The sequence below is a fragment of the Danio aesculapii genome, chromosome 7 (genome assembly GCF_903798145.1).
Source record: "Danio aesculapii chromosome 7, fDanAes4.1, whole genome shotgun sequence".
NCBI classification, from domain to species: domain Eukaryota; kingdom Metazoa; phylum Chordata; class Actinopteri; order Cypriniformes; family Danionidae; genus Danio; species Danio aesculapii.
Window position 1 is genome coordinate 6,605,953 of NC_079441.1, and position 72,089 is coordinate 6,678,041.

The window sequence follows — 72,089 nt, forward strand, 5'->3', positions numbered from 1 at the left end:
GTGATGGTGACGGGTGCTCTGGTTTCCCACAGTCTAAACACATGCGCTATAGGGGAATTGAATTAAATTGGCCGTATGTATATGTGTGTGAATGTGAGAGTGTATGGGTGTTTCCCAGTACTGGGTTGCAACTGGAAGGTCATCAGCTGGGTCAGTTAGCGTTTCTGTGTGGAGTTTGCATGTTCTCCCTGTGTTCGCGTGGGTTTCCACCGAGTGCTCCAGTTTCCCCCACAGTCCAAAGACATCTGGAACAGGTGAATTAGGTAAGCTAAATTGTCCATAGTGTGTGTGTGTGTGTGTGTGTGTGTGTGTGTGTGTATGGATGTTTCCCAGAGATGGGTTGTGGCTGGAAGGGAATCCGCTGTGTAAAAACGTGCTGGATAAGTTGGCGGTTCATTCCACTGTGGCGACCCCGGATTAATAAAGGGACTAAGCCGAAATTAAATTAAATTAAATTAAATTAAATTAAATTAAATTAAATTAAATTAAATTAAATTAAATTAAATTAAATTAAATTAAATTCAAATAAAATAAAATAAAATAAAATAAATTAGAAATTGTAAAGTGAAACCCAGATTTGTGCACAATTCATATCATCTAAACTCTTTTCAAGCATTTTTTTGAATCAAAATATCATCATAAAGATCAAGAAAAGCTAAATCTCTTACAGGCAGATGGACAGAACATAGACAGATGATCATAACAGTGGGCACATCTTGATTTTTTTTTCACCATCTCTCCTCATGTTTTGGTCATGCATATTACATCCACATCTACTTCAGCTTCTGCCTCCCGCAAACACACACACACACGCACATGCACAGATGTACACACACCTAAATCAGACACCTTTCAGTTTCTGGGGAGAAGCATGAATTGTTTATAGTGTTTGTTAGATGAAAAGCTCTCCTGGGCGAGAGGAATCCGTACAGAATGAAGTGCGTTTTAAAAGGGAAGCGGCGAAAGTGAGCGAGAGTGGAAAATAATTGCGCCCCATTTAAAATGCTTTTATCAAAGAATAGGAGTGTGAAGGTGTGAGGAGAAAAGGTGTTTCCAGACGGACGGATAACTTAACCTAAAGGCTTTGACACTCCAGTATGCATGCGACTTTCAGAGATACAGTCTGATGCCTGCCCGATATCACTGATTTCAGGGGTTTAATTTTATACAGTCAAATTCATTAGCCCTTCTGTCAAATATTTTGGATATTTCCCAAGTGATGTCTAACGCAGCAATGACATTTTTCACAGTATCTCCTATCAGAAAAGATGTTCCCTAAGAGTGTGTATGTGTTTCAGCTCAAAATAGCACACAAATAATGATACTCCATAAATAACAATCATGGCTGCTTCTCACTCAGGGCTGTTTACGCTAATGAGGGAGAGACGGTCACTAGTGGGCGGGGCTTTCCCCTCTGATGACATGTACAAAGGGAGAATGTCAGTCAATGTGTTTCTACACTGTTTTTATTTGAGTTTGATTATAAAGAATAGAGTAAATGAATTTTTACCATTATGAACTGGTTATATTCACACACTAATGCCACACAACTGTGTTTAAACCAGTGGTGTAGTCCTAAAAAAAAGGTGGTGTACTATTACCAACTCAATCCAAATTTTAAAGGTAGGCAAAGAAACAACGAATGTCAATGTGTCTTTGATTCATTAGCTATACACACACACACACAAACATATATATATATATATATATATATATATATATATATATATATATATATGTATATATACTAAACATCAGTTACCTGTAACTATTGACTTCCAAAAAAAGTCAAAGGTTACAGGTTTCCAGCATTCTTCGAAATATCTTCTTTTGTGTTCAACAGAATAAAAAAGACAAACCGGTTTGGAACAAGTAAAGATTGAGTAAATGATGACAATTTAAATTTTTTGGAGTGAACTATTCATTTAAAAAGGACAAATATTTCAACTAATTTATTCATTTTATTGCGGTCTATTATTTTAAAGTTTTGTATGTTCTCCTGGAGTTGTTTTGTCGTAATGTGAGAATTGTTTAAACAATGTAATTGTTTTAATGTTGAGAAAATCCCAATAAAAAATTAATAAACAAAAAAACTAGGGGGAAAAAGGTGCACTTTAAAACAGGGATACATCTACACAAGTTAAAACTAATTTCTATAACTGAAATTCTTTGGATAAAAACTGCTTGGGAAAAATCACAGGGTTAGGGTTGTGATAAACCTCAGTACAAATTTCTTCGCAATATTTTCTGCTAAAAGTCCTGCCATTTCCTTTTGTGGAACAACATAAAATTAACAAAAGTGATATTACCTGGATGTACTCACAGTTGCCTTGAACCTTGCCGAAGCACGTTTGCAACCCCTCCCCTCTTGCTCGACGACCTCCACTTTAAGCATACCCCGCCAAAGCCCAAGTGAATCGCGTTCTGGCATACCTCCTCCAACCGGACCAGGTCCAGCCAACTGAACCTCGCCTGAGCGTGAGCTATACATTTAAAAAGGACAAATATTTCAACTAATTTATTCATTTTATTCATTCAAATTTATCCCATGCTGTTTTATAATTTTACTTGAATGTTTCAATGAGACATCATTCAGCTGATTTGTTGTGATCTTCGAAAAACTCACGAATTGTTCTCACAGTTGCTGCGGTCGTCAGGGGGCGGAGAATGGCGCAAGTTAAACAAAAATGCACCAACTGCAACAAATTAAGATGCGAGTTAAAAAACATTTGGTATACCGTTAAAGAAGAAGCGAATACACATAAATTAGGGACGTTTAATGACCAAAACAAGTGAGTATACCGAGGGTATGATCCTCAGAAGTCGTAATACCCAAACAGCTCCTGGAAAAAAGTAGGCATATTGAGTATACGCGAGTATAGCAAGGACTACACCACTGGTTTAAACCCCTTATTAAAGTGACTTTTGCATAACAGGTCCCCTTTAATAGCTAATGAAAAACATTTATTGCTGATTTTGCTTTCCGTTCAGTCAATATTTGAATAAAAATCAATTAAGATTTAACAACAAAAACACACGTGGACTGCATCCTGAATGTGGATGTCTGTGCAATTATACTAAAATTGTGTTAAAAAAGCATTAATTAATGAAACTGATTACAGAAAGCATGCGGTAGATCGAATATAGCATCTGTTCAGCAAAGTTTTGACAACTTCGGGGTCTTTAAAGTGCACTTTAAGAATAGAACTTAAATAAAACACCAAGGTTAAACAGTGAATTACATGTTGATGTTGTATGTAAATATTTATACTCTATATTAACTCTCTTTTTATTTTTATTTATTTATTGTTATAACTTTTTTATTTACTTTTTATTTTTATTTATTTATTGTTATAATTTTTTTAATTTACTTTTTATTTTTATTTATTTATTTATTGTTATAATTTTTTTATTTACTTATTTATTTTTATTTATTTATTGTTATAATTTTTTTATTTACTTATTATTTTTATTTATTTATTGTTATAATTTTTTTATTTACTTATTTATTTTATTTATTTATTATAATTTTTTTAGTTACTTTTTTATTTTTATTTATTTATTGTTATAATTTTTTTTATTTGCTTATTTATTTTTATTTATTTATTGTTATAATTTTTTATTTACTTATTTATTTTTATTTATTTATTGTTATAATTTTTTTATTTACTTATTTTTTTATTTTTTTATTGTTATAATTTTTTTTATTTACTTATTTATTTTTATTTATTTATTTTTACATTTTCTTACTGTTATTATTATTATTAAGTTTTGTATGTTCTCCTGGAGTTGTTTTGTCGTAATGTGATGTTCAGATGTTTAAATGTCTTGTTTTAATGTTGAGAAAATCCCAATAAAAAATAAATAAATAAAAAACTAGGGGGGAAAAAAGAGCACTTTGAAATAGGGATACATCTACACAAGTTAAAACCAATGTCTATAACTGAAATTCTTTGGATAAAAACTGCTTAGCAAAAATCACAGGGTTGTGATAAACCTCAGTACAAGTTTCTTTGCAATATTTTCTGCTAAAAGTCCTGCCATTTCATTTGGTGGAACAACATAAAATTAACAAAAGTGATATTACCTGGATGTACTCACAGTTGCCTTGAACCTTGCCGAAGCATGTCTGCAACCCCTCCCCTCTCCCTCGACGACCTCCACTTCAAGCATACCCCGCCAAAGCCCAAGTGAATCGAGTTCTGGCATACCTCCTCCAATCAGACCAGGTCCAGCCAACTGAACCGCACCTGAGCCCAATTCAGAGCACTCACACTTCTCAAACGAACCGGGAAAAGCGCCTGGGCACAATTTGGATAGCATAGTGTACTCAATATTGTTATATTTACATTACACTCGTGTTGAACTCTGGTGTAGAGTGTTAAATTAACACTAATTGAACAATAACACTGGTGTAGTGTGGAAATATCCACGGACAGTGTTGAATTGGCATAACTAACAGTGTGTTGAGTTTACACACAGTGGTTGTCAAACATTAACATAATCAGAAGTGTAACACTCTATAGTGTCGATATACATATACAGACTTTATCAGTGTTAAATTTGACACCAGGTACTCTTTTTACACCTGCAATTTTCCTGTGTGCGGTAGATATATAAAACAGCTATTCAGGAAAGTGTTAATAAATTAGGGAGCTTAAAAGTGCACTTTAAAGTAGAAATACATGTACACAATTTAAAACCAGTGGTTATAATTACAATTCTTTGGGTAAAAATGGCTTAGCTTAGCAAATATCTTTGGGTTAGGGTTGTGATGTAAGCTTTTTTGCAATATTTTCTGCTAAATGTCCTGCTATTTAATTTTGTAGAACAACCTAAAATTAACAAAATTAATATTAAAATACTACAGCGCTATTCTTAATCATTGATTTGGACACTAAACTTTATTATATTTACATTCCACTGGTGTTGAACTCTGGTGTAGAGTGTTAAATTAACACTAATTGAACACTAACACTGGTGTAGTGTGGAAATATCAATCAATAGTGCTGAATTGATATTTTCATTAGCATTGTGGTTGTTTAATTCACAAACAATTGATCTAAAAAGACTATCAAATGTGTAACTTTTACACTCTGTAGTGTTGACACGTATACATACTTCACTGTTAAAATTTGACACCATGGGTGTTATTTACTATATGATTTAGTAGGGATACATTTACACGATTTAAAACCAATGTCAATGATTAAATTCCTTTGGACAAAAACACAGTGCCATTATTAATAAGCACTCAACATTTTAAACTTACATTACACTAGTGTTGATCTCTGGTGTAGAGTGTTAAAAATAACACCGAGTGAACACTAACACTGATATAGTGTGGATGTATCAATAGATAGTGCTGAAGTGGTATTATTCACACTGTGAGTGTTGAATTGACACACAATGGGTGTAAATCAATAACACTATCAGAAGTGTAACTCAAATGTAACACTCTATAGTGTCGACACACATACACACTTTACCGGTGTTAAATTTGACACCATGGGTGTTATTTTTATACCTGCAATTTTCCTGCGAGTGGTAGACTGAATATAGCAGCTTTTCAACAAAGTTTTAAAAGTTTGACACATCTACACAATCTAAAACCAATGTCCATAACTACATTACTTTAGATATAAAATGCTTAGCAAATATCACATGGTTAAAAACACAGTGCTATTATTAATCAGCACTCAACATTGTTATATTTACATTACACTGGTGTTGGTCTCCGGTATAGAGTGTTAAAAATAACAAGTGAACACTAGCACTGTTGTAGTGCGGAAATATCAATGGACAGTGCTGAATTGGTCTAATTAACACTGTGAGTGTTAACACTCTATAGTGTCGACACATATACACACTTTATCGGTGTTAAATTTGACACCATGTGTGTTATTTACTACATAGTTTCTACACAATTTAAAACCAGTGTCCATAATTAAATTTCTTTGCATAAAAACTGCTTAGCAAATACCACAGGCTTAAAAACACAGTGCTATTATTAATCAGTATTTTGAACACTCAACATGCTATATTTACATAACACTGGTGCTGATCTCAAAAGTGTTAAAAATAACACTAATGTACAGCTAATGTAATGCACAGCTAGTGTTTTTCAGCCAATGCTAAACGTCTGGTGAATGTTTATTGTGACTATTTTCAGTTTCATAAGGTTTGCAACATCGATGTCGTAATGTAATTACAATACATTCAGTTAAATAGACTCAAGCATTAATTTAGTTGTTCAAGCGTAAAACAAGGTGAAAGACCATGTAAGCACTAGCGTCGTCAGTACCAACAGGCGAGTGTAGAAACTCAATTGAAAATACTGAGGTAAAATAAATCGTCATATTTTAAGGGCTTGGCAAGGGGAAAAGCGGAATTTAATGCAGTGCTTCTCATCCAGTCGGACACCCACTTCATATCATATATCTATCAGGTAGTGAAGATCACTGATTTTTAAAGAAATCAGACCTTAAAGATGGCGATTTTATAATAGAAAGATAGTTCACCGGAAGCGCTAATGCTGGCTGGCTAAAAATTAAAAGTCTGTGTGCATATAGCCTATTGAACATCAACACTGGTGTAGTGTTGAAATAACAGTGGATAGTGCTGAATTGGTATAATAATTAACATTGTGAGTGTTGAATTTACACACAATGGATGTAAAACACTATCAGAAGTGTAACTTTTACACTCTATAGTGTTTACACTGTTAAATTTGACACTATGGGTGTTACTTTTACACCTACAGTTTTCCTGTGTGTGGTAGATTGAATATAACAGCTATTCAGCAAAGTTTTACCAAATTAGGGGTCTTAAAAGTGCACTTTAAAGTAGGGATACCTCTACACAATTTAGAACCAGTGTTCATATTTACACTTCTTTGGATAAAAACTGCTTAGCAAATATCACACGGTTAAAAACACAGTGCTATTATTAATCAGTATTTTGAACACTCATTGTATAACACATTGTTATATTTACATTCCACTGGTGTTGATCTCAAAAGTAGAGTGTTAAAAAATAACACTAAGGTGAACACTAACACTGGTGTAGTGTGGAAACAACAATGGATAGTGCTGAATTGGTAAAATAATTAACACTGAGTGTTGAATTTACACACAATGAGTGTAAAAATATTAGCACTGTCTGAAATGTAACTTTTACACTCTATAGTTTTTACACTGTAAAATTTGACACAATGGGTGCTTTTTTACACCTGCGATTTTCCTGTGTGCGGTAGATTGAATACAGTAGCTTTTCACCAAGGTTTTGACAAATTAGGGGTCTTAAACGTGCACTTTAAATTAGGGATACATCTACACAGTTTAAAACCAGTGTTCATAATTACATTTCTTAATTACATTATTTTGGATAAAAACTGCTTAGCAACTATCACATGGTTAAAAACGCAGTGCTATTATTAATCAACACTCAACATTGTTATATTTACATTACATTTGTGTATAATAATGTACACTGTGAGTGTTGAATTTACACACAATGAGTGTAAAAATATTAGCACTGTCTGAAGTGTAACTTTTACACTCTATAGTGTTTACACGGTTAAATTTGACACCATGGGTGTTATTTTTAAACCTGCAAATTTTCCTGTGTGCGGTAGATTGAACATAGCAGCTATTGAGCAAAGTTTTACCAAATTAGGGGTCGCAAAAGTGCACTTTCAAATTCACTTAAATTTAAAACCAATGTCCATAATTACACTTCTTTGGATAAAAACTGCTCAGCAAATATCACACGGTTAAAAACACAGTGCTATTATTAATCAGTATTTTGAACACTCATTGTTATATTTACATTCCACTGGTGTTGATCTCAAAAGTAGAGTGTTAAAAAATAACACTAAGGTGAACACTAACACTGGTGTAGTGTGGAAACAACAATGGATAGTGCTGAATTGCTATAATAATGTACACTGCGAGTGTTGAATTTACACACAATGAGTGTAAAAATATTAGCACTGTCTGAAGTGTAACATTTACACTCTATAGTGTTTACACGGTTAAATTTGACAGCATGGGTGCTATTTATACACCTACGATTTTTCCTGTGTACGGTAGATTGAATACAGCAGCTATTCACCAAGGTTTTGACAAATTAGGGGTCTTAAACGTGCACTTTAAATTAGGGATACATCTACACAATTTAAAACCAGTGTTTATAATTACATTTCTTAATTACATTATTTTGGATAAAAACTGCTTAGCAACTATCACATGGTTAAAAACACAGTGCTATTATTAATCAACACTCAACATTGTTATATTTACATTACATTTGTGTATAATAATGTACACTGTGAGTGTTGAATTTACACACAATTTTTACACTCTATAGTGTTTACACGGTTAAATTTGAAACTATGGGTGTTAATTTTAAACCTGCAAATTTTCCTGTGTGCGGTAGATTGAATATAGCAACTATTGAGCAAAGTTTTACCAAATTAGGGGTCGCAAAAGGACCCAATATTGGACCCAATTCCAACAAAGTTACTGAAAGAATTGCTACCTGTTATAGGAGAACCTCTTCTTAACATTATCAACTCTTCTTTATCTTTAGGCCATGTTCCAAATCCCTACAAGTTAGCTGTTATTAAACCTATTATTAAGAAACCACAACTGGAACCCAGCAACTTAGCTAATTATAGGCCTATTTCAAACCTTCCATTTATATCTAAAATACTAGAAAAGTTGTTTCTGCTCAATTATGCTCCTTTCTGCAGACCAACAATGTTTTTGAAGTGTTTCAGTCAGGTTTCAGAGCTCATCACAGTACAGAAACTGCATTAGTGAAAATAACCAACGATTTACTCTTAGCTGCTGACCAAGGGTGCATCTCGCTATTAGTTCTACTCGATCTTAGTGCGGCATTTGACACCATTGACCATGGTATCCTTATTAATCGCTTAAAGTCTACAGGTGTCCAGGGACAGGCCCTACAATGGTTTAAGTCATACTTATCTGACCGTTACCAGTTTGTAAATATAAATGGACAGCCTTCACAAATCAGCCCAGTAAAATACGGGGTGCCTCAAGGATCAGTTTTAGGCCCTTTACTGTTTACAATATACATGCTACCCCTGGGAGACATTATTAGAAGACATGGGATCAGCTTTCACTGCTATGCAGATGATACTCAATTATATATTTCAACTAAACCTGACGAGACGTCTAATCTGCCCAAGCTAACTGAGTGTATTAAAGATGTTAAAGACTGGATGACCAACAATTATCTTCTCTTAAACTCAGACAAAACAGAATTATTACTTATTGGGCCTAAATCCTGTACACAGCAGATCTCACAACTCGATCTACAATTAGAGGGATACAAAGTTAGCGTTAGTTCTACTATAAAAGATCTGGGTGTCATATTAGACAGCAATTTAACTTTTAAAAATCATATTTCCCATGTCACAAAAACTGCTTTCTTTCATCTGAGAAATATAGCTAAGTTACGAAGTATGCTATCCATCTCAGATGCAGAAAAGCTAGTCCATGCTTTTATGACTTCTAGGCTGGACTACTGTAATGCTCTGTTTGCTGGCTGCCCAGCATCCTCTATTAACAAACTTCAATTAGTACAAAATGCAGCTGCCAGAGTTCTAACCAGGTCTAGAAAATTTGATCACATCACCCCAATTTTATCCTCCTTACACTGGCTGCCTGTTAAGTTTCGTATTGAACTTAAAATATTGCTTCTTACCTACAAAGCTTTAAATAATCTAGCTCCTGTTTATCTAACCAATCTTCTGTCTCGCTACAATCCAACTCGCTCTTTAAGATCTCAAAACTCAGGGCTTCTGGTAGTACCTAGAATAGCAAAGTCGAGTAAAGGAGGTCGAGCCTTCTCATTTATAGCTCCTAAACTCTGGAACAGCCTTCCTGATAACGTCCGAGGCTCAGACACACTCTCCCAATTCAAAACTAGACTAAAGACCTATCTGTTCAGTAAAGCATACACTTAGTGCACCACTTAGGGGGCTTCCACACAGGTTATGCATCTTGCTGATATACACTGTGAACATCAGCTACGCTAATTATTTTCTTTATTCTCCATTTCCACCTGGGGATACTCTTCCCGAGGCCCTCAGACTATGCAGAGTCACTGATTCGATCCAAGACCAACGACGAGATGATCCCAAGGTTTCCATATCCTGGACCTGGCCGAATCCTGAACAACTACTGCGATGGTCATGGAAGAGTGGAGAACATGAGACTGTTTCCTATGACGCTCCAGAGACAGACGAGTCTTCGCTGAGGCCAGCTTCCAGCCTCCGCCACTGAGACTGCAGCTCTGCACAAGACGTTTGGCCAGCGGAGAAATTAAAATGGTCGTGCCCAACTGAGCCTGGTTTCTCTCAAGGTTTTTTTTCTTCACTTCCACCTTTAGTGAAGTTTTTTTTCCCTCTCAGCTGTCGCCACTGGCTTGCATGGTTCGGGATCTGTAGAGCTGCGCATCGTTGGATTTGCTCTTCAATATTTGGACTCTCAGTAGTGATTATTAAACCACACTGAACTGAGCTAAACTGAACTGAACTTAAACACTACAAACTGAACTACACTGTTACTATTTACTGTGACCTTTTATGTGAAGCTGCTTTGACACAATCTACATTGTATAAGCGCTATACAAATAAAGGTGAATTGAATTGAATTGAAAAGTGCACTTTAAAATTCACTAAAATTTAAAACCATTGTCCATAATTACACTTCTTTGGATAAAAACTGCTCAGCAAATATCACACGGTTAAAAACACAGTGCTATTATTAATCAGTATTTTCAAAAACACTCATTGTTATATTTACATTCCACTGGTGTTGATCTCAAAAGTAGAGTGTTAAAAATAACACTAAGGTGAAAACTAACACTGGTGTAGTGTGGAAACAACAATTGATAGTGCTGAATTGATATATTAATTAACACTGAGTGTTGAATTTACACTGTGTAAAAAATGTGTAAAATATTAGCACTGTCTGAAGTGTAACCATTACACTCTATAGCGTTTACACGGTTAAATTTGACACCATGGGTGTTATTTTTAAACCTGCAAATTTTCCTGTGTGTGGTAGATTGAATATAGCAGCTATAATGCTGAATTTGCATAATAATTAACACTGTAAGTGTTGAGTTTACACACAATGGGTGTAAAAAATTAACTGTCAGAGGAGTAACTTTTACACTCTATATTGTTTACACTGTTAAATTTGACACCATTTGGTGTTATTTTTACACCTGTGTAGATTAAACATATCAGCTATTCGGCAAAGTTTCAACAAATAAGGCATTTTAAAAGTACACTTTTTAATTATACATCTGCACAATTTAAAACCAATGTCCATAATTAAAATTCTTTGCATAAAACTGCTTAGCAAGTGTCGCGGCTTGTTTTGCCATTCTCTAAATCAATAATCCCACATAAAAGGTCAAAATAAAAGTTAACCTTGATCTCAGTCCGAATGATTATGTGATTAAATTGCACAACAAATTTACCAAGAACGACAGACACAGTTATGGGCAGAGTGCAGCGCGGCTGGTTTTATGAATATGCAACAATTTCACATTAAAATAAGTCTTATTTGTAATTCAGTAAAATGGGAAAATAACTCTGAATATTTGTGCGAGTCAAGTATTCAGGCAATTTTAAATGGAAGAATTCATACCTCAAAAGCACAAACGTCCAACACAGATGGGGGTGCAAAGAAAAGAGACTGAATATGTGCCGAAAGAATGTCTTTTATTTTGTTCATAATTCACTTTTGAATGCTAGGGGTCCTTGGGTTTTTTTTTTTCATAGCGTTTTATTCAGCCTTATGACATTTACTCTCAACAAACTCAGAGAGGCTTCTAGAAGCAAATAGGTGTTGAAGTCATACTTAGTTCAACATCGTGCCTCTGAAAAGTGCAGAAGGTCAGTCTAAAAGACCCCTCAAAACCTCACTTTTCTTCCCATATAATGGACTCCGAAGCCTTTATGCGAGAGACTCTCTTCTCACGGTTCTGCTGAAGTCTCCGGAGGACAGGGGCGCTTCCACTTTCCCCCGCCCAGGGCGAAAAGCTCAAGACGGGTGAATCTGCGGAGTTGGAGTTTCAGATAAGTGCCTGAGATATAATGCAGCTCGCAAAAAACATTCAGATAACCAATCAATACTTGACTGCTTTAAAGAAACCGCAAGGATGTGTACTAAGTGCAACCAATTCAGAGAATAAATCTGATTCTGATGTTTAAAAAATGGCTTGCTTTTATACAAATGACTAGTAATCAAAAAACCCTTTTTAATATCAGCATAATGCGTCTTTTTATTGACTAAAAGTTGTAAGACGCAAAGCAGAATCACATCATAGATTAAAAATCTGTTTCAAAAAGTGCATCTTGGATTATATTTCTTCTTTTAAGCATAAATCTCACTAAAATAAACACACAAAAAGGGTTGAAACAATTTCCGCTCTCTAATTTTTAACAATTACCAAGAAATAGCAAGTGACACACAGACTTAATGCTGATGTTTTGAGTAAAAACTAAACTGGAACAGCATTTTCTTGTAAATTTACGCTAATCAAAAAAATCTACTAGGAAAAAAGGTCACAGTGTACATTTGGGGCTTTTACTTATTTTATTTACATTTATTTAAGTGCAACCAATTAGGAGAATTAATCTGATTCTGATTCATTCATTTTCATTTTCACATTCATTTTCCTTCAGCTTAGTCCCTTATTTATCAGAGGTCACCACAGCGGAATGAACCGCCAACTATTCCACAATATGTTTTACGCAGTGGATGCCCTTCCAGCCGCAACCCAGTACTGCGAAACACCCATACACTCTCACATTCACACACACACACTCATACACTACGGCCAATTTAGGTCATTCAATTCACCTGAAGGGCATGTGTTTGGACTGTGGGTGAAACCGGAGCACCCGGTGCAAACCCACTCCAACACCACACAGTAATGCTGACCCAGCCGAGACTCAAAAACAACAACCTTCTTCCTGTCAGGAGACAGTGCTAACCACTGAGCCACCCCAACACAAATTTAAGTTGACTGAAATTAAATTGTGTGGTTTCAACTCATTTTAAATACATAGTTTGAACAAGCAGTCTTTTTTTGTGTGTACTTCTATAATGCCATGAGTCTATTTTTAACAATAATAAACGACTGGATGAATTGATATCATTTATGCGTGGGTGTGGACTGGCTGGCAAATTTTAAACGATGTGATATAACATTTTAAGCAAATATTATTCTCTTTTTGCTGTCTTTCGTGTATTACATGCTGTTGATTTGTTCTAATGTATATTACTTATGTCTGAAATTATTCCTGTAATAAATAAATATTTAGGCAAGGCAAGGCAAGTTTATTTATATAGCACATTTCATACACAGTGGCAATTCAAAGTGCTTTAAATAAACAGAAATAAAAGAGACAAGTATAAGAAAAATAAAAAATAATAATAATAAAACTGATTTAAAAAAACAGATAAAATGTGTTAAAACAGGTTATAAAAGAATGAAAAAGAAGAGAAAAACATATTAGTGCGATCTGTTGGACGTAGCACAGTGCTAATATTAACCTAAATATTTAGGTTAATGATTATTTTTTGCCTGAGGGGATGTGTAAAAATGAATGCTGTTTGTTTTGACATAATATATGCGATATATAATAATAATTATTATTATAATGCACTTTTCTAAAACCCTAAAATTGTTATAATGTTGCAAATTGTGTGGTACTGTGTATACTTATAATGCATGTGTGTGCATCACATTTACATATGTGAGGTTTATTAATAAACTAAATTTCGAGAGGATCACGTGCTTATGATTTATCACAGCCGGTCTCGTATTAAGCTAATCAGTATCATCCAATCATATGAGCCATAAGCTACTATAAATAACCACAGTTTTCAGTCCACCTTATCTTCGTTTGGAAGAATCCCCCCTTCCTCCCCATTCTCCTCCTTCACTATAGATTGGGCGGCATGGAGGCCCAGTGGTTAGCACTGTTAGCCCCACAGCAAGAACACTGCCAACCCTGGTCCTGCCAGGTCGGTAGGTGTTTCTGTAAGGAGTTTGTATGTTCTCCCCGTGTCCGCGTGGGTTTTCCCCGGGTTCTCCGGTTTCCTCCCACCATCCAAATATATACATCATGCATAACAATGAAGCATTTGTCTAGCCCCCCTTTTTTTTCTCACGTGTTCCCTTAGCTACTGCAGACGGGGAGTTCTGAGATCCACCGAGCTCAGGCTCCCCTCTCGCTCTGCAAACAGGAGGAAGCCCCGGGCTCGAGGATCCCTTGAGCTCGGGGCTCTCTCCCGGGACAGCATGACAAACAAGCTTTTGATGAATCATCAGCTGAGTGTGAACTCTTGAAAGTAAATATAGGAATGTAGGCACTGTATTTTGGTGCATTTGAACAAAACAGATTTATTAAACAGATATATTTATTAAAATAATATTTTAGTCACCAAATATATTTAGAAAAAGAAAGATAATACAATTAAATTCAAAAAAAAATAGTACAACCTACAAAATTTCAACTAAATTAAAAAAAATAATTTTAAAGTCACTTTCTCAAACATTTCAAGGTTAAAAGTCGTTGGAAGAAAGATCAAGATCCTATAATGCAATTCAAAACTTGTAATGATATCATGGAGCTGTGTACTCCTTTGAAAATGTTAAGACCTAAAGCCAGACGACAACCATGGCTAAATGGTGATACCCGTAGCATTCGTCAGCTATGGGGAAAATCTGCGAGAACATGGAAGAAAACTAAACTACAGGTGCATTATAATTATTTTAAAAGCCTTTCTCTTTTAACTCTTGTATAGTGTTCGGGTCTGGGAGACCCGTTTTCAGATTTTTTCAAAAGAAAAATTAAACAATGAATTATTTTTTCAATCTGAAATTCATTGGCTTTAGCTTATCTTCTGTGAAGAACATAAATCCGAACAAATTTTCAATGACCGCATAATTTACCTCCCCCCACACATTTACATTACATACAAGGTGTTCGTTTCCACTGGACCCAGGTCTAATAAAAGTCTTGAAAGTGTAGGTCCAGTGTTCCTACCATAGACTGTAAAATATATGGACGTAGTATCCGTGACATCACCCATAGGCTTCTGAACACTGCAAAAGAAGCTACAAGTAGGCGCGGCCAGCCGTCGCCATTTTGTTCGCGCGTCATCGCACCCACGGCGGGATACCAAACAAGGGCAAAGAGGCGGAGAGTGAGCGGAGCTACAGACACCTGCTGGCACTTTGCTTAGACCTGGCAGACAGACTTTACTTTGGGAGAAACGCTTAATACTTTATTACCTGCGACTCGTTTGTGTTCTGACCACATGTGCTTGGCTGTACACTATATCAATCAAGTGTTTAGTCTTTCAAAAACACTGTAACACATTGAGCCACTAAGCATTGTTCTTATGACGTTTTTCAACAGGAGGAAAACGCGAAATACTTCCAAACACTTCAGATATAGTGTGTGTTAGTAAATGCAGGACTATTGATGAAATCCAGCATAACACTGTATGATAACGCTTCAGATGACTGTTCTAGAGCCTACAGCTAATCAATCTGTCAGATTCTGGAGTGCTTTACAGCTCTAAAGAACATTATAAATGATAAATGACCTTAAATAAAACAAATACATTTATAGAGATGGTATACAAGTATATAGCTTTACTCACATGGGAAACGAGGCCACATGAATGGTTTGTGAGCACAATTAAGTGCACACAGCATCCCATATCATCTGATAATTGTAAGAAATAAGTCCAAAAGGCAGCTGACTGTGTAAAGCCACATAAAACAAAACAAAAATACGATGAATATGCCGAGATCAGTGGCTAATCTGCCGGATTCAGCTGAGGTGAAGTGACGGCGACCAGCGAGACCTAGCTGTCACTCAAGTGGCCACGCCCTTAATTATGCAAACTTAATATAACCTAATATAAAGGAAATGGATGAGTTATAAAAACATTCACCCCCCTCACAGTTGTCATGGAGGGTAATAATAGCTATATGAACCCAAATCGTTCTTTGTACCAGGCTGTAAACACCTCTTTTTTCTGCTGTAAAGTTGGCCATTCTAACAGTGGGCTCAATTGCAGTTTGCTCTATTATGGAGCCAGGACTAGCGGAATTTTGATGATTTGCAGTTTCAGTTACTTCCGTATTGGCTTCCCGAGGGAGAGCGGGAGGTTGCCGCTTGGTTCCTACACTCTGTTTTCCTCCTTTCTAGTGCTGCTGTTTTCTTTCCCTCCCCCTCCTGCTCCCGCACAAAGTTGCAACATTGTTGAAAATTCAACTATCAACACTGTCTGCTCTTACTTTCCCGCACATTTTACCCTCTCCTGCGGGAACCAAGCTTTATTTTCTCATACCCTGTCCCATCTGCGCATTAGGGGCATAATACTATAAATAAGACTTTGCCAGTGTGGTTCCTTATCACAACTGATCAAGATGGCCAAAGGATTATCTACTGCGAGGGCCTTGCAATTGACTGTGGAAGAGAGAGGAGCTTCTGATGATGATAACCATGACAAAATGACAAAACAAAAAAAAAAACAGAAGCACATTAATTCATCAATATGATCTAACAAAGGTAAAGGGGAAAAATTACCCATGTTTGCTGTTCATAAGGCTTGTAATTGGGATGAAGTAAACATTTGTTGAGTAATTTAACATTAAATAGTGTGATAGTGTTAATTTGGAAAGCCAAAACTCTAGCAAGTCCACCAGACCCATGAACACTGGCTGAGTAACAAAAATACAAACACCACACAAGGGTTAAACAATTAACTTGGCTTTAAACGCTGAGATTACTACTGGTCTTACTATTTGCCAGGCAACATGCGAAAAGATTTTAGAGTGTTTATTAGTAAAATGTAAGCCCTTAGAGCTGGGTTTCCTTCTCAAGAAACTTTCCTTGACTGTACCATCCCACCTTCACTAGCACACTATTTGGATGAATTTAAACCAATCACGTTATTCGATTTAGTGGACTTGGTCCTCCATATGAAGCCTACCCAATGTTCACTGGATATTATCCCTCCACATCTTCTCATACAGTTATTGGAGGTGGTTGGATTAGACCTTTTATCAATAGTGAATTCTAGTTTGCTGAGTGGAGTCATGCCATCTTGTTTTAAGCATGCTGTAGTGCATTTAATTGGAGATGATATTCTTGATAAATTTCAATCTGGTTTTAGGACACTGCATAGCACTGAGACAGCTCTCCTTAAAGTGTCTGATGATATTTTTCTGACTGTTGATTCTGGAATATGCGCACTTCTAGTTTTACTAGACCTGACTGCAGCGTTTGACACAATATATCACGATATTTTGATTGAGCGTTTAAGATTGTGCACTGGGATTCAAGGGAAATTTGGGGATCAAGGGGATCAATCTGTAAAAATTACCATAGTTTTTCTATTCCATCTGTAAATATTACCATAATATTACCATAGTTTTTCTATAACTGCACTTTATAACTTATACCTGTATCCTGCACTTGCTGCTATTGCACCGCTGGTTAGACCGAAACTGCATTTTGTTGCCTTGTACTTGTACATGTGTAATGACAATAAAGTTGAATCTAATCTAATCTAATCTAAAATATTTTGAATTGGTTTAGCTCTTATCTCTTAGGGAGAACCTTTTCTATTGAATTAGGAAAGTTTTCTTCCTCATCTGCACTTATGGAGTGTGGTGTCCCCCCAAGGCTCAATTTTGGGCCCAGCTCTTTTTTCCATCTACATGCTTCCCTTGGTGCTATTTGTAAGAAGCATAATGTAAGCTACCATCTCAATGCTGATGATACTCAGCTTTTTATGCCCCTAAAAATGGGAGAAAACTCTGTTTTACAGTTCTTTTTCCACCTGTTTTAACGAGATTAAGGATTGGCTGGTAATTTTTTACACTTGAATGAATCAAAATCTGAAGTGCTAGTGTTTGGCCCTCCGAGTGTCTGTGAATCTATAATTAATCAATTAGGTTCATTCAAGCCTAAGGTCCATAGTCACGCAAAAAGTCTTGGAGTTATCTTTTGACACTGAGTTAATGTTTGACAAGCAAATAAAATCAGTCATCAAAAGTGGTTTCTATTAATTAAGAAAAAATTGCCAAATTGAAACCTTTTCTGTCTTTTAAAGAGTTGGAAACCATCATCAGTGTTTTTATTATGTCCAGATTGGACTACTGCAACTCTTTGTATTCAGGAGTTTCACAGGCTTCAATTGCACGCCTGCAGCTGGTTTAAAAAGATGCTAGGCTTTTAACTGGGACAAAACAATTTCTAGTATCTCACCAGTTTTATCATCTCTTCACTGGCTCCCAGTCCAATTTAGGATCCAATATAAGTTATTGCTACTTGTTTTTAAGTGAAGTTTCATAAACTAATTTCGAGAGGAGCACGTGATATGATTGAGCACGTCTGGCCACTCATCTGTAATCAGTAATAATCCAATCAGAGTGATCCTAGTTTACTATAAATGGATCATTTTCTCCCTACTGTTCTATCATTGTTTGGAAGAATCCCCCCTTCCACCCCATCTCCTCCCTTTCCTCCATTTTCTAAAGGGGGAGCTCTCGAGACCTACCTGATCTCGGATCTCCTGATATGCTTATCAACTGGGCGGAAGCCCTGGGCTCAAATATCTCCGAGCTCAGGGTTCTCTCCCAGGACAGCATGCCAAACCTGCTATAAACGCCAAGCATATCTAAGTGGGAGCTCTTGAAATGTTTGAATGGTCTGGCGCCTATTTACATCGGTGAGCTTCTTCACTGGCATACTTCATTGAGGGCATTCAGGTCGGAAAACAAGTTTCAGCTAGTTGTTCCTAAAACACGGTTGAAATCAAGAGGTAACAGGGCTTTTTCTGTCACAGCCCCCCGTCTGTGGAATGGTCTGCCTTTACATATTAGACCATGTTCTTCCCTTGGTGCTTTTAAGTCTCACGTTCTGTCTCTTGCTTTTTGATTGCAAATAATTAATTTTAATAATAAATTAATAATTAATTTGAGATATTTTGCTTTTCATATAAATAAGTATATATTTTGTATGCTGGTCTTTTTGTAAAGCACTTTGGTCAACATCTGTTGTTTTTAAATGTGCTCTATAAATAAAGCAAACAAACAAACAATTCAAAAACAGAAATAAACTATAGTTAAATAAATAATAAAAACAAGAATCACAAAATGCAGCAAATTTACAGATAATTTACAGATATTTTTGACAGTGCAGTGAAAAACGTGAGGGCACCTTTGGGTTTAGTTGGAGAGGGCGGAGTCACTTTATCATCTCCCATGGCCCGCCTCCGTCTCTGGAGCACCATCTGAAGCTCCGCCTCCCCAACATTACGGCTGAAGCGTTTGCTAGACTCCACCCGTCGAAGAGCAGGCCTCCTCACAGTGTCCTGAGGAGGAGAAGCAGCTTCATTTAATATGATAACACAATGAATTCATTCATCCATTCATTTTCTTTTCAGCTTTATTAATCAGGGGTCACCACAGTAGAATGAACCACCAACCTATCCAGTATACATTTTACGCAGCGGATGCCCTTCCAGCTGCAACCCATTAATGGGAAACATCCATACACTCTCACATTCACACACATACATTACTGACAATTTAGCCAACCTAATTCACCTATAGCGCATGTGTTTGGACAGTGGGGGAAACCGAAGCACCCGGAGGAAACCCACACCAACACAGGGAGAACATGCAAACTCCACACAGAAATGCCAACTGACCCAGGTGAGGCTCAAACCAGCGACCTTCTTGCTGTGAGGCAATCGTGCTACCCTCTGCGCCACCGTGACACCCCAATACAATGAATTATAAGGTTATATTAATTTAAGTGGTGTTCTTCCAAAAATTATTTTAATTACAGTAAAATCACTAACACACAAGCCTTTAAACCAGGGGTGACCAACCCTGTTCCTGGAGATCGACCTTCCTGCAGATTTCAGTTGCACCCCATATCAAACACACCTGCCTGTAATTATCAAGTGCTGTTCAGGTCCTAATTAACTGATTCAGGTGTGTTTGATCAGGGCTGGAGATGAACTTTGCAGGAAGGTCGATCTCCAGGAACAGAGTTGAGCACCACAGCTTTAAACTCTATGCAAGCAGTAATATGGTGAGGGATATACAAGTTAAATATATAAAATTCACAGTTTATTTGCTCAGAGAAACATATAATAATACAGTTAATACAGTAATAATAATAATAATACATAAGCAGATAATAATACAGTTCATTTAATATAATAATACAATGAATTATGAGAGGTAACCCAAGATACTCATTCTAGTGGTGTTCTTTCATAAAATTATTTTAATTACTGTAAAATCAATATAACACAAGCCTTTAAACTCTATGCAAACAGTAATATGATATAAATGTTCAATAAATCAAATTCAGTTTATCACAGTACAGTTTGTTTGCATTAATGTATGATTTTATTATTGGCAACTAATATTGTAAAGTTTAGTGTTGTGTTTTCTTGTATTTAAAATTAGGTTGAATAAATTAAGAGTAGAATTAGGTAGTGATTATTAGAACTGAATACTTGCAGATGCCGAACTTGCCATCTTTGGCTTCTCACAAACCACATATTTTCTCCCTTAAACAATGCAAGAGTCTTTAATGCAAGGCATAGTGGTGGCTAAAAGACTAGTGCTTAATAATTGGGAATCACCTTCACCACCCCCCTTTCCAGAACTGGATTTTTGACATAAGATCTGCTAATCAGATGGAGTGACTCTGATTTTTAAGGACTAGCTCCATTAGAAAATTGATGGCTGCGTGGGGTCAATTTCTTGATTTATTTGACAAATCTATAACTTAAGAGTAATCCAGTGACCCCTCTTAGGTTTAAGTTATATACCCCTAGTTTTGATTGTATTGGAATTTGGCCAGCACACAGGGGTTACAACCCTACTCTTTTTGAGAAGTGCTATGAGATTTTAATGGACCCCATTTTAATGTCTCATCCAATAGACAGCGCTCACTGAGCAGTATAGTGTCCCCATCACTATACTTGGGCGTTAGGGCTCAAACAGACCACAGGTTGAGCACCCCCTGCTGGCCTCACTAACACCCCTTCCAACAGCAGCCTAGTTTTCCCATCTGGTCTCCCACCAGAGCTCAGACTTGCTTAGCTTCAGAGAGTATCCGGTCTTGGGCTGCAGGGTGATATGGCTGTGGCATGAATTCTTGAAAGCATGAAATCTGCAGGATTGTGTTAAGACTTTAGTAATTATGCTGAAAATTCAGCATTGCATGACAGGAATAGATTCAATTTAAAATATTTTAAAACAGGTATTTATATAGATATATAATAATACTATTTCAGGCATCATGGTGGCACAGTGGGTAGCATGATCACCTCACAGCAAGAAGGTTGCTGGTTCGAGCCACAGCTTGGTCAACTGGCATTTCTGTGTGGAGTTTGCATGTTCTCCCGTGTTTGTATGGGTTTCCTCCAGCTGCTCCAGTTTCCCCAAAGACATGTGCTATACGTTAATTGATTAAGCTAAATTGTCTGTAGTGTATGCATGTGAAAGAGTTTGTATGGGTGTTTCCCAGTGTTGGGTTGCAGCTGGAAGGGCATCCGCTGCATAAAACATATGCTAGATAAGTTGGCGGTTCATTCTGCTGTGGCGACCCCTGATTAATAAAGGGACTAAGCTGAAAAGAAAATGAATGAATGAATGAATGAATGATAATGCTATCTCACAATTTTAACCCTCTGGTGTTCCTTATATGTGAATCACACTTGTGGTCCTAGGGGTCAAAAAGGGACGAATGCCTGTAAAGTACCCTCTGACTTTTTCAGCAATATCTATCAAATTGATTTTTGTTTAATATTATTTTTTCTGTTTTATTTTTAATTTTCAGAGGGTTTTGTGATAGCAATTAATATTTATGCAGTAATTAACATAGATTTTTCCATTAAAAACAATGGAATTTTTGTCATTTTTAAAAATTTTGTAATTATTGATGTATTTTTTGGTAACATAGAGGGCCATAGAGGGTGTATCATACACCCGACGCAATAAGGCGCAAGACGTGTTTGGCGCAATTTGTTGCTATGTATTTTCAGTCCAGTGCAACTGTAATTATCCAGTTTTCCTCCATGTTGTTTAAATAGTAAATCCATTTGCGCCGCTTTGTGGACTCGTGTTTATTCTGGTCTAAAATAGAGGGGTGTTAAGATGCATTGTTGGCGCGTTGCTATTTAGAGGACCTGAAATAGACAGAGCATGTTAGTTGTGCTCCTTAAACATGTAGACATTGCTTAATACACACAGCAATACACAAATATCTTTACATATGAAAAAGAGTTAAAGAATTATTAATTAATTAAAGACTATTTTCTACATAAATATAAAAAACCACTGCCTCCATGCCTTTTTTTCAGTTTATTCAGGACAATTTGCTTTTGAATAATGTTATTGTTATTATTATTTTTTGCATATTTATATTTGTTTTAATAAAAACAAGCTTAGATTTGTCCATCTGTCAGGTTTTGGACCATATGGGGCACAGCATGTGTGTTTGAATATAACTCAGTTTTTTGACCACACTTCATTATTATTGTTCATTTATTCGTTTGCTGGAAATTAAAACTGAATTTAGAAATAGTTTTGAAACAAATCTTTGCGCTTAACAAATGAAATTACTTATGTAGGCTAATGGATGTCTTTGCGTACGTTTCCTTCTCCACGAAAGTAAAGGAGTACAGTAAAGAGTTAAAGTAAAAAGAAACTGGCTGAATGGAGGAGGCTCATTCTTTATCCTCGTGCTGCAGATGCTCTGTTTAACTGTTTTCTAGCTAGTGAAGCATTCAGTTTTTCCACTTACAAAGTTCGCCATGTTAATAACGTCATGGTGCATAAAGGGAATGGGAGATGAGACTGATTGGTTTAATGCACGTTATTCTCAAAACACACCCACAACTCATTAAGAGAATAAGCACAACCCTGTTGGAACATGCATCATGGTGCAAATCTTATTTTTCCATCCTTAAAATAGCCAAAATGGATTTGGACATGCCCTTATTGCAATTGTGCTATGCGCTTTAGACTTTGTGCCTAGATCATTAAAATAGAGCCCAGAGACTCAAAAAGCCCAATAATGTTTTAAAATAAAAAAAACTAACATTTTTTGGTCTAAAATATCTCAAGACTACCAGAGGGTTAAACTATATAATCAAATAAATGCCACCACGATGAGCTTAAGATATGTTTTTCACAAAATCTTACAGACCCAACAATTAGTGTTTATGCAGCTTTCAAAATGGCATACGTCATATCTGTCATATGAAAGTAAATAGTCATTTTTTTATTTTAAGTATTTGGACTATACACACTTTAAAATGTGCATTTTTTATTTTAATAAAGGCTATTGCCTGTAAAAAGTAAAAGTTGTATTTGTAGTCATAAGGTTTTAAGAGGTCTTGCTTTACCAGCATCTCCTGCAATTCCAGCACTGCTGATTTCCGGTTCTCAGATCTCTGCTCCTGTTACACAGATGTCAGATTTTTAAAATATTTTATCATTTTAAACAGTTACATATAACATTAAGCAATGTATAAAGTGGTTAGGCATGTCATGAACACCGCATATTCTTTATCAACTAAAATGGACAATTATACAAGGTAGAAACATAGGGTAAAGAATATAGATGATAATATTTATCATACATTTATATAAAACTAAATGATGTGACACTAACCTTCCATGCATTTTCATCCTCAGATGCAACCTAAAAAAAAACAAATGTCATATATTTCAGTTGGTATTTATTCAGCTTGTTGAATGTGTGCAAGTAGGATGTCTGAAAAGTCCAACAAAACATGCATATTTCATATTCACAAAAATGTACGCAGCACCCTCTAATAAATTTGTCATCTGACACGTACAACAAAATGTACCTTAGGTAAACATAGTAGCTTGGCAAAATTTTAAATTCTAGACAGTACCCTTTATTGGATTTTGTCATATCAAACACCCAACAAAACACACCCTAAGTAGCATAATTCAGATTCATAAAAATGTGCACAGTGCCCTCTAGTGGATTTGTCATCTGAAACGTACAACAAAATGCACCCTAAGTAATGTATTTCAGATTCGCAAAAATGTAGACAGCGCCCTCTAGTGAGTGGTCCTTAACCACCAATTGGTACTGGGTCACACAAGAAATCATTCATTATTTCTATTTTATTTACATAAAAATACGTAACTCTCGGTTACGTCTCGGTCACTTGAGCAAACAAATTTAACCCACAAGTAGCAAAATGAGTAAGGAACAGACGTCTTTGGAAAGTTTCTTTGCTAAGGGGAAAAGAACCAGTGAAGAACCCAGGAACTGCCAAGGAATAGATCGGCAACCTATTTGTCAACAAATCAGGTAAATCTAGCATGTCTGTGCAAGAAGATCAACTGCTGGAGATCGCAAATGACAGCAGCCTTTTAAGGGCTGTTTGCATATCGCATCTTTTCAAGAGTTCACGCAAGTGTGTTATATCCAATGGAGGTGCGCAGTCTCTGCACTCAAGCGGCGTGAAGGCTGACTTTTGCCTGGCACCGCATCATGGATCTTTGCTGACTGCGCACACACCTCACAAAACGGACGAGGCTTTTATACTTGATGCACACAGTTGAATGAATGCCACAAGCGCACAGCGAGTCGCGTGACAAGAATTGACAAATCAGCTTCAGCTTGTATCGAACATACACATTTCAGTAGACTAATTATCTCAGACAAACACACAACACCCAATCACTGCAGTGCTTTGTCATTTTTCTCTATAAATAAAAATTGTATAATAGTGACAGCAATGTTGATGGTCGCCTAGCAACTTACGAACCACAACCACCCACCCACCACTCTGGTCCGTGGTAAAACTGTAAAAGCGTTGAACGTTCAGCGATGATAAAAAGGTTGAGGACCACTGCTCTAGTGGATTTGTCATCTGAAATGTACAACTAAAATGCACTCTAAGTAACGTAATTCAGATTTTAAAAAAATTACACATCGCCCTCTAGTGGATTTGTCATCCGAAATGTTCAACAAAATCCAACCATATTTCAGATTCGCAAAAATGTAGACAGCGCCCTGTATTGTATTTGTCATCTGAAACGTATAACAAAACGTACCCTATGTAATGTATTTCAGATTCTCAAAAATGTAGACAGCACCCTGTAGTGGATTTGTCATCTAAAATGTACAACGAAACGTACCCTATGTAACGTATTTCAGATTCTCAAAAATGTAGACAGCACCCTGTAGTGGATTTGTCATCTGAAACGTACAACGATACGTACCCTATGTAACGTATTTCAGATTTTCAAAAATGTAGACAGCACCCTCTAGTGGATTTGTCATCTGAAACGTATAACAAAACGTAGTCTATGTAATGTATTTCAGGTTCTCAAAAATGTAGACAGCGCCCTCTAGTGGATGTGTCATTTGAAACGTACAACAAAACGTACCCTATGTAATGTATTTCAGAATCTCAAAAATGTAGATAGCGCCCTCTAGTGGATTTGTCATCTGACACGTACAACAAAACGTACCCTATGTAACGTATTTCAGATTCTCAAAAATGTAGACAGCACCCTGTAGTGGATTTGTCATCTGAAACGTACAACGAAACGTACCCTATGTAACGTATTTCAGATTTTCAAAAATGTAGACAGCGCCCTCTAGTGGATTTGTCATCTGAAACGTATAACAAAACGCACCCTATGTAATGTATTTCAGATTCGCAAAACTGTAAATAGCGCCCTCTAGTGGATTTGTCATCTGACATAAAATAAAATGCATCCTAAGTACTGTAATTCTGATTTGGAAAAAATATAGACAGTGTCCTCTAAAAGATCTGTCATCTGAAACATGCAACAAAACATATTTTTATGTCATTGAATTGAGTCATCCTGTCATATGAGTAGTTTCCGTTTGCACATGCTCATAGGCTTTCATTTCCTCCACAGGTCTGATTATTTTCACCCAAATGGTGCAATTTATGTTCAGCGAAACATGTTTTGATTAAACAGTGATGGACTCACCTGTGGCGGTCTGAGGACGGGTTTAAGCACAATGCCTTTCTTGATTCGCTCCATCATTTCATCCACAGCTCTGGCCTTCATATCCTCCGTAATTGTGGGTTCTGTGAGAAAATCAACACAGTATTCATTGAGAATGGAGGAGGAGTGCTTACAGCCTTTGATTTAGCTTCAACTTTTAAATTGCTGTATTGTTTCTTCTGTGTTGATTTTGCGTTTCTCGCTCTGGAATCATGCAGTAGGGCTCGGATATAAGGGATGGTTATCTTACTTGCAGTTTGAGCGGTGTTTTCTCCTCCTTTCTTTCTGTTCCTCAAGGACTTTAATGGGCTAAAGATACAATCGATTTGCTTTAGAAAAACGTTTTCAGTTGTATGGGCTGTCATTTATTTTTTGTTTGGAATATCTTAGCAGTAAACAGTGTTGAAAACTCACTCAGTCACAAATGAAGATGGTGGAGGAGGAGGAGGAGGAGGAGGAGGAGGAGGAGGAGGTGGAGGTGGAGGTGGAGGTGGCAGTGAGGGTGGATCAGACGGCTTTTCATTGGTCTCTTCAGATTGGGCAATTATAATTAAAGGGATTTGCTCCTTCTCTCTCAGTTTATCCTGGAGCAGCTTGACTTGGTAAAAGAAACATAGAAAAAAAATGTATTACTTTAAAAATGTTTCTGTAATACTTATGTATGTTTGCATGTATCTATCTATTTCTCTGTCTGTCTGTCTGTCTGTCTGTCTGTCTGTCTGTCTATCTATCTATCTATCTATCTATCTATCTATCTATCTGTCTGTCTGTCTGTCTGTCTGTCTGTCTGTCTGTCTGTCTGTCTGTCTGTCTATCTATCTATCTATCTATCTATCTATCTATCTATCTATCTATCTATCTATCTATCTATCTATCTATCTATCTGTCTGTCTGTCTGTCTGTCTGTCTGTCTGTCTATCTGTCTATCTATCTATCTATCTATCTATCTATCTATCTATCTATCTATCTATCTATCTATCTATCTATCTATCTATTTCTCTGTCTATCTATCTATCTATCTATCTATCTATCTATCTATCTATCTATCTATCTATCTATCTATCTATCTATCTATCTATCTATCTATCTATCTATCTATCTATCTATCTATCTATCTATCTATCTATCTAAACTACAGTAAAGTTAGACATCACTGCATTTACTGAGATATCTGAGTACAAGACACTGAATATGTATGTTTCACATTTTTACCTCATTTGCTCTTTGCAATTCTAATTTATTCACAGCATTGTGCAGAAGAATAAGTACACCCTTATTTACAACAAACATAAACTTCCTTTGGGTAGAGCTGTGCACAACTGTAAACAATATTGCAGTACATATGGGAACTGAACCTACAACACACACACAGATCTGTAAATCATTCTTCAAATTGTTCAATTTAGAAGACATTTTCAGGAAAAATGATATAAAAGATTAAATAAAATGAGCTTGACAGATTTTGACAGCTAGTTCAACATTTCTCTATGTAATGACTCAAGTAATGAAATGAGGACTATTAGTTTTATATGGAATGACTATTCAGCATTCACAAGTTGAGTTCATTTTGACTGACATGACATAAGCAAATGATAATGTTATAAAACAGCAGAGAGCTGTATGAAAGCAGTTGATGCATGTCCAAAAGCATTCACAAATTGTTGGAAGGAATGAGAAACTGCTACTATGATGTGCACAAATGACTAATTGTTTTGAGAAATGCATGAACTGTTGTGCAAATGTAAATAGTGTGAGAAATGCCCCAAAGCCACAGAGAAAAACTGTAAAAAATTACTCAAAATATGTAAATTACTTTTATAATTAAATAACATATGTATTTAAACATAATTGAACACATAAATTAATAAAATAAATATGTCAATATTCTGTCATAATCATTTCTCAGAAAGCCTTTGCTCTTTATTCATTAATTAATTCATTAATTTTCCTTTGGCTTAGTGCCTTATTTATCAGGGGTCGTACAGTGGAATGAACCGCCAACTATTCCTGCATATATTTTACCCATAACTGGAAAACACCCATACACTCTCACATTCATACACACACTTATCCACTAGCGCCAATTAGTTTACCTAATTCACCTATAGTGCATATGTTTAGACTGGAGCGCCTGGAGGAAACCCAGCTGGGACTCAAATCAGTGACCTTCTTGCTGTGAGGCAACAGTACTTATCCCTGAGACACATTGACACCCAGTCTTTGCTCTTATGATGTGAAATTACATTATATGTAGATATTGATTACAAACTTCAGTGTCCAACACAATCAGACTTTTAGATATTAGTTATTCAACGGTGCATAAGTATACACATTTTTGCGATTGTTTTAGAAACGCCGACTGAGACTAGGAGTAATAAACAGGAAAAAACGGTCAAATTGTTTGCTCTACAAACATGGTGTTCATGACTATATATTAAAAGTAGAACAATTTAATGAGAAAATATCAGTTTGCAAAATCAAGCAGCAGAACTGGCAGTTTTTAAACTCTAAAAATCAATGTAAGTGAATGAGAACAGAAGACTCCATTGACTTCAAAGATTCCAATGGTTGCGCCAGCTCGTACTGTACAAATAAGGTCAATAGTGTAGATGCATTTGTAACTTATGAGCCTTACTTTGCTCCTGAAGTGCAGAAACAGCTTGTTGCGAGTCTCTCAGCTGAGTCTCAGTCTCGCTCCTCTCTCGCTCGCTGATCTCCAGTTTTGTTCTTATAGCTGTCAGATCTGACAGAGCGTTGAGATCCTCCGCTGCTGTCTGAGACATCTATATATCACGTAAGACACAATTAAACACAATTAAAGCTGTTACATTGTAATGTCACATATTTGATGTTTTACAGTTTAGTTTAACTCTTTTTATTAACAATTCTTAATCAGAGAGGTACTACAAATGAGAGAAAGAAAAACCACAACACATTATTTTCACAATGTTGAGGAGAGAAATACTGAGTGGTAATTAAACACATTCCTTACTCTCTGAACCATATTGAGATGGAAATAAAGTAAACAAAAACAACAACAAGAAAGGAACAAACAAACCAAACCATTAAAAAAAGAAGAAAGAAAACATACATATACATAATAATAAATTAACAAATTACACTCAAGTAGGCCATAACAGTTAAATGTAAAATATCACACAATTTCTTTTCCTAATACACTCTTAGATAAGCTTGTATCATTCCAAAGCAAGAGGGGAAAAAATAAGAAAAAAGACATACAGACAGGGTTAAATATGCTAGACGGGATGCTAGGTTGCCAAGCTGTATAGAAATCCTCTGTTTTGCCATTGATTGTACATCTAATTTTTTCTATTTGAATGAACTGTAACAGGTCATACATCCAATAAAAGTAGTTTGGCAGAGAAGGTTTTTTCCGATGTTTTACAGTTTATATAAAATGTGTGTACTCTGAATATTTTTTATGTTTGTTTATATAAATACACACACATATAGATATAAAACATTTATGTATATGATACAAATTACATAAATATCTATGCAATAAAAGTTTTAAATAGTTGTTTTTATGTGTTTGTCGTACATATATACCTAATTTGTGATTTTAGAAAGACCAAAACAACACTTCAGATGTTTTACAGTTTGCTCAAAACACTCATTTGTCCATTAATATCCATGAATGAACTCATTTTATAATCACATGATCTGTTAAAACAAAATCACATGACTTTTTTATGTGCATGCTGGAATATAAATGTAATAATCAATAAATGTGTTTCCATATTAGTTTATACACACATTTCATGCACAATTCACAATGTGCATAAAAAATATAGGTGGATAGAGTCAGTTGAGTGTAATAACTATATGATTATGAGGACACACTCACCTGCATCTGGTAACAGAGTCGTATCTCTTCCAGAGCTCTGCTGATGTCACTCACTTGACTCAGAGTCTGCTGGAGTTGTTTCTCAGTCTCTGCATTTTGAATCTGTCGCTGGGTTTCCTTCTGTTTTACCAGCATCTGTTGGAGAAACCAGTCACATTTATTAATTAAACAAATATTATCTATCTATCTATCTATCTATCTATCTATCTATCTATCTATCTATCTATCTATCTATCTATCTATCTATCTATCTATCTATCTATCTATCTATCTATCTATCTATCTATCTATCTATTTATCTATCTATCTATCTATCTATCTATCTATCTATTTCTCTGTCTGTCTATCTATCTATCTATCTATCTATCTATCTATCTATCTATCTATCTATCTATCTATCTATCTATCTATCTATCTATCTATCTATCTATCTATCTATCTATCTATCTATCTATCTATCTATCTATCTATCTATCTATCTATCTATCTATCTGTCTATCGGTCTGTCTGTCTGTCTGTCTATCCATATACCTATCCATATACTGTATCTACCTACCAATCCATCCATCCAATTATCCATCCATCCATCCATCCATCCAACCACCTATCTATCAACCCATCAGTTCATCATTCATCCATCTATCCCTCTACTTATCCACCCATTATCAATCCATCCACTCATCCATCCATCTACCTGTCCATTTATCCATCCAACTACCTATCCATCCATATATCCATATATCCATCCATCCATCCCTCTACTTATCCATCCATCCATCCATCCATCCATCCATCCATCCATCCATCCATCCATCTATCTATCTATCTATCTATCTATCTATCTATCTATCTATCTATCTATCTATCTATCTATCTATCTATCTATCTATCTATCTATCTATCTATCTATCTATCTATCCATTCAACATCGTTACTTCATCTATTATTATTCGTAAACCTGTTATCTATCCATTCATCCATCCATCCATCCATCCATCCATCCATCCATCCATCCATCCATCCATCCATTCATCTCTCTACTTATTCATCATTCATAAACTCATTATCTATCCATCCCTTTATCATCCTTTTACCTATTGATTCATCCATCCAACAACCTATCTATCTACCCATCCATCCATCCATCCATCATATAATTTATCCATCAATTCATTTATCAAGCTATCCATTCCTCTACTTATCCATTTATCAACCCATTATCTATCAGTCCATCCATCCATCCATCCATCCATCCATCCATCCATCCATCCATCCATCCATCCATCCATCCATCAATTCATTTATCAATCTATCCATTCCTCTACTTATCCATTTATCAACCCATTATCTATCAGTTCATCCATCCATCCACCTATTCATTCACCATCCAACTACCTATCTATCTACATCCATCCATCCACAACACTAAACTTTAAATCTATTGATTTTTTCTCTTGTTTTTTTAGACAAGCTACTATTGCAAAGTGACTTTGATGACCTTTCCAGTGTTTTCTGTTATGTGTTCAACTCTGTACAAGTTAATTGTTCACACAGCGAATTATTAGAATGACTTTAATTAAACAACCTCAAAAGAAGCAGTTAGGAAATTTGGCTTTGGAAAAATACACAAATCAAACCGTGCATTATCACCCCGAAATGTTCAGATAACAAGAAGCGTGCTTGTTGAAAAGCAGAACGGCGAGCAGGAAAGAGAAGTGAAAGCCTGTCATGCATCGGGACTGTTTGGACTCTCACTTCTCACCTCCCTGTGCAAGAAACGTGGGTCGAAACCACCAAAGTGTGACCCCTGCGGAGGCCAAATTACAGGGAAAAGTGCATGTGCTTGACGAGTAAACGGGTGCATCTCTTTGTGCGATGACGGCCTGTATTTTCTCCCTTTCGAATTAGTCCGTCATTAGAGCCTCTGACTAGAAAAAAACACACTGAACAAGGAAAAGATGAATGTGTTTTCAAAACACGGGGAAAACAGACAAATGGAAGGGGTGGAGATAAAGAATGTCATTCACGCTGTGTGGTGTGTGGCCACACATTCAGATTGAGTTTGAGTGCTGCGCGAAACCGTCGGGGGTCCCTTTCACAGGTGAAGGCCCCCTGTTGGGACCCCCATTATGTCAGTGTCTGCAAATGGGAAACAATATACACAAAGCCGACAAAAGAGATTGCGGATGGGAAGTGTCAAACAAGGACAGGGGTTTAAAGAGCTGCCGATTTCCCAAACTGCCACCTCGACGGGTGCTAATTACTGCAGGAAGAGACAGGACACGCAGAGACAGATGCCACTTTTAAACAGAGATGCTCATTTAGAGCGTATGAATGCTAGGCCAGCTGGACTGGCATCCCGAAAGAGTGTGTGTTATCTCAATCCAGTGTTTTCTTCTCTTTGTTTTGTGTTTGTTTCATTAATGCAGGTTCATAGTCATGAGTGCGATTTGACCGGATTCTGTCCAAATCTCCCATGACCCTTGCACACACACTTGAGCAAATCGGAAGAAAACACACTTCTACCATTGATAGAGATGTGGTGGTGTTTTCTGCCAAGTTTCTTATAGGTCTTTGGGTAAGAAGTTTGTGTTTATGTCCTCTCTGAACAAACTGTGATTAGACTGTTTATGTTAAATGAATAAAGCTAGTGTGTATGGGTGATTCTAGAATTGCGGGTACGCTGAAAATCTGGGTTCAGATTTGTGTTGGCACAACATGAAAGAATTAAGTTAACTTATTCAATTTGACAAATTATTGTGGATTAATTATAAAACAATTAAGTTGTTACAAAAAACCCTCAAGAATTGTGTTGTTTCAGCTTATTTTAAATGCGCAGTTTAACTAAACAGCAAACATATTTTTTGCGTACATTTTGCATCTCCTAAAAACGAAAACTTTCATGAAACAGTTTTATATAATGACCCAATTTTTTTCAAGTTATCATTAAAGATTGTTTGTATATACCCAACAGGCACAGGATGTCAACATGACATAAGATTGACATTGTACCTCAACATTGTGGGACTTTGCGTTTTGTTTGGAAATGAAAATCAGTTTGACGTCAAAACTCAACGTCAGTCCGAAATCAATGTCCAATGTCGTACAGTTGCATTTTGGTTACTATCCAACGCAACCTAAAAACAACAAAATATCATTGCTTTGATGTTACAGCTTGGCATTGTGTGGACGTTTCCAATATGACATCTATCAAGGGTTGGATTTTGATTCCTGACGAATAAATTTCAGTATTTGACATGTTTTAAGATGTTGGCTCGATGTTGGATTTTGATCACTTTCCTAACACAACCTAAAATCAACCAAATATCAACGTCACTTAATGTCGTTATTGGAAGGCAAAATAACATTGTCCTTAGACGCTGGCGACATTAATCTAATCTAATATTAAGTGAAGTTTATTTATAAACTAATTTCGAGAGGATCACATGCTTATGATCGACATGGCTGGTCCCGCATTAGCTAGCGTATGATTCACCAATCAGATGATTCCTAACTTAGTATAATTAACCAAAGTGTCTTATGGCCGTTTCCACTGAGTGGTACAGTACGGTTCGGTACGGGTCACCTTTATCAGGCTTGCATTTCCACTGCTAAAAGGGTACCAATGGTACTCTTTTGGTGGGCGTGGTGTACAACAGAAAGTTTCAGTCGACGTCATTTTTGCTTGAGAAAGTGTCTACAGTAAAGCTGTACGGGTCCATATCATATGAGAAGCACTTCTCACAAAACAGGTGCTTTACACACATGAATACTTCCTTATAAATGTTTATTACTAACCTTTCTATGAACATAATTTGATTTTAACTGCAGATCAATGACAGTGCGAAATAGCCTACTGTAACGTCTGCGATTATATAAAATAAATAAATAAATGCAACATATATGAACACATACAGCCTCTTACAGTGTCCGTAATGTTACCAATTAAAGTAAAACTACACACAGCATACATTTAGTCCTTATTTGGGTTCAAAAACAACAGCAAATATAGCTCACAGTCAAAGCAGACCTATCATCTGTGTCTGTACTCTTCAGCAGCAGATGTAACCTTGTTAGAAAGTAATTCTATCATTCTGAGTTCATAATAATCCAAAAGATGATAATAATAGTTAAACATGGCAGTTTGTCCACGTTTGCTGAAAAAATAATGTGCTCCTTTTTTCCGGCTTCTCCTTTGTTTTTTTGCGCGTCACTCTTGCGCGTGTCAATTTCTGAAAGGATTGGGTCTTCAAAAGCACGTCAATAATCACGTGCACGTTATTATCATCAGCTCAAGAAGTTTGTTAATTCAAATATAAATGCGAAGTGTACACACGCGAAAAAGCCGCTCATGCTTTAGACTGGCTCATGAAAAACTGCGGGGCACATGTTGTGGGCACATGGGCATGGTGTCTGGTTTTTAAGTTAAACTGTGGAAAATGTCAACTCAACAATAATCTAAACAACAATTATTCACAGAATTTAATGTTCTCGCATTTTGCATTATTTATTACATCAGGGTAAGGTTGCACCAGCTGATTGTAAGTACTTTCTTAAACTGAAATGTAAAGTCCACATTAGAGGCTTATTAACTACTAGCTAGTTTGTAACTTAATTTTTTCCCACTTTGGTTGCACCACATGTTCTTAAGGCAAACCGTAGTTAGTAGGTCGAAAGCTCAACGTAAAGTCATGCGTAGTCGCATTGAATGACATAATATCCAATAAAAAGCATTTAAATATCATTAAACTGCTTTAAATTTCTGCAACTAATGCATTTATATAAAACTGACCTATGAAAATTAAATTATAAATCACATTTTTATAGCACATTAAATTACAGTCAGTCACTAATAAAAGACCACATATCTGCATCGCGAGTTATGAATGCACGCGAAACTCACATGAAGTTATCAAAGCATTAAACTTGAATATTTTCATATCCTACACATGAAAGAGTAAAAACTCAGTCATGAAGAAATTCTCGCTTTAATTGATGGACACAATCAACACAAAACACTCCTTGAAACAAAATTAAACGCTTTCATAAACCGAAAAAATGCGAGATTTGGGAGGATATGAAGGCTGTAAGTGGAGGGAGATCATTCTTCATTATCATCGCGAGCTCCTCAATGTAAACTAATCTCGCGGCCATTTCTTTTCTACCGTTACACATGGGGTGAGGCTGCAATAAATATTCAGTTGGAACGTAGCATTACGTTTAAACTAAGTTAAGTGGTGCAACAAAATAATATTTAGTAGTGTATGAATTGTAACTTAGTGTCTCTTTAAGTCACAACTAGGCTACGTTTTAACTTATGCGCTGCTGGTGCAACCGGTCCCAGTAAACTTGAATTTGGTGTAAATTATACATTACATCATTCTATGTAATTCAACACCTGAAATACACCTGCACCTTGCACTGTAACAGCATTATTTGTGTTTTCTTCTTACTTGTAGTAAATAAAAGTACATTTAACACTTTGTACTTCATTTTCCCCCTGATAACTTAAAAATAACAGTGGCGTTACAATGGGCTTTTCTTCATAGATCTTCAGGAAGATGAAAGTCAAGTTACGTCAGAGTGATTTGCTATGCAAAATAAATAATTTGTTAAACTGAAGCACAAGTGGCACAATCACAGGAGACAACAATTTGTATCATTTTATACAGCCTATTCATTTGTTTATTAACTTCTTATTTTTTCAATGTCATTTACAACATGTATTTGAATAATAGCCTACATTTTTTGCATTTTGAATGACAGAAATATCTGTTTTAGACCTCAAAATAAAGCACCTTCTCCAAAAGGATGTGGTGTTAAAACACAGTTGACGACTCTAAAGGGTGTAAATGTTCAGATAACATATTGTTTTATTTTTAAATATAAAGAAACTGTAAAAATAAACATTTTTGTAGTGTAATATTGCTGTTAAGCTGGGAAAGAACCCGCTTCCGCTTGATCGCGCGCTTTTCAAACGAGTTGTTTCACGCGCGCGTCCGCCATTTTAGCACACTTGCGTCGTGTTTCACTATCATTACCGGTTTCTGCGTCAAAACTGTGAAAATTTCGAGAAGACGACGTTATTTCCACTCCGTTTTCCCTCAGTGTAAAAGAAAGACATCTGCCTTAGGATTATGATGTAGTTATCATGAGTGTCAATAGGAATTATTTCAAATTTTATCACCACGAAACCAAATTCAAGGAGTTATGGGACATGCTTACATCCAACCGGAAAACACACAACGGAAAGTACATCGATAAACTAATCAAGTGAACAGACTTCATTCATATTTAAAGCCCAAAAATGCTGTTTACCTGCCTGTCAAGCGTGGATCTGACAGACTTCTTCAAATTGTGGGTGAGTAGCCTAACTTACTTGATAGCATCATGGTTTTATTGCTTCATATTTACCCTTAGCCTAAAAGTAAAATAATTGTGTTTAGGTATTTCAGAAGAATGTATGTATGTTCAGAAGAATGTATGTTGGGTTCAAAGTCTTCATGGTTCACTGGTTAAAATGAATGCTATTTGCAAGCAGACATGTGTTTGATGAAGGCTTCCAATAACAATCCCGTGCGGAGTTGCCAGGTCCAAGAAAAAATTCCAGCACAATGACAACTCCCCACGTAAAAAAAACCCTGACATTAGGGTAGATGTGCATGGTTTTTGTTGCTTTGGTGCTTGTGCATTCACTGAGCTTGTGCTAGATGATTCATTTTACTGTGATTCTTTTGTAATGTGTTTTACAATGTTTTTTTTTGGGGGAAATACAGCTTTTTTTTCTGGTTCATGTTGTGGGATGGGTTAAAATGCATTACCGTTTTATCTAAAAGGTAATATTTGTCCACAATTTATCTCCTAATAATCTAAAATCTGGAAGAATCTGAACCCGAATAGAAACGTCAATAAACTAGTTTAAATACTAAAGAAAACAACTCAAAATTAGCCCAAAACGAATGAAAAGTAACCATTTCCTTCCTTGTACAATCAGAGATATTTGGTGGATTCCACAAAGTAAAAGATTTATCTTCTATGATATGTTGCAATACACTTGGTAGATACTTGTTAAAGTGCTGAATCACTTTCTGCACATTTAACAACACTATTAACCTTTCTAAGATGTGGGAAACTGACTTTGCGCTCATTTAAAATGTGTGTCAGATGGTTTTGACTAACTTGCAGCAGTTTTACATCATTGTTCATTAAGAAATTGTTCAGTTTTTGTTTTGTATTCATGAGAAGGAAACAATTTGTGAAAAGTGACTCATTATGAAAGTTTGCAGTTTGTTTTTTACCATTTTATTCAGACAAAAGTTATTGTTGAATTGATGTATTATTGTTAGTTTATCAATTCTGTATATTAATTTACCATATCCCTTCAATGATTTGATTTTTGCTATTTGCTATCATTATAAGTATAATGATGAAAGTAGCCAACACAGTCTTGTTGGGAAGCATTTGTGTTTCACAAGGTGTTGTTTCGCCCAAAATGCACAAATTGATTTATACAGACACATGCAATATTTTGAAAAAGCTTGAACAGAGTGTCCGCGGTGTCATCAAAAGTCCTCAACTCTCTTAAATTTAAAAAACTACATTTTAGGCCTTAAAAAGTCTTAAATATTGACTTCTAGGTCTTAAATCATTTTAAACAGGTCTTAATTATCCAGTGTCCATGTAAAGCTACCCAATCAGGCCAACACCCATAGAGTCATGTCAATAATTTTTAACAAAACTCTATTTACAACTATATTTAACAATATGCTAACTCGCATTAACATTTGTAAGTTCTCCATGTATTTATAGGCCATATGTGGTGAGGAGACTGACCTGTACTGACTATTTTACATTTAGTTTACTATAATTTTTAAAGCTTGTAAAAGAAAAGTTTTTATTGGAAAAAAGTGTATCACATTAGTCACCGAAATATTGCAAGTTGCACTGACCACGCACTTTATTAGGTACACCTTACTAGTATCGGGTTGGACCCTCTTAATCCTTCGTGGCATAGATCCAACAAGGTACTGGAAATTTTCTTCCAAGATTTTGGTCCATATTGTCATGGTAGCATCACACAGTTGCTGCAGATTTGTCAGCTGCACATCCATGATGCAAATCTCCCGTTTCACCACATCCCAAGAGTGCTTTATTGGATTGAGTTCTGGTGACTGTGGAGGCCATTTGAGTACAGTGAACTCACTGTCAGGTTCAAGAAACCAGTCTGAGATGATTCACGCTTTATGACATGGTGCGTTATTCTGCTGGAAGTAGCCATTATAAGATGGGTACACTCTGGTCAAAAAGAGATGAACATGGTCAGCAACAATACTCAGGTAGGCTGTGGGGTTGACACGATGCTCAATTGATACTAATGGACCCAAAGTGGACCACCAGCCTGAACCGTTGATGCAAGGCACTATGGATCCATGCTTTCATGTTGTTGACGCCAAATTCTGACCCTACCATCCGAATGTGGCAGCAGAAATCGAAACTCATCAGACCAGGCAACGTTTTTCAAATTTTCTATTGTCCAATTTTGGTGAGCCTGTGAAAGTTGTAGCAAGTTGTTTCCTGTTCTTAGCTGACAGGAGTGGCACCCGGTGTGGTCTTCTGCTGCGGTAGCCGTTCCGCCTCAAGGTTGGACGTGTTGTGTGTTCAGTGATGCTCTTCTTCAGACCTCGGTTGTAACGAGTAGTTATTTGAGTTACTGTTGCCTTTCTATCAGCTGGAACCAGTCTGGCCATTCTCCTCTGACCTCTGGCATCAACAAGGCATTTGCGCCCACAGAACTGCCGCTCACTGAATTTATCTTTTCCAGATCACTCTCTGTAAACCCTAGAGATAGTTGTGCGTGAAAATCCCAGTAGATCAGCAGTTTCTGAAATACTCAGACCAGCCTGTCTGGCACCAACAACCATGCCACATTCAAAGATACTTAAATCACCTTTCTTCCCCATTCTGATGCTCGGTTTGAACTGCAGCAGATCGTCTTGATCATGTCTACATGCCTAAATGCTTTGAGTTGCTGCCCTGTGATTGGCTTATTAAAAAGTTGCATTAACGAGCAGTTGGACAGGTGTACCTAATAAAGTGGCCAGTGAGTGGCCTGCATTATCTAACTTCTCATCATCTTTATCAGTTGAGTTATTTCATTTATTTAATATTTGATTATGCATTCATTTTTTCTACATCCCATTTTAAAGATTACCTGGTGTGCAAAAACTTCAGCATGCTGCCTGAGATCTTGCTCCATTTCGAGCTTCTGAGAGATCTCAGTAAACTCATCCGTGACAAGCTGAGACACTGGGACACAAACACACAAAGAAATTACTGTCATTCTGTTTTGTAGTGCTCAGCAATGGTGAAATACATACGTCTGAACTCACCTCTCTTAATTTTATTCACAGTCCTGTTTTGTTTACTGAGCTTCTTCAGAAGGGCCTCTTTCTCTCCAACCTCCAAAACCAGCTTAGGATTAAAAAAAGGAGATAACATTTCCATAAAAATAATTAAGTGTTCAGATTTCAATCCACTTATATTAGAAGTAAGGCACCGGTAAAATGTATACATTGTTAGCATTGGGGCAAATTGTAAATTATTTTGTCATAGACATGTACTACATGCATACATTTCAAGCATTTTCCTCTACATTTTCCTTTACATTCATCAAATGTACAATCTAAAGTAAATTGAACCCATTATTATGTCAAATAATGCTTAAATTTGATATAGGCAACAGTTGATTCTGTTGCTAACTAATTTATTTAACATAGTAAACATACAAAAATGAAAGTTACACGTAATTATTTGTGATAATTTAAGCTATTCAAGATTCAAGAGGCTAAGACAAAAATGAGGTATAACAGGAGCCTTTAAGTTAATGTTTTCATGACAAAATGTCCCTAAATACATTTACAAACATTATTTTTTAGAGATAATTTGATATTGTTTGTGCTATTATTCAAAACAGCTTCGTTAAAGTAGGTTTAAGAATGTTTATCTTGGAGATGCAAAATGTACCTGCAATTCTATAATCACCCATATGAACAAATTTCATGTGTTTTGGTGAAAATAATTATCAATTATTTATTATTAACTAACCTTTCAAACTTCAATTATCCAGATATTTAAACACAGTTTTAATAATCAAGCTTTTTTAAAACTTTTTTTTGAAAAAACGATTAATTTTTCAGATTCTGCAAGGTGTATAATCTATGACCTGCACGAATGTCCAGCATGAACATAGTTTAGTCATAGAGTCTCATTTGCAGACGCTTATATACCTTCTCCTTCAGATCCTCCTTCTCTTTCTTAAGGAGGTCCACCTGTGCACACAGTTGAATTTTCTCCCCAAGCAACCGATCCACAGATGACTGGAGTTCTATAATTACAAACATAGCAAAGTGCATAGCATATAGCATCGCATACGTTTTTAGACATACTTCATGAAATGCATATTTTTAACCTTAAAGGCACAGTATGTAAGATTAGCTTCATTCAAATTTCCAAAACCCACTTAAATAGTGTTATATATTTTGCTGAGTTGCATACATACGCTCTCCCAAATGTTTAGTAGAATGTTGAAATCTAGAGAAATAAGCTATTTTAACTAGTGAGACGGTGCGTATGCCATGTGTTTATGCCAATGACGTCACACACAGTCAGATTCCAGTTTGGTTTTATAGAAAACATGTAAACAGCAAAGGCACTTTAATATGTTGAGTGTTTTATTAGACTGCACAGAACAGCATTATAACAGAAGCCTCAAAAGTATTTCGTCTGATAAAACAGCACTGCTTTTTCTCCACCTGATCATGAACAGAAGAACTGGAAGTGGTGGACTGTGGCATAATAAAAGCTCGGCTGCTTTCTTTCCGAGTCACGTTTGTCTCTCATTGGCAATTGCTTCAGTGTTTCTCTCAGCATTAAGGTCTTTGCACACTAAAGTCTGAAAATTTCATAGGTTTTTTTTTGTATGTGCATGTAAAATTCGTCACACACACAAACCTTGCACACCGAGTCCGATGCGTATAGGGTATATGCAGAGCTAGTGTTTCTTCCCATACTGATAAACTTCTGGTGAACAGGTAATGTGACTTTTTTCAGTTTTATACAGTTCCTTTAACAGCATTGATATTGTAATGTAATTAAAATACAATCAGTTAATTAGACTTCAGTGTTCATTTAGCTGTTCAAGCGTAAAAATAGATAAAAATCCATTTACACGCACACACCTGGATTAGCAGGCTAGCGCAGAAGCTCCAGTGAATATACTGGGTTAAAATAAGCATGCTTTCACACCTGTGAATCGATTCAGTTGTTCCGAAACAGGGATTATAATTGTTACATTGTTGCTCTTTGTTCTTGGTGCGGTTCGCTTTCACACTGCAAAGTTTCTAAACGGACCAAAAGAGCCAAAACAAGCCACGTCTGAGTAAACTCTCCTCACATTGGTCAGAATTTCACGGTTTATTTTGCAGAGTCCCGCTCAGCTGTCAAGGCGGGTGGTGGTTTGGTGGTGTTTGACAAGGTACGCGCGACGTGACTCACTTGTTTGTGGGCATCCGGGAGTCTCTGTTCATTTGCGGGAGACTCCTGAAACTTCCGGGAGACTTGGGATGTGTGGAATGACTTTCCGCCCTACACATAATTCTCTCTTCATATAGCCGTATGCCTATTACATATCCCTAAACTACTGTGTTATAACTGGGCTCGGATTGTATTGCTTTCTCACTACAATCGATCCGCTCCAGAGTTCATTTCAATCGAGTCGAGACCACCTCATTCAAGCGATCTCGGAGCGATTGTTTTGGTGCGGATCCAAGCGAGATTGCTGGATTTACATATGCCAAACAAACCGCGCTAACTGGGCAAACGAGACAGGTTCTGAAACAAAAGTCTAGGTGTGAAAGCACCCTAAATGTTTATATTTTAAAGACATGGTGGGGAAAATGTAATTGAATGCAGTGCTTCTTGTAGATTCTGAGATTTCTTTATATCGCATATCACTCAGCCAGTGCAGACCTTAAACGCACCGATTTTGTAACAGCATACAGTTCACCAGAAGCGCTTGACCCAGGTTGCTGAAAAATTAAAAGTCCTTCCGCATACCCGATTAGTTAGAAGATTAGTGAAGATGGTTTTGTTGTTCTCTCCCTGCTTAACAAAAAAATAATAATTTGGGTCCATCCCATTCTTAGATTGCAGATAGAGGAAGGAGATTCTGCTCCTTATCAAAGAGCTGCAGGATTATCCAGACAGACTCAGATGATAATTCAGGATGTTTGTGGCTTAGTTTGATACTTTGTTAGCGATACTGGAAGCACATATTAAAAAGACCTTCAAATCTAGTGTACCAATTAATCGTGAACAGGGACTGGTAGTTTGTCTAAGGTACAGAGACACAGAAAGATCTGTGTCTCTGTACCAATAAAAACTAAATGTTGCACGCCTCGCTGTCATTTAAAACATGCAATTCATAACACACCAGAGCTGTAGGCCCATAGTCTATGCAGTGTGTAAACTTACAGGGTGGTGTTGGTTACTGCGCACCACATTATTGAACGCCAATATCTCTGAGGGAGATTATGTTACCCGATAGCTTATATTAGCGAGAGATTTTAAAAATAAAAGGCATTTTAAAATAAGAACAAGCAACAAATAAAACTGGTCCCGTGGATTTCAGCACCTGTTATCTTGCCAGTGTGCTGTGTAGTGTGTATAGCTATAGCTCTTTTATGCAGCGCATCTCAATTGCCGGCTGGTGAGAGAGAGAGAGCGCGCGTAAAGAGCTCAAAGCCAACATATAACCAAAAGCAAGATCATATCGTTATAAATATTCCCTTAATAATACTTGTCAAAATATTTATACATTTACATGAAATGTTTATTGAGGTTGTGTGATCTGTATAGGCCGTCTGAGCTTTACAGAAGCTGTAAACTGACATGCGCGCGGTGACGGCAGTGATCTTCAGCTCTGACAAGAAGCTTTTATTTAGCCTGTAGTCTTTAGATTTTTACATGATGTTCCATTACTTAAAATTTATTTCATTTTTTATTTATGGTTTAGAAATGAAATGAGTGCTAGCTTGTTTAGCTGTGATCATTTTGCAAGGATCATATTTCATATTCGGTTTATTCTTCAGTAGCCTAAAGATTCGTTAATGATGTATTTTATAAACTGACTGTTTATAAGGACTAAGCTATTATATATAATACATTAGGCTAATTATTACATTAAGACATTGAGGTCAGGTAGGACTACAAATCGCATCCATGTATAGTGAATTACTGTTGAGTGGCATCAGTGCATGGGATCGGCCTTTCATGTCCGATAAGAGTATTTTAACCAAGTATCGACCCGATACTGGTATCGGTATCAGTGCATCCCTAATGACGGTCTTATAAATATGCAGCTACACGATGCCTCAATATTTTTGGTGTCTGTTAAGTTGCTAATATCAAAATGACAATAGGCAGTTCCTCATATCAAGTGTTCATTTTATTGTTGAGAAAATAAAATAATGTAGTCAGGGTGATGTGAATGAGGTTATAAACATAGACTGTAAAATATATGGACGTAGTATCCGTGACGTCATCCATAGGTTTCTGAACACTGCAAAAGAAGCTTCAAGTAGGCGCGGCCAACCGTCACCGTTTTGTTCGCGCGTCATCGCACCCACGGCGGGATACCAAACAAGGGCAAAGAGGCGGAGAGTGAGCGGAGCTACAGACACCTGCTGGCACTTTGCTTAGACCTGGCAGACAGACTTTACTTTGGGAGAAACGCTTGATACTTTATTACCTGCAACTCGTTTGTGTTCTGACCACATGTGCTTGGCTGTACACTATATCAATAAAGTGTTTAGACTTTTAAAAACACTGTAGTAACACATTGAGCCACTAAACATTGTTCTTATGATGTTTTTCAACAGGAGGAAAATGCAAATTACTTCCAAACACTTCAGATATAGTGTGTGTTAGTAAATGCAAGACTATTGATGATCTCCAGCATAACACTGTATGATAACGCTTCAGATGACTGTTCTAGAGCCTACAGCTAATCAATCTGTCACATTCTGGAGTGCATTACTGGTCTAAAGAAAAATATTAATGATAAATGATCTTAAATAAAACAAATACATTTATAGAGATGGTGTATAAGTATATAACTTTACTCACATGGGAAACGAGGCCACATGAATGATTTGTAAGCACAATTAAATGCACACAGCATCCCATATCATCTGATAATTGTAAGAAATAAGTCCAAAAGGCAGCTGACTGTGTAAAGCCACATAAAACAAAACAAAAATACGATGAATATGCCGAGATCAGTGGCTAATCTGCCGGATTCAGCTGAGGTGAAGTGACGGCGACCAGCGAGACCTAGCTGTCACTCAAGTGGCCACGCCCTTAATTATGCAAACTTAATATAACCTAATATAAAGGAAATGGAGGAGTTATAAAAAAATTCACCCCCCTCACAGTTGTCATGGAGGGTAATAATAGCTATATGAACCAAAATCGTTCTTTGTACCAGGCTGTAAACACCTTTTTTTCTGCTGTAAAGTTGGCCATTCTAACAGTGGGCTCAGTTGCAATTTGCTCTATTATGGAGCCAGGACTAGCGGAATTTTGATGAATTTCAGTTACTTCCGTATTGGCTTCCCGAGAGAGAGCGGGAGGTTGCCGCTTGGTTATAAAGTACACTGTTCCCTTTGAAGATTTACCCGACGTGTCTCCGGGAGTTTCTATATCAAACTTGCGAAGTCTGAACTTACAAGGAGAGGATGCAGGACTGAACTGTGTGTAGGCTACTTAATATTGAGGAACAATTCCCAATCAGATAGGCAAATGTCTGCAACCCCATCTCCATTTTCAAATGTCTCTGTTTTCCCCCATCCACATTGACACAGAGCAGCAGCGTTTTAAAGTGAAAACTGCCTCTTCCGCGTTCTAAAAAAGCTCCATTTTTGGCACTCGAATACTCCGGTGTAGTGTGGACGGATGGCATAACTGTAGCAAAACTTATGCGTTTTCAAACTAAAACGTATGCATGTAAACATCACCTTGGAATTGTTGTTATTTAGAAGTGAGGTGTCAAGTGAGTCCCACCTCTAATTTGGTTCTGGCTCATGAGAAGCGGATCTTCGCTGTTCCCTTCCTCAGGGACCGAGTCAGAGCTCAGATCAGCCTCAGAGTCCAGCTTCAGGGCGGAGAGATTCTCTGGCATATCTTGAATTAGAGGAAGTACAGCTTGGCTTTGCCTCTTTAATACCTTGAAGTCTTTTGACACCTGTGGGGTCAAAGGTCCAAAAATTTAAGAAAGAATGACGTTTTATCACATAATACAGTCTCTTTTCACAGACTCTGATTGTTTCAACAATACAATCCAAAGATTCAAACAATACTTCGTTTAATTAATTAACGCTACTGTATGGGTGTTTCTAATACAACAGCTGTGGGAGTGTCTGTGTGCAAAATTAGCATCTTTCTCTCTTCTCATTTCTGATTTCAGTAGTCAGTTTCTTAAAGGGCAATAGCATGAAGGAACCACTTTTGGTTCCCCAAAGAACATTTCCCTGAACCATTCAGTGCTTTACACTGTTGATTTTGACTTGTTAAAGCCTGACATGAAAGTTTGAAGAAGTTCTTGGTGATTGAAGGTGTTCAGCAGTGGCACAGTGGGTAGCGATGTCGCCTCACAGCAAGAAGGTCGCTAGTTCGAGCCTCGGCTGGGTCAATGTGTGTTCTGTGTGGAGTTTGGATGTTTTCCCTGTGTTGGCGGGAGGCGGGTGCTCCAGTTTCCCCCAAAGTCCAAACATGTGCTACAGGTGAATGAAATTGCCCGTAGTGTATGTGTGTGAATGAGAGTGTATGGGTGTTTCCCAGTGATTGGTTGCAGATGGAAGGGCTTCTGCTGCGTACAACATATGCTTGATAAGTTTGCGGTTCATTCCGCTGTGGTGACCCCTGATTAATAAAGAAACTAAGCCGAGAAAAAAAAGAAATGAATGAATGTTTTCAAAAAGCCATGTTAATGCAGTCCGCCAGGTTTTTATCACACTGCTATGTTGCTTGCGTGTTGTACAGAATATTATGCTATGTAAATGTTTTAGAATATAAATGCTTCAGTATGTTGCTTACATGTAGGGGTGCAACAACAAATCAATTAAATCAATTAAAATCAATTACTAAAAGCGCTGGCAACAAATTTCATAATGGATTCATAGTGTTGCGCGGCGCAGAGACGTTTGAATATTAAAACAAATTTAGTTAAGCGCAGAGAGGAGTGAACGCACTCTGCCTCTCTTTGCACACTGATACCAGCAGAGTTTGGCGCCTCATAGACAGGACAGAGCAAAAAAAACAAGCGTAGGTAGCTTTGGAGAAAACATGGCGAAGGCAGAGATATCTGTGTGACCCTAGTCATCCAAAGTGTGGGATCATTTCACACTAAATAAACAAAAGCAGCATGACATGAAAAAGTCAAACCGAGCTTTTGTGTGTTGGCTGGCGCTGAGCCAGAAAAAGTCGTGTCATATTATCACAATTATGCAGTGTTTTTAACCACCTAATGCTTATTTTATGTTTTAGACATGCAAATACACACAGGTACTAGTAAAACAATATAGAGTTTGTAAAACACACAAGAAATCTATGAAAGTCTAACAATCCACGTTCCGTGTATTATTCATTCAATCCGTGTATTATTCATATCGAAGACACGTAGTGAAAGTAACTGTAAAGTTCAATCTAATCTTCTTCCAGCCGGCCAGACGCTTGCGTGCATTTTAGAAGTAGCTGGTGAATTTACATGCTGAATCCTGCGTGTTCTGCTTTTATGAATGAAGCAAACGCGTGGCCGCAGGTAAACATGGCAATGCCATCTCACGTTATAGATCACAATCCACATCGTTTATACATCTTTTAAACAACAAAAACACTCACTTACACGTTTTTGTGAATTGGAATATCAGGTAGTTGATGTGATGAGCAAGGGTGTGAATATTTTGTATTAAATCGGAAAAGCATAATAAAAGGGATACATCAATGACTGTAAAAGGGATACATCTGTCATACAGCGCTATTGTAGCTGCGGTGTCACGTGACAAACATGACGCGTAGCCATTAAAACATTAAGGGTGAGCGTTCTAAAATAATGAATCTTTAAAACTCACCAGTGAAAGGAAGTAAAGCAGCGGCGGTATATTTACTTTGCACTTTGTATTGCAAGACTAAAGTCATGTTTTTATTCATTCGCCTTTTTTGGATCATTAATTTTTTTTCATCTGTTGTCATGTATAGGCAAAAAAGCTTTTCTTACTTAGTCATTTTGTCTCGGTTCCAGTCCAAATATCTAAAAAAAAATCTTAAATCAAGACGAGACCAGAAAAATGGCTTGAGAAAATGAAGTGATGCTTCAAACTTCTGTTTGAGATTATATCTCATTAAGATTGTTTTTCTTACCCCATCACTTAATTTTAAGGTGTTTTTTTTCAGTAAACAAGACATTATTTCTTATGTTCCTTCATGTGTCTAGTATGTATCTTGATTTAAGATTTTTTTTAGATATTTGGATTGATAACAGGGCAAAACTACTAAGTTAGTTTATTATTATTATTATTATTATTATTATTATTATTATTATTATAACAGCTCAGGGATGTTTAAGGACAACATGTTTGTGCACTTTCTAAAGATGTTAGTGCTGTTTTTGAATAAAGGGTTGGAAATGAATGCTTTTCTTTTTTTGATCTGATTCATCAATTAATCGGAAAAATAATCGACAGATTAGTCGATTATTAAAATCCTCGTTAGTTGCAACCCTACTTACATGATTTAGCACTTTGCGACAGACTGAATAAGGAGAATAAATGTTGAAATCAATGATTATTTTGTGTTGATTTTTTTTGCAGTAGATTAATAGGTAGAGATGATAGTGTGGTTAATGGATGGAGTTATCAGAGTCAGTGTTTCAGTTGAGTTGCATATTTGTACATTGCAAAATCAAAATGTTTAAATGTACTAATTTGTTAATCTATGAATTTGTTCACTTATTACATTAGTAAATATGTTCTGCCAATCTTTTAAGGTTTGGAGATTTTCATGAATGTTAAATGTTTTTCTGTGAAATTAGTAGCTATATTTATAGCCACAAAAATTAGAGGATCCATTAATTAACATAACATTTTTGGACGATACAGTTTTGGTGGCCGAAAATTCGGTCCATCTCTAATATCAACACACTTCTAGATTCCCATTACTGCACATTTCTGCTGTGTGATTGGCCCTTAGATCAATATAGAGTAAAAAGGTCCAGAGCTTATGATTTTTAATGACATAAATAAATGTTTTATTGACATAAATTATATTGTGATTCGATATAATATCGTTTATCTGCTCAACCATAATCCAATGAGTCAAAGATAGTGGCTCAGTGGTTAGCACTGTCGCCTCACAGTAAGAAGGTCGCTGGTTTGAGTCCTGGCTGGGTCAGTTGGCATTTCAGTGTGGACTTTGCATGTTCTCCCCATGTTGGCGGAGACTAAGCCGTAGGCATGGGACGATAACCGTTTTGAAGGTATACCGTGGTTTGGAATAGGCAAGGTTTTAAAACTGCCAAAATTTTGTGTAATACCGTTCCTAAGTTACGTGTAAGATTTTGTATTTACATCTTTTTTTTTTGTTTTTTAGGACAACAGTATAGCGACTAGGGCTGCACGATTCTGGCTAAAATGTGAATCACGATTTGTTTTGCTTAAAATCAAGATCACAGTTCTTTCTCACGATTCTTCAGATGTAAAGTAAAGGTTAATATGAGTAGGCTATTATTATTGTTAAATCTCAAACTTATCGTCACCTTAGAATTATAAGGTTCTATCTGCGTTCTGAATGATTTTGAGATATTGAGCTTTACAGTTTTTGCAATCCATATGGCAAACTGTATGTGCGCAACATTTGTTTTGTTTTTTTAAGTCTTAAAATGTAAACAATAAGTTGTCATTTAATAAGAATATGTCAATAACTCAATCTTGACAAAATGTCATGTAGAACCTTATAATTCTAAAGTGACGATATGGTAAAACAACAATAATAATATTAGGCCTGTGTGTAGCTCTGCTGTTGCTTAAAATGCTACATTTTGTACAGTCATTATGGTGGATTTGAACAGACTTTCAATATGTCCTGTTTGTTCATTCACAGTAAAAGGATGACATCAGAACATAACTATTCATAATTATAAGTTGATTTATTATGTTTGAGACATGTGCTTGTCATTTGTCATTTGTCGTTGTTCTGACAACCCAAAAGCATTTCACATTAGGATTTTTGCTTTATTATGCCTATTTCGATATTTTGTTAACATTTGTTTATGAGTGATATGAAACTTATCAGCCTTAATGTAAAAGGCATTAATCATGCTGTTAAAAGGCAAAAACTTCTCTCTTTTTTTCGAAAAAGAGAAATGTCAAATTGCTCCGTTACAAGAAACCCATCTGTCCGATATAGAGCATATGAAACTGTGTAGAAAATGGGTTGTCCAAGTTTTCTTTTCCTCTTTTAAATCTAATAGTAGAGGAGTTGCCATTCTTCTTCATAAAAATATTTCCTTTAAATTTGAAAAATCAGTAACAGATAATAAAGGTCGCTACGCACTATTTTCTGGTTTTCTGTATGGGGAACATGTGTTGATTGGTTGCATTTATGCTCCTACAATATATGATCCTCAATTTTTTTCTAAATTACTGGCTGACATTTCTTCTTTTTCATGCTCTCTAACACTCTTGGGAGGGGATTTCCACTGCATTCTTGACCTATTTGTAGATCGATCCCCCCCAAGAGGTATCAGACTAAAGAAAAGTCTTAGGCTTTGAGAATTTTGCAAGGATCTGGAATTGTTTGATGTTTGGAGGTTATCACATATGAAGGAGAAAGATTATACTTTCTACTCTCAGCCTCATCAGTCTTTCTCATGTATTGATTTATTCATAATATCGCAGGGGTTATTGGACAGAACAAAGGACTTTTCCATCAGGATTAGAACTTTATCTGACCACTCCCCTATTGCAATGATTGTTTGTCCTCCTTATAGAGATCCATATAGTAGACCGTGGCGGCTTAATCCTTCATTACTGAGCTGTCCGGAATTTACACAGTTTCTCAAACAGCAGTGGAAAACCTTTATAGAAATTAAGAAAACTCCTCAAATCAATCCGTCAGTTTTATGGGAGACAGCAAAAGCATACTTAAGAGGTGTAATTATATCTTACAGCCAAAAAGAAAGCAGCAATTCAAAATATAAGTGAACTTGAAAGGAAAATTCAGATTCTGGAAAGAGATTTTAAATTGTCACCTTCCAGAGGCGTGTCCCAACAACTTAATGTAGCCCGCTTTGCTCTAGATCAGCTGTTAAGAAGGTTGAAACATCTCTTTTCTTTGCCAGACACAGACTCTATGAGTCAGGTAATAAACCTGGTCATCTTCTTGCTTATCTGGCCAGGGAAGGACAGAGACTAATGTAATTTCATCCTGAAAAGACACCTCTGGGGCTCATAGATTTGAAAACAAATGCATAAACAAAATTATGAAAGAATATTATCAATATCTTTACTTATCGGAATGTCACTCAACAGAGCAAAGGACAAACGATTTCTTAATGGCATTAGACTCCTGTCTCTCACAGCAGAAGAGCAAGCGGACCTCTGTAGGCCGGTTACAGAAGTGGAAGTTTTCTATTCTATAAATTTGCTAAGAGTAGGGAAGGCCCCTGGGCCAGATGGTTTCTGTCCAGAATTCTATAAAAATAAATGGTTAAAGAAATAGTTGGAACACTTACTGAAATGTTTGCAGATTCATTAAAAATTGGTCACCTCCCACCCACTTGAAATTTAGCAAATATTTCTTTAATTCATTCATTCATTCATTTTCTTTTCGGCTCAGTCCCTTTATTAATATGGGGTTGCCACAGCGTAATGAACCTCCAACTTATCCAGCACATGTTTTATGCAGCGGATGCCCTTCTAGCCGCAACCCATCTCTGGGAAACCTCCATACACACTCATACACTATGTGTCTTTGGACTGTGGGGGAAACCGGAGCACACAGTGGAAACCCATGCGAACGGAGGGAGAACATGCAAACTACACACAGAAACGCCAACTGACCCAGCCGAGGCTCGAACCAGCAACCTTCTTGCTGTGAGGCGACAGCACTACTTACTGCGCCACTGCGTCGCCATTTCTTTAATTCTTAAAAAAAAAATCACCTGATGAATGTAGTTCATACAGACCTATTAGCTTAATTGGGGTCGATGCCAAGATACTCTCTAAACTGCTGGCCAGGAGACTTAAGGTGGTTCTCCCCCACCTTATAAACCCAGACCAGACAGGCCTTATACAGAAGCACTTCTCTATCACAAATATATAGAGACTTATGAATGTTATACAGTACACCAATCAACAGAACTACATCTGTTCTGTTGTATCTTTAGATGCAGAGAGAGCTTTGGATAGGGTTGAGTGGAGTTACCTGTTTGAAACTCTGCATAGATTCAGTGTAAAGAGTGAATTTCTAAAATGGATTCAAACGATCTATCATTCCCCTATGTCTTGCATTATAACTAATAGTCTACGGTCAGATCCTTTTCCACTTGCTAGGGGCACCAGACAGGGCTGCCCGCTGAGCCCTCTTCTGTTTGCATTGGCTCTGGAACCTCTAGCAGAAGCTATCAGACAATAAAAATATAAAGGGTATATCAATGAAGAGTTGTGAACACAAAATTGCACTTATTCAGATGATATTCTGCTGTTTTTATCATCACCCGAAATATCTAAACCAGCAACACTATCATTATTTGAAGAATTTAGTTTAATTTCTGGCTACAAAACTTGCTTCAATAAATCAGAAGCATTGCCATTAGGTAATTTCGATATTGAATCTACAGTAAATTTTCCTTTTAAATGGTCAAAATCTGGATTTTTTTATCTCAGAATTAAGGTGTCAACTGACTTAAATCAACTATGGAAACTCAATTATGCCCCAATTGTTCAAACAGTCAAAAAAACACTTAAACCACTGGCAAGCCCTTCCCCTTTCACTCTTTGGTAGAATAAGCTTAATTAAGACAAATATTTTCTCCTGATTGTCATACCCCCTTCAAATGACACCCTTATGGTTAAGCAGGAAAGCCTCTGCCCAGCTTCTAGATTTATATGGAATGGCAAAAAACCTAGACAAAAGCTTAAATCTTTGCAGATGCCAAGAGAGCTAGGTGGATTAGCTCTGCCTAATATCTTATATTATAACTGGGCTTGCCATGCCAGACTCAATTGGGAATGGTTCAGATCTTATTATGACCTATGCCCCAGTGTGGATTCCTGGGCCTGCTCCCCACTATCTGTCTGGAGTTTGTTTGCATGTCCCCACAAGTATGAAGAGACAGTGAAGAATAATCCAATACTTTATAGCTCTATTAAAGTTTGGCGACAGATTTCCAGGTTTTTGGGGAGAGAGGAAGTTATATTTATGTTAAAACCAATTTATTTGAATCAGGACTTTGTCCCTGGCATAGGTTCACCTCTCTTCTAAACATGGCACATATAAGGAATTCGTATTCTATCTGACTTGTTTCAGGGTGACTCTTGAATGTCCTTGGTTGGCACAAATTTTTTGGTTGGCTCAAAATTTTTTAATGTGCAATGAAGAAAAGACAGAAGTGGCGGTATTTGGGTCCGAGGGAACCCTGGATTGTTTGGATCTTGGTGTGTTAAATCCTTTTGTGAAACCTAATGTAAAAAACCTGGGTGTTATTATGGATAGTGTCTTCGAACTAGATAAACAGATTAATTCAGTAATTAAAGCTAGCTTTTTCCAGTTGAGGCAATTATCCAAATTAAAGTCTTTTTTGTCTTTTAACGACTTTGAAAGGGTAATACATATTTTTATCTCGACTCGGCTAGGTTATTGTAATACCCTCTATGTGGGTATTAGCCATACCTCCATTACTCGGCTGCACGTTTGTTGATGGGGACACGCAAACGGGAGCACATTACACCCATACTGGCTTCTCTTCATTGGCTTCCTGTACAGTTTAGGATACATTTTAAGATTTTAGTTTTGTTGTTAAATGCCTAAATGGACTCGCACCAAGATACTTGTCCTCATTAATCCAATTGTATACTCCATGAAGGGCACTTAGATGTACTGATCAGCTAGTTTTGGATGTTCCACGCGCAAGGTTAAAAACCAGGGGGGGCCGTGCCTTTGCTGTGGTGGCCCCCAAACTTTGGAATAAATTGCCTCCCCACATTAGGCAATTTATTAGGCAATTTATTTAACCCTTTCTGTTTTTAAATCAAGTCTTAAAATCCATTTTTACTCTTTGGCTTCTAATACCATATAAGAGTCATGTGTATGTTGGATTTGTCTATTGTTTTAGATGGTGTATTTGGTAAGCACTTGTTGTTTTTAAAAAGCGCTTTATAAATAAACTTTGACTTCCAACAATTACAAAAAAAAATTGATCTCCCAAACCAACATCACTTTGGATATCTGCAAATTCGTCACTATGTTATGTCAAAACAAAAACAAATACCAGACACATTAGCACTTAATAATTTGGAAGGTTTTCTTGCTAAAACAACAAATGCTGTTCATTTTATTTCTAGATTTTATTCTTTTCTATACTCTAATACAGGGGTCACCAAACTTGTTCCTGGAGGGCCGGTGTCCTGCAGATTTTAGCTCCAACCCTAATCAAACACACCTGAACAAGCTAATAAAGGTCTTACTAGGTATACTTGAAACACCCAGGCAGGTGTGTTGAGGCAAGTTGGAGCTAAAATCTGCAGGACACCGGCCCTCCAGGACCGAGATTGGTGACCCCTGCTCTAATATCTCTGGACTTGTGAACAGAGTGGCCCATAAGTGGGAGGAAGACCTGTGTAATGTTTATATAGATGATGACTGGCAAGAGGCTTTGAGGTGTATTAAATCCACTTTGATTTGTAATCGACTTAGAGAGACTCAATATAAGATTTTACATATAGGCTACATATAACGCCAGTTTTATTAAATAAAATGGATCCCTCTATATCAGCTCTTTGTGTTAAGTGTCATTCAGAGCTAGGGATATACTTTCATTGCTTCTGGAAGTGCAAACTCAATTCAAGATTCTGGAACTCTGTTGCGTATGAAATTAGCACAATTTTTAAGATCATATTAAAATAAGATCCCGGTCTTTTTCTTTTGGCACTCCCTTCTAAAACACAAGCAATGTCATTGACCCTTGACACAAAAGGTTATAAATTGTTAGATAAACTGCATCCTTATTAGATGGATAAAAACACCCCCCCCCCCCTACTGTGACACAATGGTACAGAGAGATTTTTGCAGTTTTGCTCTATCAGAGGCTTGCAGCTGTGCTTAATGATAACATACAGAGTTTTCAAAATATATGGTCTCCTTTAATAGATATATTATAAAAGATATATTTATATTATCTCCTTTTATTTCACATGTGAGAGAATTGGTTTTGTGTGTCGATTAGGTTTTTTTGTGGAGGAGGGTTGTCGGAGTCTCAGGGAATGCTCTTTTTTGTTTGTTTGTAATTGTGTTGTTGTTTTTTATATTTTCTTTTGTTCTGTTCTAATGTCCTTTCCTCAAATGTCTATATCAGGGGTCACCAAACTTGTTCCTGGAGGGCCGGTGTCCTGCAGATTTTAGCTCCAACCCTAATCAAACACACCCGAACAAGCTAATCAAGGTGTACTTGAAACATCCAGGCAGGTGTGTTGAGGCAAGTTAGAGCTAAACCCTGCAGGGACACCGGCCCTCCAGGACCGAGATTGGTGACCCCTGGTCTATATTATAATAATGTGCTGTGATGAGGAAATGTTATATTTAGTCTTATGTGCCTTTCCAGAGACTATGTGAGTAATTGGTGGCCAACATTAGTACTTATAGATGGTATGATGTTTCCCTTTTTTTCCCCTAAGCTCCATCTATCTGTTGGCTTATTTTTAAGGATTACTATAAGTACTACAACCCATTGCACATTTTTTTGTAAAACTTACCTTTGACTATGTCTGTTAAAGCACATTGTGCAATCATTTTGATAACCTTAAATAAACATGTTAAAAAAAAGAAATAAATTCAGCCCATATAAATAGCTTACAACCACTTACCTTAAAAAAAAAGTTGTAAATCCAATGAATCGTTTTTTTTTTTTAGTGTCGAGCTTGTAACCATATGGGGATGTGAAATAAGCACGAAAAACAAACAGACGCTGATAGCCTTGTGGGAAAAGAGAAGTGCGTGTACCTTCAGTGCGTAGGCCTCTGCGGTCTCTCTACAGGAGCGCTCGATCTGAAACTGCATCTCTAACACGTCCAGCTCCTTCAGCAGATGAGAAGAGGCTGTGAAAGTACTTACATAAATCAAACGTGCATTGACACTTTAAGCAGATACGTTTGCAGTGAGTTATGCCAAGGTTTAGGCTTAAATGTGATTTGAGGTCTTTCACAGCGAGACAACTTTATCATTCACAGAAGATGAGTTGATATGAGCATATTACAATACTGAAGATTCCCAGAGGTGTCTCACCCTCCTCCATCCTTGACAGCTTTTCATTCGCCTCATCTCGCTCTTTCTCCAGAATCTGGCACTGTGTAGCAGATTATATAAAGATAAATATAGGAGAAGCATTTTAATATTTCCCGCATCATGTTTAACAGACCAAGGAAATATTCACAGTATTTACTGTAAATATATATATATAACTATATATATATGTATATAAATATAAATATATATATATATATGTGTATATATATATGTGTGTATATATATATATATATATATATATATATATATATATATATATATATATATATATATATATATATATATATATATATATAGTAAATACTGTGAATATTTCCTTGGTGTATGTAAATATATATATATATATATATATATATATATATATATATATATATATATATATATATATATATATATATGTATATGTATATATGTATGTATATATATATATATGTATGGCTGGAATAAAAGATTAATTTTTTTATATGTGTTTTAAGGACTTTATTATTAGCCTCTTTTAGAAGTATATTTTTTCTGCCGTGAAGAAGCTATTGTTATCCAATAACTTGCCTAATTATCTTAGCTTGCATAGTTAACATAATAACCTACACTGTAAAAAGATTGTTGATGCCTTTATTTGTTTGTTTGAATCAAATTAACATTCTAGTCATCTTAACCTACATCAAACTAACTAAAAATATTAAGTCAAACCTTGTTAAAATTAAGTTGAAAGCTGATTAACTTATTAAAACAAATTAAAGCAACATAAAGCAGTTTTTTGACATTCATTTTTAAGCCTTAAATGTCACTTTAAGCTGAATACTAGTCTCTTGAAAAATATCTTCTAAAATATTTTGTGCTGTCATCATGGCGAATACAAAAGAAATCAGTTACTAGATATTAGTAAAGCTATAATGTTTCAAAATGCTTCTATTCTCATCGATAAGCAACTTGAGAAATATTTTTAAAAGAGTTCAAATTTCACAGGATGGCTCACAATTTAGTTCATTTCTTATATTTGTGATATCAGTTTTCAGTAGTTGGACGTTGCCTCTCAAAGTTGCATTAAGAAAGAACATCCAAAGAGGTGCAACTTTTTTCTCTTCAATAGGGCTTTTAGTATTTCTATAATGTGCAATAAGAATATTGTGTGCTGTATGCAGATTTTGTAATTTTTTAATTAAAAAAATATGCAGCATACAGTAGAGCACAATTCAGAAATGTACTTCTCAAAATATCTCACCTTAGACTGGTATATATTGCAGAATAAATTAGGGGTGTTAACCTACTCTGGTCTCACGGTTCGGTTACGATTATCATGCCTTCGATTCAATTTGATATCTCGATGCATTAAGGTGCATTGACGATGCTTCCATACACTATTCGATTTTTTTTCTTCACAACACAAGATTGTTTTTTTATTAAAATCTATAAATATATTAATATTTATACTTTATTTGTAATAAAATTTAGTCTTTTAATACAAGCAGTCAAATATATGAACTGTTCCTTTAATTTTACCTGCTCAAAGAAAACACTCTTTTTGAATGTATCAAACAAAACTCCAGTACATGCACCGAAGACAACATGAGCATGTATAGCAAATAAACTAATGTAAATATTATCCCGCTTGCTTTTTGAGTGCTGTCAAGCGAGTTCTTTGAGCCCTATGATTGGTCATTGTCTTCACCCGCTCAACAGAAAGGGCTGTGCTTGGCTTTAGAAATAAAGCGTTGTTCACCGATGAGTGACGCAGGAAGAACAGCCGCGGTTACAGTCTAGATGCGCATAATACGCGATTATCACAGGTAATCCATAATAGACACAGTTGAGAAAACTCACACCTCAGGCACGCTCGTGTCTGAATCCACAAGTATCGCTTTAACAGCCAAGAGGAGAGGAAAAGTCACCTCAAGACCACGTCAGCGGGTCAAATGTCCCAAGTGAGGGAGAGAGCGGCAGAGATGGAGTTTTACAGCATTCCTCCTTATAGTGAAATAGCGGCTCGTGTGCTGTGCCTTGATCAGTGTCAGTGAGAGACTTTCCAGCAAACTCACAAGCAGTTAAACTGTGCATAATTATCTACCTTTTAAGTAGTAGAAGTGTTTTATTTACTCGCCCTCGCCTCCTTCACCATAGTATTCTACTGAGACATAGCGCATAGGAGATAAATGACGTCAGTACGTAATATCTATTACTGAACCGATACCGAATACCGATACCGATACCCCTCTGCATCGCAGCGCACCGAAGAAACAATTAATTTTGACACCCCTAGAATTAATGCTGAATAAATTTAATAGAATAAAATAGAAATTGTGTTGTTTGAGCTCATTTTGCAAGTAGTTTGAATGAGCAACAAAAATATTTTTGGAGTGTATACATAGTTTACAGGGACACTCCATTGGCATAATGTATTTAATACTGTAAAGAACGCTTATTATATTGCCCTGCTTCTAAACCCAATACCCACAGGACACCTGTGTAAAATTAGAATTTGTAAAGACCTCGTTAAGTGTGATTTAAGCTTTTGGAATTACAGGGACATGAAGTGTGACCCTGTAAACCACCTTAATAGAGAACAACTACAGTAAGTCATACCCATGTCATTATACAACATACACAAAGCAGAAATTACCTCAAAGTCTCTTTCATCTTCTGAGGATGGTGTGTTGTCCTCCTCAGAATCTAAGAGAAGAAAAGCTTCAGATATGTTCATATGTTTTGTATATAGAGTACAGAAGTTAACGTGAACTAAAATCTGAATTAATCTGGATGATGGCACTGTTAACTTCTGCTGAGCTGTTTAGAGCTGAATCAGTCATTTCACAATGGATGACTTTTGCAACACTGCTACTGAACAAACGGCTATTGAACTGAATCTAAACTAGTTGAATAAATGAAGAGTTGATTTGCAAAAACAGATAACCATAATTATTTTGCAGTTGAACTGTTTAATACTATATGTATTATTACTATAGTAAAACATGATTTCAGAAAACTACTAAAAAGCTTCCTTTATAGTGGTTCCCATTAATCATGTTTGCAATTGTACTGTTCAATGCAGACCTTAAAAACATCATATCTGAAAATGATAAAGAATGGAGTTATCCGTGTTTGCAAATAAACTCAATTCAAATAATGAGAGTTGTCTTTTTAGAGAAGCTTTTTCTATTTTAACTTGTTTCAGTTGAATTGAAATTGTTCTTGGATTATCGTTGTTTCAGATCAGTAATTTCTTGCATTAATTTCTTCTTTAATTTTCTTTTTTGCTGTGGCAGTACTATCATTAGAATGACCGACAGCTGACTTTTTCCATTACTAAAAGCAGAATTTTCCATTGGAATAAGAGCATTTTTTAATGATTTAAAACATTAAGGCATATTTAAAGTGAATAAAAAGCAAATGTATCCAACCTGATACTGATTCCAGATTCCACATCGTTCTTCTTGTTGACGTCTGATCTCCCGAATCTCTCTTTCTGTTTCTGCTTCTGCTTGACTGTTTGCTTGACAGGAAGAACTGAAACTAACTTTTATTTCTTCCCATTTTCTGTTCATGTATATTGAGACAAACGTCCATTGACACGAGTCAACAAAACGGCTATTGAGAAAGGATGTGGTGGAGCACTCTTTGTCATTTGTGTCAAAATGTTGTCTAAACAAATACATTTTAAAAAGAAAACGCATGTATGCACTTAAAGGATTGCGACTTTATTTACATCTATTTAGACAAAGGTTTAGTTTATACATGTATGCTTCTTTGTAATGTATATGCTTTAGATGCACAATTCTCACAATTCACTCACGTTGTACCAACACAAATTAGTTAACCTAACAAATTTAAGTGGTTTGAACGTAAAACGATTAAGTTGTCCCAAAAAAATCTCAAGAATTGTGTTGTTTCAGTTTATTTTGAATAAGTAGTTTGAACAAGCAGCAAAATATTAATTTTTAAAATAATTTTCATTATTCGCGTGAGTTTTAAAATAACCCGTAAAAGGTGAAATCTGCAAAGCAGTCAGCTTTATTTTTTACAATTATTATAGATGTTTAAAGGCTGTAAAACTACTCACTACACACTTAATGCACTTTTCTTAGACAGGCATTCACATTTTCATACTTTTCTCCCTTGTTTAAACACTCTCAAAGTTTGTAATAAGTATTATAGATTAGATTTTAGATTAGATTCAATTTATTGTCATCACACATGTACAAGTACAAGGCAACGAAATGTAGGTAAATAGAATGAAACCAAAGATCAAAACCATTTGATCTTCATTTATTTATTCCGTAATGGCGCCCTACAGCCGCGTAACTTCTACCTTCCTTTAGCAGGTTCAGAAGTTCAAATTTTTGTGCGGTGGTTAGCATCTTTCTTTGCTTTTTGGGTGCGACCACAGCTGCCTTTGACAGTGTAGAACCTTTCGTCGACATTGTGTGGAGAAAACTTGCAAACATACAGTCCAGCACTTCAGTCACACTGCTAGGGATTGAAGATTTATGTACATTTGGCAAGCTGAAGTAGGGGTGGGCGGTACACCGGTGTCATAGTCATAACCGCTGTGACATTGCGCCACGACATGGATTTTCTAATACCGTCAATACGGTAATAATAAATCAATTATGCGCCTTGAACGGCTGCATTTACATCAATAATAGCTAATTCTAAATAATAAGGCATTCAATTTTCTTTAAACGTTCAGTTGTGGTCTGAATACATGTCCTTATACTACAGGGCTCGAAATTGCAACCATTTTGGTCGCATGAGCGCCCGAAATGTAATCTATGCGCCCTCATAATATATTTGGGAGCATTTGTGCGACTGAATATAATGGTTGTAGTGCAATCTGATTTGATTTTCTATAAAAACTTGCTGAATCGCTCTACCCTGCCGCTGTATTGGTTCATATTAGCTGTCAGTCACTCAACGCTTCTCGCTGTCAGATAACAGGGAGCTTTTGTTACTGCAGGAAATGCAAACGGCTGTGAAAAGTGCACAGGTTTGCAAACCTCACCTAAAGTTATAATAATAATAATGGCGCAGATGACAGCGATCATAACATGAGGTAAATGTTGATCCGCCAGCTGAGATCAATCGAGTGTTTTCGGAGAAGGTGCCCGAATCTTGATGCGTTGCATTCACCGCGTGTTCAGCGCAAATGTCCGCTAAATATAAAATCTAACACTGTAGACATCATCCCCAAAGAAACTCGTCTTTACTAAGTTTACACTGAAACTACGGCTCATAACAAAGAGCGGTATTGCGCCGGTGGTCATCATGAGAATCCTGCTCTGTCTGCTCATAAATTGGTGTGGCTGACTCGCCTGCTTTATTCCAGAAACACAGAGAAATGAAGATCAGCTCATAACGAGACTGAGCATTTACAATCACCCAAACCAAAACTTTTAAAGAGTGATAGAAGTGAGACTTTCTTTTGTCTGTTCTTCCTTGAGATGTATATTATTTTGCTATTGAAAGTAATACCATGATATTATACCGTCACCGTTCAAAAGATGAAAAATACCGTGATATTAATTTTAGGTCATATCGCCCACCCCTAAGCTGAAGGCATTCTGTACTGTACAGGAGACACTGCACGGAGGAGATTGATTGAAAAGGGTCTACAGCCAGTCAGGATGCAGAACACAATGTGCTGTAGAAAAAAAGTACTGCGAACCTACGAGGCAGCGAAAAGTAAACGGTGTTGTAGCCACTGTATATGTAATTCATAAAAGTTTCAAACACTTGTACATGCACTGCAAAAAAAAATCTTTCTTGGAGTTTGTCTTTTTTTTTTAATAGAGTTTTTTATTAAAAAGCGTTTCATAGACAATTAAAAATATTGTTTTGTTTGTTCAGAAATAAGTCATAATGTTGGCACCAATGACCTAGTGGTAAGTGTGTTGACACATGGCACTCTGGTTCTTACAGTGACCTGAGTTTCTGTCACGATCACCAGCAATCCAGCCTGTGCAGATCGCTGGCAAACACACAGATCACAAAGGACTACAAATCTGCTGGTAAATGGACTACAAGAACCAGTCATGCACCAAACACACACAGCCGTTCCTGATTCTGACTGATTGCAAACACACAGCTGATGGTGCTCAAGTACTGATTACACGCACATGTATACGGCTCACTTTGACACACTCATTGCTGAGTCTTGTAGTCCATTTACCAGCAGATTTGTAGTCCTTTGTGATCTGTGTGTTTACCAGCGATCTGCACATGCTGGATCGCTGGTGATCATGACAGTTTGATTCCAGCCTCGAGGTCCTATGGCGATCCTCCCCCTCTCTCTGCTCCCCATACTTTCCCGTCTCTCTATCTATTAAAGGTAGATAGACACCCCCCCCCACCCCCCCGCCAAAACAAATAAGCCATAATTAAGTGAGTTTTTCTCACTTCCTCAATGGGGTAATAGGGTATATGCCGAAGCATGCTAATAGGACTTTGAATTTGCCAGTAACCTGGGTTAAGCTCTTCCGGTCAACTGTATGCCAATGCAAAAATCTGCGCGTTTTAGGTCAGTTTTCTTTAAAAATCAGCAATCTCCACTGGCTGAGTGATATCTGATATAAAGTGGGTCTCAGATTGTACATGAAGCACTGCATTAAATTACATTTCCCCTACCATGTCTTTATAATATGAGCATTTATTTTACCCCAGTATATTCAATGGAGCTTCTGCGCTAGCCTGCCGATTCTGACGGGCGAGTGCGAGTAAACAGCTTTTTGTCTCGTTTTACGCTTGAACAACTAAATGAATGACAAAGTTTATTTAACTGAATGTATTTTAATTACATTACAACATCGATGCTGTAAAAGGAACCGTATAAAATGGAAAAAAATTCATAATAACAGGTCACCAGAAGTTTATCAGTATGGAAAAAACACTAGCTCGGCATATACCCTATTATCTTGTTAACCTAATGTTGTGCTGTGAAGTTTGTATAGAGGAATTACCAACCTAAATAACACATGACGTCACACGGGTTCCCGGTTGCAAAAAGAGATCGGTTGCAATAGCAAACATGTTGTGTTGTACGGTAGGATGCCAAATTTGAAAGTCCAAAAATATAAAACTGAACTTTTACCGTACACCACACTGCTTTTAATGCCAACCGCAGACGTCTTTGGCTAAAAGGGAGATGAATGGAGTGAGGACCTAATTAAAGTCAAGCCAGGGTGCGCCCGCATAAATGCACATGCGCTACTCATAACTCACATGGGAGAAAACTTGACTAGTGGATAACATGAGGGCGCGCAGCCTAATTCATGTCATGTTTTGGTTAACCAATTCTTTAAATACAACTTTCTTGAACTCTAAAGGGAAAAAGCGCAAATGAAATTTGCCGTTAAACTATTTTTAGCAGAGACGCAGCTGCCAGTTATTTTCACATTAGTTATTCAGTTAGGGATTAATATTAGAGGAGCCTAATAAAAATGTTAAGTTGGAGACTGCACAGTCCCACTGTAGTCTACACTATAAATAATATTATAATTTATTATATTCATTATTGTTATTATTATTATTATTATAATTAAGCTATAAAATTGACAAAGCGGCAACGCACTAGCGCAGTAGGCAGTGCTGTCACTTCACAGTAAGAAGGTCGCTGGTTCGAGCCTCGGCTGGGTCAGTTGCCGTTTCTGTGTGGAGTTTGCATGTTCTCCCTGCGTTCATGTGGGATTTACCACCACCGGATCCACCTCATACATGCGTTGCAGGTAGGCTGAATGATCATCTAGGTAGGTACTGTAGGTAGACAGGCTCTCTGCTTTGCTACACTAATGCCTTAAAATGTAACTAAGTAACACATTATTTTTAGTTACTACGTTTTTTAAAATGACATTCAATTGTAATATTTAACTTTTTCCTAACGCTGATATTGGTTGGGTAATGAAGCGTGATGACTCTATTATGATTTATTTAGTGGGTTAGCTCTCATGTGTGGGCATAGTTTGACGTCTTTACCTAAAACTTTAAACATTTAAATTATTTGAAATAAAACTGAACGAAATGAGGAGAATAACATCTAATTTAAACCACTTGTTTGGTGCTTAAGCCATGATCTGTCTGCGTTAATGTAAACGGTATCATTGCTTTCATTGTAAAAATCGGTAATAGCGAAACTGTGCATATTATTGTTACTAAAAAAAGTATATTGCTGCCTTAAGTCAGTAACTTAGGCAGTGATGCATATTAATATGTGAATAAATAGCCTAAATGAAAGGAACAAGAAGGACCAAAATCAGTCATCAGGTCAGGTGCAATTGGATTAAAATGCCCCCTCAGTTATGACATCCTAGCATCCTGCTATAGCAATACTTTATTGTTTGAGAACAAACAAAAGCAGAAACTGTGGATCAAAACCTGGCTGGAGAGACGGCGAAAACATGAATTATCTGTTCTTCAACAAGAAAAGATCGCAGACACGACACTGTGACTGTGTTTATTATACAACACAGGTCGTGTTTATGATCATTAATATTAGCAACTAATATTAATAACATATCAATAACTCCTCTTACTTTAGACTTTACCTTTTAGAGCTTGTTCTTGTCGGCGCAATATAGGTTTATTGCATGTACGAATCACATTATGAAGAATGATTAAGAGCATGCTTTTCCTTCATTGCATCCTTTCCATAAGGTGTTTTATTTATTTATTTTTTTATTTATATTTTAAATGATGGGGACAATATTCACTGGCAAAATGTTCCTCCCGTACCACCAACAAATTACGCCTCTGTACCCAAGTAGCCTACATAAGTTCATTTACATTTTATGTAAAAATTAAGAAATAACAAAGACCAAAGTTTTATGCTAAAATATCCGTACAAATGTACGTGTTTATTGGTTAACTTTCGTTGATAAAACAACACAATACAGCCTACAAATATGTAGTTAAATATTAAATAACTTTAACTGCTTGAAACGGTATAATAACAATTAAACGTTACATTTTAAGAACTTCACAAATAGCCTAAAATGACACTATACCAATCAATAATATTATAAATAGTAACTAATAGTAATAAGAACAAAAAATATTAGCCTATTAGGCTTGTAACAATAAAAGTCAGATGTTTAAAAAAAAAAAGAAAGAGTATAACTCTCCACCTTTCTATTCATATTTTAAATTCTTTGCCAGAAAAACTAACATGTTGACTTTAAACTTGAACTTACTGTAGGCCTATCACGTCTAACGTTATATTCTAACATAACTATAGTACTTGGCAACATAACGGAAATTTGTGTTTTAGAGTGCGTGACGTCACATACTACCGCCCGTGGTGACGCGGTTGTCACGGTGACCGTGAAAGCCCTATATGTAATCAATATAACTCATTTCTAAGACAGCAACAAACTCTGAACCGCATCGGATGTCATTGCCTCGCTGTAAATGCTAGTGCTCTCGTTTTTTTTTTCTGCAACCTCACTGCGCTCACATCCTGAATGTTTACAAACCGCTAATTCGTCTATAGATATGAAAAAAAAAATTGTACATTTTTAATAATAAATGAGTACATCCCCTTTGGAAAATGAATATTAATGTTAATTTCTCAGTAAATATAGAAAATGTTTGGTGCATTTAAACAAAACAGTATTATTAAATATTTCTATTAAAATAAAGTTTGGTCACTGGAAACCTTTTTGAATAGAAAGAAAATGCATTTAAATTCAAATAAGTTATTGCAACAAAAAAAAACAAGAACAGTTCAACTAAATTTTACATTTTTTAATGTTTCTCTTGATTTTTCCTGTTAGTAAAATTTTATTTCATATTTTTCCCCCCAGCATATTAATTTGGGTGTACTCATTTTTGGACCGTGATCTTTGTGATCTGGACTGTGAACTTTTGCCTTTTGCCTCAAAATCTTTATTTAAAAGAGAAATCTGTGAGAGGTGTTCTCATTTGTACTGAGCACATCTCATTTATTTGTGATCATTTGCCTCATTTTATTTAGGACATTAGGGAAAAAATAAGCTTGAGATTGTATAAATATAAAACATATGACAATTTATGGGTGTTTCCCATCACTGAGTTGCAGCTGGAAGGGCATCCGCTGTGTAAAACATATGCTGGATAAGTTGGCAGTTCATTCCACTGTGTCCACCCCTGTTGAATAAAGGGACTAAGCCAAAGGAAAATAAATGAATTAGTTTATGGGTGTTTCCTAGCACTGAGGGTTGTGCTGAGTTGCAGCTGGATATGCTGTGTAAAAACAAATGCCAGAATAATTGTCGGTTCTTTCCACTGTGGTAAACTGACAAAACAGGGAATAAACCAAAGGAAATATACAATAAATATAAAACACTTTTCATTGACTTAGGCCCAATGTAAATGTTGTTATTCACATTTCTATCTGTCTATAAGATTGCGCACATCCAAATGATGAAGTATTACCATGGTCAATGTATTTTGCGACACTACAAAATAAACACCAGAACATAATATGAAATGATAGACTTTTAATTTCATCCATATGATATATCATCTTATTTCACAGCTGCATTAAATATATAAAGATATTTTTTAATTGCAAAATCAATGTTCATTGTATCTTCTGTTCCAGTAGAGACTGTCTCAGGCCAAACAATGTGACCTTGAAGCCATTGTAGAAAATCTCAACTGCGTGAAGAAAAATCGAAGCAAGTCTAGCATGTTACATAAAAAATATTTTTGGTCTATAGGAAAATCAAAAGGCAGCCAACACATAGGATCTACAATACATTGTCATAAAAGCTGGAGGATTATGGGAGCTATTTCCTCAGATAATGTTTTCATTTCTCTAGAATGGATGATCTAATTTTTCCATCGTTATAAGCCATCGTTATAACCATCGTTAAAAGCTCAATTAATTAATCAGACCAGTGAAGCACATTGTTCGGCTCAACAGTATCAGTATGTTATTCTTAAGGATTTCTAGTGATGTTTTTTTAAAACCAATTTTGGGAGAAACACAATCAGTTTTGACGAGTCTAATTCATTACTTACAATCATTCTATTATCCAATCAGCCTAAGACCAAACCAAATTGTCAAGCACGTCCTACCTCTGTTTTCTCTCGACTTCAGCATCCCTCAACTCCACACTTTTAAACCCGATACCTACATAAATCAGATGAGCATTCTCTCTATCCTGATAAGGGTGTCTTTCCGTGCTCAGAGCCCTCTTTCTCTAGACAGCATGCTAAATACACATATTCTATTCAGTCAAATATCTGTGAGTGTGAACTCGTGAATAAGGTTTTGTGCTTATTCATACGCCGCATTTGCTATAGTTACGTAAACAGATTGCAACAAACCACGAGTGCTTGCCTTAAAACAGCTCTGCAGTAATGTTACACATCATCTGTGCCGCTTTCCTTCGGTTAAGCGAGTCGAGACGTTCCCTTATCGAGTCTATCTCGACATTATTTTTGGAGGACCTGTTTTCGCCTTCAGAAGAAATTAGTCAAAATTAGGAGTTTTTCAAGCAAAATTGTCTGCCAGTGGTAATTAATCGTAATATTACTTTAAAATGTAGATCTTTTGGACTAGAAACGAGACAAAATTTCTAAGTAAGAATTTTTTTTTGCATAAATAAATGAATGAACATAGGCGGAGGGTGAACAAACTCCAGGGTAAGGCTAATATATGCGCTGCCCTTTAATACATTTAAAAAGTTTTGTGACCGACCAAGAGGTTTTAACAAAAGCACCGGCAAACGTGTTATATTCAGCCCGCACATTAAATATTTTATTAAACTAACCCACTGATCTATACTACCGGTCAAAAGTTTGGGGTCAGTTTATTTATGTTTTAATATTATTACTTTTTAAAAATCGAATTAAAATTCTGTTCATCAAGACGGCATTTATTAAATAAAAAAATGTGTTAAATACTTATTTATGAAATATTTATCTATTACTTACTGTATGCAGTTTCAAATGAAATTATTACTACTTGTTGCTTTTATTACTATTAATAATAATAATAATAATATTAATAATAATAATAATAATAATAATAATAATAATAATAATAATAATAATAATAATAATAATAATAATAATTGATATTAGAGAGGACGCAGCCCTCACTATTCTACTGCCCTAGGTAGATGCCCTCTGGATGCGCCGGCCCTGAGAATACGAAATCATTCTCTTTTTCACGAGGCCAGTTGATAACCAAACTTGTAATTCAGCAATAAATATTTGACTTTTAAAATGTAAAACTCCAAACGATTGCCTAAACAAGATTACTACACTATAGGCTAGACTATGGTTTCAATCAAACTACCAATTTCATTTAATGCTGAAAACAAATTAAACCACTGTAATATGTTATTATGCCCCTCTTGTAATACTCATTTGTCATTTTATTACTGATGTCCTTGACCAGTATATCAGAATAGTCCACTGGCCAGCACTTTTGGTTTGGCTTTCAGAGCAGCTGCGGACTCCAGTAATAAACAGCGCTCATCAGTGCAACGTGCGGGGTTGGACAGTTCCATTTTTGTGCGGAGGGGTGCGGAGACTTAAAATTTTTGTGCGGAGACTTTAAATTTGATTGACAAACTTACAATAGCTAAAGTGTTGTGTTAATCATCAACATTAAATTACATTCATATTAGGCCTTACACCCGTTTCATGTTTTCAATGCATTTTTTTTCTTTGCTGCTATCTCCGTGGTCTCTGGCCTGGGGGAGGCTATGGCTTCCCCAGCCTTACACACGCTCCGCCTATGAATGCAATTAATCTTTACACCTCCAATCATCATACATTTTTATGTTTAAACTTTCTTGAAATGCTCAGTCAAAGGCCTTAAAACATGTAAATGTTAAACTTAGCAGTGACTCTACAATTCAGATGTGTTCTGTGGCTCCTGGTCAACTTTAATTCAGACTCTACATTGCATATCCTGCTATGCACACATTGCAATATCAATGCTGAAACAATATATTGGGCAGCCCTAGCTGGAATAGTTGGCGGTTTATTTTTTCTTTTTTCTTTCTTGTCCTCCGGCATTAGTATTTATTTTCAGCTCTAGTTTCACCTAACATCACCTACTGCAGAGGTGGGGATGAAGACAGTAAAGGCCTCATCTGATTGGTCAGATTTGGATTAACAGCATGCAGCAAACAAAAGCTTGGTACATAGAACTAATTTAAAGGACACCTATGGTGAAAAATCTACTTTTAAAGCTGTTTGGACAGACATGCGAGAAGATGTAGTGTATAGACAGACAGTCATATTGGGGTGATATAAACACACCCAGTCCTTTTTTTTCAAATTTAGCAACATAAAAACGGTGGACCAATTGGAGCGGTTTTAAGACCGACCGCAACTTGGCGTAGGAGTGTGGTCCCCCCGCCCACCAAATTAATTGACAACTGTGCGTATTAACATATCCCGGTAGTCACGTGTATAATCATATCAACAAGACCAGACGTGCGCAAAGCAACCAGGAATAAAAGGTGTGTTCAGTTCGCTAGGATCATCAATCATCATCAAACGTGATCAAGAGTGAGTTTCACAAGTTTAAAATGTTTTAAAACAGAGCATGTGTGTAATGAATTACAGCGATTCACTTCAGCTTTACTTCATCAGCACAGCCGCGTGTCAGAACAGTTATAAAAGAAGACGCTTCAATCCCAGTTTGGCTTGTTGCTGACAGACACGTGGGAACGGTGGGCAGGGAGGACTAGCCTTAAAGGCCCAGTACAAAAAAAACAGCAACCAAGTTTTACCAGCTATAATACAGACACTTCAGACAGCTATAACAAATACTCGGATGGTTGTGTTGAGCTCAAACTTTACAGACACATTCTGGGGACACAAAAGACTTATATTAAATCTGAAAAAAGGGCTAACCTAGTTGCCCTTTAATATATTTTACTTCCTTGCGTATCACATATACGGTTATCATAATAATGATAGTTTTTCTTACTGTGCAGCTTTACTGTTAATCCACTTTTTCCCAAATCTTTTTAATATCATGTTCAGCATTATTTAAATATATAAATATAACCAACCCAGGCTCATTCTGAGAACGTAGTCCCGTGGACGTTTCTGGAGACCGCGAAATACGTAGCCAGGGGTATGTACGGCTGCATTTCATTTTTTTTAAGCGAACGCTACGGGGCGGTGTGACGCCATTACCTTCGGCGCTTGCCGGCCGCTCACCTCCATGTGGAGGGCTTTCCCGCTGCAACCAGTTTGTCCGGTTAGCTCTTCGTGTACTCTGGCGGACTCGAGGCGCAGAGAGGGGCTGACCACGACGACGACGACCGGGTTCGAGTCCGGGGAAGAGCGGTTCCAGAAATCAGGTAAGAAAACAAAAACAAAATCCAAAAAATGAAGCGAACAAGTTCGTCACAGGGTGAGAACGTGGTCAAAATCCGAAAATGTGGTAAAAATTAGACGAGGGCTTTTCTTTTTCTGGACGGCTTTTGTGAATCGTCGTTGGTTGGGTTTAGGGACGGAGGAGGGTGGGTCAGCCGATTGGCCGGTCGCACGGTCAATCATTCTGTCATCCAGGCAGACAGGCGGAAGGTCATTCGACAGCGGGTTAATGCGAGAACGGCGCGGGGAAAAAGCTCGCACAGCAGCCTCTCACGGATTCGCGAAAACAAAAACTGCAAAAATACGTACCTCCCGGGACGTATTTCGCGGTCTCCAGAAACGTCCCCAGGACTACGTTCTCAGATTGAGCCTGAGTTGAATATAACAAGACATCAGACAAATTAATAAACAACATTTGAAAGTCAGCAAAAGTGCTACAATTATTTTAAAATAAAGTCGTATTATGAGTGGCCCTTTGCATTTTATGTGGTTTTTAATGTGACCCTCTTATACTTGACTACCCCTGAGCTACACTACACTCCTCAAACCCACTGATAAGCATTTTAAATTATTCTTCATGAACCTTCTTGTGAGGACATATCCTTGCAATGTAGTTTTGCTCCTCTTCTAGTGATCTGTTTTGAAATTTGGCCCCAGGTTAGCAACTAAGAAAGCACCATTACCGTAATGAGAGTACATTAGGATTAAACATGACGTAAAGAGGCTGACTGACTGACTGGAGGTCACACAAGGGTCATTGGGTCATATTATCGCATCACGCCAGTAGTCAGAAATATCAACGGTTTACCCCAAAAGCAAACATACAGAGAACATTGATTCAGCGTGTCGATATCAGCGGTGCGCTTTATAACAGGAAGGGCCAGCGATTTCTGCTTTAGGAAGGCATTAAACGGAGCAATGCGACAGAAAGCAGAGCGACTGGAGAAATGGGATAGGTCAGATTCAGGGCTGGAAGATGCGACGCGATGTGACAGAGCAGCCTGGAAGACACGAGTGGCCCCTCGCTGACTTCACTGCTGCTTTGCAAACAAACCTAAACTTGGTGCTGCCAGAAGCGCAGGTTTTAGATACCACTGTTTTACTGCAGTATTGAAGCTTGTTTATGTGCTGTTTGTCAAAAAGATTATTATGCAATTATTAAATATATTAAAATTAATTATATAATGATTAATGTAATATATTAGATATTGATAGTACATTAGTAATAATATTATTTGTTATTTGGGAAATTAAAAAGCAGTTATAATATAGATTTACATATTGATAATGAAGTTATAGAAAGAGTATATGCAATTAAGTTTCTTGGTGTTGTACTGGATCATAAAATTAGTTGGAAACTGCAAATAAATAATGTGATATCAAAATTAGTCAAAATTGTAGCAATAGTGTATAAAGCTAGATTTATCCTGGACAGTAAATCAATGTATATATTATATAACACACTTATGTTGCCATATATGAGTTATTGTGTTGAAATATGGGGGAATACATATAAATCGAACTTACGATCTGCATGTACAATTCAGAAAAAAGCAATTAGACTCATAGAAAATGTGGGGTATTTGGAGCATACAAATCCTTTATTTTTTTAAATGAAAGATACTCGAGTTTAATGATTTGGTTAAATTTAAAACAGCACAATTTATGTTTAAAGCTAAAAATAAACTACTACAAAATGCATACAAACGTTTTTCGAAGAACGACAACGGGGATATAATCTGAGAGAAGAACTCAATTTTAGACAAGAACAAGAACAACTTTAAAAAGTTTGTGTACAGTATGTCCGTCTGTGGTGTAAAACTATGGAACAGTCTAGATCTGACTCTCAAACAATGTCAGGATAATAATCAATTTAAAAAGTTGTATAAATATATATTATTAAAGGAATATAATGATGAAGGTGATTGAAAAGGTATAAAAAGAGAAAAGTATGATGAAATTTTAATTAATGGCTATTTGCAGTACTAGGTTTTTTTTGTTTTTTGTTTTTTTCTCTGGGTTTATGTTACAAGGTATACGGGTACAAAACGGAACCAAACATATAGTTTGTCGGATATGGCAAAAGGATGGAATGTGTTCATGTGAAAGGAAGAGATAAGTAAAGAAA

General features: G+C 36.4%; 1 protein-coding gene across 1 annotated transcript; it reads right to left on the reverse strand.

Moving 5' to 3' along the window:
- Positions 1 to 11,704: 11,704 nt before the first annotated feature.
- On the reverse strand, positions 11,705 to 59,125 carry shtn2 (shootin 2). The gene is made up of 17 exons (XM_056460997.1): positions 59,038 to 59,125; positions 58,260 to 58,309; positions 55,622 to 55,682; positions 55,340 to 55,434; positions 45,131 to 45,311; positions 40,297 to 40,394; positions 39,400 to 39,481; positions 39,222 to 39,316; positions 30,011 to 30,145; positions 28,778 to 28,925; positions 26,557 to 26,740; positions 26,393 to 26,451; positions 26,125 to 26,225; positions 23,789 to 23,818; positions 23,520 to 23,573; positions 19,304 to 19,457; positions 11,705 to 12,104 (listed from the first exon to the last, which is right to left on the reverse strand). Exons 1-17 carry the CDS (start codon positions 59,060 to 59,062, stop codon positions 11,968 to 11,970), a joined length of 1,689 nt encoding a protein of 562 aa, XP_056316972.1. The 5' UTR covers positions 59,063 to 59,125; the 3' UTR covers positions 11,705 to 11,967.
- Positions 59,126 to 72,089: the final 12,964 nt, after the last annotated feature.

Coding starts and splice junctions, on each gene's coding strand:
- shtn2 (XM_056460997.1), bottom strand. CDS start 59,062: ATGTGGAATCTGGAATCAGTATCAG. Junction 39,482..40,296: donor AGGAGGATCTGAAGGAGAAG/GTATATAAGCGT, acceptor TTTAATCCTAAG/CTGGTTTTGGAGGTTGGAGA. Junction 12,105..19,303: donor CTCTCCAACTAAACCCAAAG/GTGCCCTCACGT, acceptor CCAACTCCGCAG/ATTCACCCGTCTTGAGCTTT.